The sequence below is a fragment of the Gossypium arboreum genome, chromosome 13, assembly GCF_025698485.1.
Source record: "Gossypium arboreum isolate Shixiya-1 chromosome 13, ASM2569848v2, whole genome shotgun sequence".
Lineage (NCBI taxonomy): Eukaryota > Viridiplantae > Streptophyta > Magnoliopsida > Malvales > Malvaceae > Gossypium > Gossypium arboreum.
The window spans coordinates 111,068,240-111,140,328 of NC_069082.1; the positions used below are offsets into that span (position 1 = coordinate 111,068,240).

General features: G+C 33.3%; 2 protein-coding genes, 2 long non-coding RNA genes and 2 other non-coding genes across 7 annotated transcripts in view; 2 read left to right on the top strand and 4 right to left on the bottom strand.

Moving 5' to 3' along the window:
* The first annotated feature begins 14,929 nt into the window (after positions 1-14,929).
* On the top strand, positions 14,930-15,036 carry LOC128287563 (small nucleolar RNA R71). Its single transcript, XR_008278263.1, has one exon. It is a non-coding gene; the product is annotated as a small nucleolar RNA R71 (small nucleolar RNA).
* A 1,960-nt stretch (positions 15,037-16,996) lies between these two features.
* Positions 16,997-19,184, bottom strand: LOC128286530 (uncharacterized). Its single transcript, XR_008277134.1, has 3 exons — positions 19,069-19,184; positions 18,545-18,621; positions 16,997-17,244 (listed from the first exon to the last, which is right to left on the bottom strand). It is a non-coding gene; the product is annotated as an uncharacterized LOC128286530 (long non-coding RNA).
* A 10,400-nt stretch (positions 19,185-29,584) lies between these two features.
* LOC128287528 (small nucleolar RNA R71) lies at positions 29,585-29,692 on the bottom strand. Its single transcript, XR_008278228.1, has one exon. It is a non-coding gene; the product is annotated as a small nucleolar RNA R71 (small nucleolar RNA).
* A 13,551-nt stretch (positions 29,693-43,243) lies between these two features.
* On the top strand, positions 43,244-46,314 carry LOC108464350 (embryogenesis-associated protein EMB8-like). 2 transcript variants are annotated; one of them, XR_001868276.2, is made up of 9 exons: positions 43,244-43,812; positions 43,956-44,084; positions 44,166-44,297; positions 44,410-44,552; positions 44,651-44,748; positions 44,976-45,070; positions 45,190-45,243; positions 45,411-45,630; positions 46,125-46,314. XR_001868276.2 is itself a non-coding variant. In XM_017764616.2 (8 exons), exons 1-8 carry the CDS (start codon positions 43,414-43,416, stop codon positions 45,561-45,563), a joined length of 1,203 nt encoding a protein of 400 aa, XP_017620105.1. In that variant the 5' UTR covers positions 43,255-43,413; the 3' UTR covers positions 45,564-45,829. The 2 variants fall into 2 exon arrangements, 1 of the variants encoding a protein (XP_017620105.1); XM_017764616.2 differs by lacking the exon at positions 46,125-46,314 and having other exon boundaries at positions 43,255-43,812; positions 45,411-45,829.
* On the bottom strand, positions 45,493-50,300 carry LOC108464349 (uncharacterized). The gene is made up of 3 exons (XM_017764615.2): positions 49,511-50,300; positions 48,595-48,723; positions 45,493-48,257 (listed from the first exon to the last, which is right to left on the bottom strand). Exons 1-3 carry the CDS (start codon positions 49,871-49,873, stop codon positions 46,695-46,697), a joined length of 2,055 nt encoding a protein of 684 aa, XP_017620104.1. The 5' UTR covers positions 49,874-50,300; the 3' UTR covers positions 45,493-46,694.
* An 18,648-nt stretch (positions 50,301-68,948) lies between these two features.
* The window catches only part of LOC128286890 (uncharacterized), a 7,318-nt gene continuing 4,177 nt past the window's right edge, over positions 68,949-72,089 (bottom strand). Inside the window, exon 2 of the long non-coding RNA XR_008277572.1 lies at positions 68,949-69,189. This is a non-coding gene — a long non-coding RNA (uncharacterized LOC128286890). The remainder of the gene's footprint in view (positions 69,190-72,089) is intronic.

Below are 72,089 nucleotides of genomic sequence, written 5' to 3' on the forward strand. Positions count from 1 at the left end.
CCTCTTAACCCATCAAGTTCTCAATACAAATATTTTAGAAATAAAAGAAAACCAATGTCTAAAAAAACCATCCATGTATATAATATAAAACCAACTTTTGAGAGTCATTAGGATTTAATAGAGGTAATTTGGATATTAAAAATTAGGAGTAGGGATAATTTAGGTATTAAAAGTTAAGGGCAATTTAAATATTTTGACCATTAAAAATAAATAGGGTAATTTGGGTATTAAAAGTTAAAAAGGCAATTTAGATATTTTGATAAAAGATGATTAATTATTTGTGGTTTTGATTTTATTTCCCAATTTGTTGGAAGTTGTTTTGTAGTATTTCTTTGAATTAATTGTAATTTAAATATCATATTTATTATTATTAGCTTTTTATTTTTATTTTTAACAGCTTAAATTTTGTAATAATATTTTAAATTGATTGTGTTTTAATATTATTTTATATGTTTTGTTTGTATTTTATTTTTACATTTTAACTCTCTTCTGAGTTTTAAGCATATTGAAATTTTAAAATATTATAATTAGTTTTACATTTTAATTGTTTTTCCATCAATTATGTTCGTTCATTTATTCAAAATTATTTTTTATTTTTAATAATTATAATTTTGTGTCTTTTAACAGCCAATTATGATTGTTTTTATGTTATAATTTTGTGCCTAAAATTTAATTATTACATTACAAAGGTTAGTTTATAAGGATTTATTTTGAATTGTGAGCTAATAAAATTGGAGGTTATGATTTTATATTTTTGAGAATTCTTGCCATTAATTGCAAGTTGTAAATTTATGCTAGGATTAGAATTTTGTGGAGGTTACAATTGTATCTCTTAAATTGTTTTGGATGTTACTTTTTGTGTCTTAATCTATTTTGAAGGTTACAAAATTATAATGGATCTTTTGGTTTGTTTGATACTTAACTTCTATATTTGTCTCATCATTTTTATTCTTTTTGTTTTTCTTTTCTTTGTTTATGTAATATTGTTTTCATCCTATTACATTATTATTTTTGGAATATATTTAAAATAGTTTTGGAATTATTATGTTGAATCTTAACTTAATTGATATCGATATTGTTGCTAGTACAAGAGAACGTGGGTTTAAGCGTCTTGAAGCACGTTTATTCTCATATTTAAGAGTTAGTAAGAAATTATGAGTAGTGCTAAGCTTTGTAAATTCTAGTATTTTTTTTGGATGCATGTAGTTCTAAAACTTTGAGCATGTAGTTGTTTTTTAAAATAATCTTTCTTATGATTTAAGTTGGATCTATTCTTGTATTTTTTTATGAATACTTCTTTTTATATTTAATTTAATTTATAACGATTTTTATATCAAAGTTTTAATATTGTTTAGTATTTTTAACTAAATTTTATAATGCTTTAATTATAAATGTTTAATATATATATATATATATATATATTCAAATATGAGAATTGTTACAGTTACAAGTACAACAAACAAAAATTAATTATTCATTAAGAAAACATTATTATTTTGCCAAATTTCTAAATTATTACTATAAATTTTATTGTTAATGTTTTTTTATCTAATTTATAAAATCAAATTTTTTAAACTAAAATAATATAAAATAGTTATTATATCACACCTATAATTAGTGACTTTTAGATTGAATATATTAAAATTAAACTCTTTTTAGTTTATAAGATTAAGTATAGATAAAATAATAATTATTACATCTATTATGATGTTTTAAATTAATCAATTTCATTTATTTATTTTCTGATTTTTGTTCATGAATTTTTTATTGGTTTTTTGTCAATTGCTTTAATACTTACCTTTAATTCTTTTTTGTTTTTCTTTTCGAAGGTTACGTTTTATGCTTTTTACTTACTAATTGTTTTGTTAATTGCCATTCATTTTCTAAGTTACATTTTATGCATTTAATATTTATAGAAGTTACAATACTTTTTTAAAATAAATTATACAAGTGTTTATCTAATTATGTCTGTGTTTCTGTTTTGGTCACATAACTTTAATTTTTTTTTTCAATTTAGGCACTAACGTTTGAATTCATTCTTGTTTTGGTCATCTGTCGTTACATTGATACCAGGAAGCCTTTTTCTAACTGGTGTAGTAACATACTTAGTGTAACACCCTTATACCCGATCCGACCCTCGGAACCCGATAAAGGAATATTACATTTGATGCCTAAGCAATCATGACTAATCATTAAGTACTTTGAAAATTAAACGATGAAATTTTCAATTAATCAATCCGGTAATATTATTCTAGAAGTTTAGAAACATTACTGATTAACCGAATATGTTTAGAAATGATTTAAATATGATTTTCAATCAACACCGGGGACAAGTATCAATAATAAAACATGAGGTATCGATACCTATATAAAAGTGTCTATACCTATGATGAGTATTGATACCAAAATTTCAAAATTTTGATGAAAGTATCGATACCTTAGACCTAAGTATCAATACTGATAGTTACGAAACTAACTAAAAATACGACAAAGGCAAGTGTACCTATCGATAAATAGTATAGCTACTGTGAGTAGAGATATCGTATCCACGAGGACTAAAAGTATTAGTAATTACCGTTTTCCTATTATTTAGCTGACAAATTGGTGTTAAACTAAAATTACTAAATTAATCTAACTAAAGAACTCAACAGAGAATAAATCAAGAAAATAATTGAATAATAACTAATGAGAGAGACAATACCCAATAAAGAATCCACCTAGACTTCAGCTATTATTATGAACCTGATTTAAACGATTTATTCACTTGATATCTTGATCCGTAGAAATCCCTAAATTATGCTAATATCTCTTTCGAGAGTAAGAGAAACTGACTTTAGATTGATTAATTGAAATATCTTTTTAATTAAAACTCCTATTATCACATTAACTCGATCTATGGATTCTCCTATTAGATTTGACTCTAATATGATAGATTTATATCGTCCTATTTCTATAATTGCATGCAACTCCACTCATTTATGCTAGATTTACTCTTAAATAGAGACTTTTCCTCCTCTGATTTAAGCATATTAAACATGAATTAATATCCCGAAAATATTAAAATAATAGATAAGCACACATAACTGAGAACAAGAATCAAGTATTTATCGTGTAAAATAGAAATCAAATAATAGAATTCATCATAGGTTTCATCTTTCCTAGGTATCTAGGGAATTAGTTCATAATTGTGAATAAAAACATCTGAAAATCAAAGTAACGATAGGAAATAAAGAAACTCATAAAAAATTTAAAAGAAATTAAAAGGAGGTCTTCAATCTTGATGGAAATCTACTTCAAAGTTGGCACCAATGGTGTTCTTCGAGTTGTTTTCTTCAATATTCTTTGATGGCTCTCATCTCTCTTCTTCTATTGGGTATTTATAGACTTTAGAATGCCCTTAGAATGCCTAAAAAGCCTAAAAATTGTGTTTTACTGCGTGTTTGGGATGCGAGTTGCGAAATCGACATGGTCTGGTACATGGCCATGTGTCCAGCCCATGTGGCTATTGAAATCTGCTATTTTTGGCCAATTTTCACTCGTTTTTCTCTCCTTTTACTCCCAAATGGTCACCTAAGTATAGAAACATGAATTTAAAGGATTAGAAGCATAAAATTCACCAATTTGCATAAGTAATCATCCAAAAACGCATTAAGAACGAGATTAAAATATGTTACTTTCATCACTTATCTACCTAGCCTTCAATACTGATACCAAAATCTATATCGATACCAAAATTGCTTTCTGTTTCGAAATTTTCTTATTTTAGGGCCCAGGTATTGATACCTTACCCCCATGTATCAATACCTTGGGTTAAATTGAGACAAAATAGTTGGAAAAATTACTGAAAACCCCCTACATTGATTCAAAATAGTCCAATACTTCAAAGCCAATTCAATTATACTCAAACACATTAAAATTAATCATGGTAGCCAGTTAATAACATCATACATGCATGCATATGTTAAACTCTTATAAATTCATTTCAAAAGCTAACAAAATATGTCATTAGATCATCAAATTAACAAGGTTTCCAAAGTTTACATTTTAGTTTATCTAACATTCACCTATACCAAGAACCTATGTACATGCCATACTAACCCCAAAATTCATACATACAATCTTGCCTCTTGGAGTGGTGATGAGATGGGATGCACTCGACCTTGATATTAACTCAATGGGATCTACTGTACCTACGCGTTAGAAAATTAACGCTGTAAGTCTATGAAGACTTAGTAAGTAGTTCAAGATTTTTAAAAAATACAACTAATAAAATTAAATTATATTCATTATATAGACATATACTTCATATCAAATTAATCCCAGAAGTTCAACATTTTCCAAAAATTATACTTACCATTCATTACTTACCATAAACCATTAATTTATAATAGTTGAATTACGACACTATAGCCCAATGTAAACATGTAAACTAGCTGAACACTTAGCATATACGGAAATGAATCAATAATGCATTGTTAATGCATATCATATATCGCTAAGTACAAAGTGCAAATAACGATAATGTAACAACCTAATTTTCAATGGTGTTGGAAACAGTGATTTGAGGTCACTAAATCCGACGAATAAGTTTGAAAATTTAATAAATTAATATTTATGAGTCAAGTGTGATTTTAGAAATATTTTTGAATTAGTGAATTTTGTGATTTAAAAGAATTTATTATGTAAATTGGGTTAAAAATGAGGAAATGGTATCTCGATTTTATAAATCGAGATATAAATATTTTTAAATATTTACAGATCATTAATGAGTTATTATTAAACTTTTGTTACAAAATTTTAACGTTTTGATAGTTAATTAAATAAAAGGATTAGATTGAAAAAGGTGCAAAACTTGCTAATTAAAGGTTAAATAGTATAAGTGATAATTAGGGAGGATCAAATAGGTAATTAGACATATGGGCAATGGCTGGACGGCATGTGGGAAGAAGAAATGGACAGAATTGGTGTGAACTAAGGGTAAAATGGTAATTTGGTTAAAAATAAAACAAGTGACCAAATTGAAAAATCTAGACATTTCTTCCTAATTCTCAGCCAAAAACACCATAGGAGGTCTCCAAGAAGCTGGGTTTTCATATTTTTACTTCATATAAGTTTAATTTTTTATTATTTCATATAATTTTATGTTTTTGAGACTTTTAAAACTAGGTCCAACTATTGAATTCATTAGTTTTTTATTTTATGAGTGATTTTGAAAGTACCCATGGATAAGTTCTGGAAGTTTATGATGAATTAACATGGATTTGAAGATCTAATTTTATTATATGATGATTTTATTAAGTGATTTTGATAGAAATTGATTTTAGGACCTAGTTGTGAAAAAGTTAAGAATTAGGGCTTGGTGCTAAAATTATGATTTTCAAAGATTTTATAGTAGTTTGAAATGATGGAATTAATTGAGAAAAAATTAATTCAATTAATGGGTTAATTGATTAGGGACTAAAATGTAAAAACTGTAAAATTTAGGGTAAAAGTATAATTTTAAAAATTAAAGGGTACAAATTGTGCAGTGGAATGAGGTTGAAATATATGTGCTAATGAATGAATAATTTTATATTATAGATCAACAGTCCAAAGAAAATCGAGGAAAAGAGAAATTATCCGAATGGTTCCTGAGCTACAACAAATTTTACAAACTAGTCCAGGTAAGTTCGTATGGTTAACTTTTAATGTTATATGTTGATTGATAAATAGTATTTTGTATTTATTTGTGGCATTTTTTGAAAATAAAATTATCATTAAATTTGCGAAATTGAATCAAGTGTTCGAAGTGAATGGAACGCAGGATTGAGTACAATCATTCAGTGTAAAAGGGGAATTGACAGCAAAATTACCAAAGTAAACCAAGGTTTAGCATTTGTTTTGAACACTCATGTTTGTTTTTCGTTTAGCTCACATGAGCTTCAGTTAATTCATGAGTTTCAGTTAATCCTAATAGGTTTTAGTTCAACTTTTACGAGTTTCAGTTTAACCCTACTAGGTTTTTGTTCAGCTCTTATGAGCTTTTGTTCAACCCTTACGGGTTTTTGTTAGCACTTATGTGCTTTTGTTCAGCCTTCGGGCTCCCATTTATGATGTGTTCATATCCATAAGACGTTCATCAGTCTGACAAAGGTTGGTAATTCGGTAAGTGATATTTGATACTAAAGGTTAAAGATTCAGTGATATTGCTGATTTTGAGATGAAATAAGTGAATTCATCAATTGAAATTGTGGTTGGTAGGAAATAATGAATAATTTATTTAAATGCATTGTTTTAGTATGTTCGGTAAGATTTGTGTTTAAAGCCATCGAACTTACTAAGCTTTATTAAGCTTACTTTAGTTGTTCAATGTTCTTTGTAGATTTTCAAGAAGTTTAGAGGATCAAATCAACACATCGATTCACACTATCTAAATAACTTCGGTAGATTTTGTTATACAACTTAAGGTTTATATGGCATGTATAGGGTTAAATTTAAAAGAAGTAAACTTGTAATATGGTTGAGAGTGGTACAAATACATATATGTATGTTTGTATGCATTTGCTTAGTAATAGCCTATAGTAATCAATGAATGGAGTTAATGTAATAAGTTTATGCAAATGAGTTGTGTGATGATATATTAGGTCTAAAACTTGATTTTTGGTTTGTATTGGTTACTTGATTGGGTTATATTGGTAAATGAGAGTGTTGTATGCAAGTTGATTGTAAAAAAGGTGAGAAAAATGACTTTTAAATGACCTATTTTCGTCCACACGGGCAGAAACATGAGTGTGTGTCTCAGCCATGTGTGACACACGGCCATGCACATGGGCGTGTAGTCTGACCATGTATCCCCTGCATCTTAAAATTTAGAAACAGAATGCTCAGAATTGAGCACACGGTCAGAGACACGGACGTGTGTCTCAGCAATGTGAGGCACACGGCCTAGCACACGGGTGTGTGACTTTACCGTATGAAAACTGCACTAATTTTGGGAAAATAAATTTGCCGCACGACCTAGCACACGGGCATGTAGATTGGCCGTGTGACCCAAGTCAGGGATTTACACGGGCTAAGACATGACCTGAAGCATGAGTATGTCATGGGACCACACGGGCGTGTCCCTTGGCCACACAGGCGTGTGACCCTTGTACCTAGGAAAAATTTTTTAAATTTTGAGAAAAATTTTCTGAGTTCCCGATTTAGTCCCGACTTACTTATAATACTTAAATTGGGTCTCGAGGGTCCATTTAAGGGACAACATGATTAGTCTTGATTATAAATAATAAATGACAATAATTATGTGTAAATATTCTGTAAACTCTAAAAATATCCCGTAACCCTGTTCCGGTAACGCATAGGGTTATGGGTATTACAGATAAGCACCGAAGTGAAAAATAATATCGATAAGCATCGAACTACAAATTTTTACAACGATAAGCATTGAAGTGGGGAATAATACGATAAGGGCACTAGTTTTCCTTAATGGCACATCAATATTCTAATAGTTCAGGACTTGTCTACATGGGCTTTTTTTGTTATTAAACCTTTACATTCATTCGCTTGACAGAAAATAATACAACTTTCTACTTTTCACGATTTAGTCCTTATCATAATAATAGCACTAAAACTTGTAAATTTTCTTCACTTTTATCATATACAACACTATATTTTTAAGTTACTTCATCTAAACCCACTTTCCACATGTTCACAATATCATAACATATTTTATTTTCTTTTGATTTAGTCCTTTTTTCACTATTACCATAATTCATCATATAATGGTACACCAAAACTACAATTGTAACGGCCTGATTTTTTCAATTCTGTTTTTATGAATTTTTTCATAAATAAGTATATGTTTCAGTGGTTAAGTGATTTAGAGGTGCGCTTGGGTTCTAGAGTTCGAATCCTTGTCCAAGCATTAAGGTGTATTTTTTTTATTCTTACGTGTGCAGTGCATGAAAAGAGTTAGGGTGGACTTGGGGTTTTATTTGATTGGGAGTTGTGTACGGATAGGTTGGTTTTGTTTTGTTTTATTTTTTATCTTCAGGGAATTAAATCCTAAGAAAATCTCTCATTATTCCCCTATTATGTTTCACGTTCTCACGTTCTCCCTTTGTGCACATCTAATTTTTTTTTTTTGTGTTATTTTCTTTCTTTCCTTCCTCTCTGTTCTTTTTTTTATTTTATTTTCCCAAATAACTGCTCCTATTTTTCACAATTGTTTCCTTTATTTTCTATTTTCATGCCGCTTTCTTTCTCCCCTTTGTTTCCTTGCTTTTGTTTTTCGTTTGTTCTTTCATTTGGGTTTTAGTTGCTTTACCACTTGTTTGAGAATTTTTTCTATCCATCATTCGTACGAGCACTGCGTGGTGTCGTTAGATTTGAGCAAGAGGTGTGTGGAACATTCAACTAATCCCTAGTGAATTAAATGCACGTGGGTTGCTGTCTTTTTAAGGATTTTGGATTGCTCATGTTGGAATTGGTGTCAAGAAATGCCAAATGTGTAATTAGAAACTCGAAAAACAGCGAACAACGAAAGTTGAAATTGAGACCTGTCGACGCCACACGGCCGTGTGACAACATGTGTGACATACGGTCTAGGCCATTTTGGCCGTGTGGGCCATGTACCAAGCCATGTAGGCCACACGGTTAAGGCAATTTGGGCCGTGTGGGCACACGGGCAAGCTATTTTGGGCCATGTGGGCCCAAAATTCAAGAACTTTCCCTAGAGCCATATACGTCATCTCGATTGACTGTGAGCCTCCCGTGGAGTCGATATGTGATTATATATGCTATAGACCACAAAATCTGTTAATTTGTTAGTATGAACTTGATGAAATTACGTGTATAATATGTAAGATTTGTTATGTATAGAGCATGTCTATGTATGTTATACGAGCATGTATGTGATGTAAGTTCTGGTATATGTTAACTCTGTTTGCATCTGATTATGGGGTGGGACATAAATTATGTGGAGGAAATGTTCTATGTAAGGCGATATCTTGCCATTATACTAGCAGCATCGCTGCAATTATTCTGAAAAGTGTTGTAAGGACACTAAGTGGTGTGTAGGGCTAGGTGGGTGTTTTATACCCCACATGGTGTGTTGGGATGGTTGGAGCTGGTGTGTAGTGGATGGAGGTCGGATTATATATCTCCAGATCTGTACTACTCTGAAATGATTCTGATTCTGTATAAGATGTATGTCGATATTTGTTTTGCCATGTGATTAAATTTGAAACTCTGTTTCCTTACAAGTTACACACTGAGTTATAAAAACTCACTCTCTATTTATCTAATAATTTCAGGAAAACCTCAGACTTAGGTGGGTCGGTGCGACGGGAGCTTGGTTGTGTTCATTCCTCCTTAAACTTTATTTTACTTAAATTAAACTTATTTTAAAATTTTGGTTTGAGAGTTTTGTAAATTTTAGACTCTTTGGACTTTTAGGATTATTTTTTGGATTTGGACTTTTATTTTGGGTTTTGGCATGACATTTGATAAAATGATTTTTCGAAAAACGGCTATGTTTCTACAATAAACTATTTTTAAGAAAACAAACTCAGTTTTCCGAAATATAATGTCTTAGGAACTTTCGCTGCAACTTATTCGATTTATTTAGAAAACTGAATCAATTAATGGTTTTAACTATTAAGTATGACAAACATTTTCAATTAAAACGAGATTTTAAATAAAAAAGCTTCACAATGTTTTTCAAAGAGCGAAACTCAGATTTATAACTATATTACGTAACATTTCCAGATCCGGCCATAATGTTTAGGCCGAGTTTTGGGTGTTACAACAATTTATAATATTTACATTATTTACCTCTACTAAATACTTCTCATAGCGTCATTAATATAGTAATTAAACTACTTAATTAGCATAATTATCTAATTAACATAACTTAAACAAAATTAACTACTTGAAGTACTTATAACCAAAATTTGAATGATGAGTTTTTCTTCTCTTCTACTCCTTGATCACTTCTTTTCCTTTTCATTCAATTTGGTCCCTTATCTTCTTATCTTTTTTCTTTAATAACATATCAAATATATAATATTCACATGTTAAACTTTAATCAAATAACATATCTACACTAATTTTTTGAAGTAAACAAGTATGTAACGAAAGTTTTCATCATTTCTTACCTTATTACTTGATATCACCACTAAATCCCTAACTTTCTCTTTCCTCTATATAGCTATGGAAACTCTTCTAATGAAATCAAGATTATTACTAGCTTTATCTATGGTTTTTAACAAGAAAACAACAAAGAAATGGAAGAAGATGAGCTTCGAATGGTTAAAAATGGTGGAAAGAAACCTAAATGGAATAAAAGAAAAGGGTTTGGTTAAGATAAATAGGGGAAGCAGTTACTTATAGGAGAAGATGATAACTCTTTCATCATTTTCTCATCTTTTTTACACAATTCCACTAAAAAAATCTATTATTTTTATTTAAAAATAGTCAAATTGCTAGCTAGTCCTTTAGCCTATCATTTTCTCTTAGACCCAAATGATCACACCTATAAATATCTTATTTAACTGTTACTATTTTACCCTTAATCATCTTCACAATCCATGTATGAATCATATTTTGCAGCAACATTTCGTGTCTCCTAGATAAATTGCGTGACGTCTAACAACGATCGCATGACTTATAAAATTCATGGGCATCATTGAACAAATTTGGCCAATAGAAACCAGATTGGAGTACCTTGGCAATAATTCTTATTCCTCTAAAGTGTCATCCGTAAGGAGCTGAATGGCAATGTTGCAAGATGTTGTGTATTTTGTCATCAGGGACACACTTCCTAATTATCTGATCAGTATGATGCTTGAATAGGAAGAGTTTATCCCAATGATAATGTCTGGCATCATGAAGGAACTTTCGTCTTCTTTGGTTGTAAAAAAACTTCATCACTAACTTTGCATCATTAGTAGGGAGAGCAATAACTTCGATCCACTTAAAGACATAGTCCACTGCCATGAGTATGTATAGGTTGCCCAATGAAGGTGGAAATGGACTTATAAATTTTGTTCCTTAGACATCAAACAACTCAATCTCCAGGATATTTTGTAGCGGCATTTCATGTCTTCTAGATAGATTGTCTGCCTTTGACAACGATCGCATGGCTTATAAAATTCATGGGCACCCTTGAATAGATTTGGCTAATAGAAACTGGATTGGAGTACCTTCGCAATAGTTCTTATTCCTCCAAAATGTTCTCCGTAAGGAGCTGAATAAAAATGTTACACGATGTTGTGTATTTTTTCATCAGGGGTACACTTTCTAATTATATTATTAGCATGATGCTTGAATAGGAAGGGTTCATCCTAATAATAATGTCTGGCATCATAAAGGAATTTCTATCTTCGTTGGCTATTAAAATAAGATGGCATCAAACCACTTACTAAGAAGTTCACTATATTGGCATACCAAGTTAATGCCATAACAATTAACAGTTGCTCGTCTCGAAAGTCTTCCTTAATAAGTTTGATATTGCCATATTCATTTCTAGCCTCTAATCTTAGCAGGTGATCAGCCATTTGGTTTTCAGTCCCCTTTCTATCTCGAATTTCTAAATCAAACTCATGTAGTAAAAGTATCCACCGAATCAATCTTAGTTTTACATCTTTCTTGGTCACCAAATACTTAATAGCAGAGTGGTCTGTCTGTGACCTTGGTACCAACTAAGTAAGATTAGAATTTATCAAATGCAAATACCACAACCAATAACTCATTTTCAGTAGTGGTGTAGTTAAGCTACGAATCTGTCAGGGTCCTACTTGCATAATAGATTACATGAAGTACCTTATCTTTCCTTTGCCCCAACATTTCTCCCACAACATAATCATTTTCGTCACACATGAGTTTGAAAGGTAGTGTCCACTCCGGAGCTATTACAATTGGTACTGCTACCTATTGTTTCTTCAATTCCTCAAAAATTATCAAACAAGGTTCATCAAAATTAAAAGGTCTATTTTGCTGCGGGAATGCGCATAAAGGTTTAGATATCTTTGAGAAATCCTTAATGAATCTTTTATAAAAACACGCATGGCCTAAGAAACTCTGAATACCCTTGACACTAGTAAGTGGTGTTAATTTTTCTATTACCTCAAGTTTTGCCTTGTCAACTTCAATCCCTTGCTACGATACTATATGCCCCAGAACAATGTCTTCACAGACCATGAAATGAGATTTTTCCTAATTCAAAACAAGATTTGTTTCTTCACAGCGGTAAAGAACAAGTTCTGAATTTTTCAAACTTCCCTCAAAGTTATTGCCAAAGACAGAGAAATCATCCATAAAGACTTCAAGAATGTTTTCCACCATGCAATAGAATATTGCCATCATACAACGCTGAAATATTTTCGGGGCATTACGTAACCCGAACGACATTAATCTAAATGCAAAAGTACCATATGGACAAGTGAAAGTTGTCTCCTCTTGGTCACTAGGAGCTAAATTATTTAATTATACCCTGAATATTCATCCAAGAAACAGTAGAATGCCTTCCTAACTAATCTATCTAAAATTTGATCAATAAACGGTAAGTGAAAGTGGTCATTCCTAGTTGCCTTGTTGAACTTGCGATAATCCATGTACAATTTCCATCCCTTGATAGTGCGAGTTGGTATGGGCTCATTGTTATCATTGCTGACCACTGTGACACTTTTTTTCTTGGGCACACATTGTACAGAACTCACCCAAGAACTGACAGAGATAGGGTAGATAATACCGGCATTGAGCCACTTGATAATATATTTCTTAACAATTTTCTTCATGATTGGATTCAACCTTCTCTACTATTCAATAGAATTGCTATGACAATCATCCAATAAAATTTTATGCATGTATAGAGTAGGGCTAGTTCCCTTGATTTCAGCAATTGTCCATCCTTATGCCTTCTTGGATCACCGGAGAACTTCCAACAACTTAACCTTTTGATTGGGTGTCAACTCCATAGAAATAACTGCTGACAATGTGTTGTTGTCTCTCAAGTAAGCATATTTCAAATGCAGCGGCAAAGGCTTCAACTCTGGTGTAGGGGGTTCCTCTATAGATGGTTTAGGAGGATTGAAAATGTGAGTTGATAAATCCAAGGACTCAAACTTTTTCCCTGGTCTATCCACAATCTATTTTGCCTTTATAGACTCACTGAATTCTTCAAAACTCTCTGTTTCATTTAGCTCAAGTGAATCTGTATCACTATCAAAATTGTTGTGGTAAAATTTTGCATACTCTTTCTACACTATTATTTCTATCAAACCAATGGTGTGGCACTCTTCATTCTCATAAGCACATTTCAGGGCATCAAATACATTGAAGGTGATCTATTGATCATTCATCCTCATGGTCAGTTTACCTTTTTTCACTTCAACCAAAGTTCTGCCAGTAGCAAGAAAATGTCTTCCAAGAATAATCAACACATCTTTGTTAGCTTCACATTCTAAAATAATGAAATCGACAGGAAAAATAAACTGATATGCACTTACTAGCATATTTTCAATTTTACCTTACGGATGCGCATAGGATCGATTTACTAGCTGCAATGTGACCATAGTAGGTCTTGCTTTTTCGATTCCCAGCTTTCTAAAGACAGACATATGCATTAAATTGATGCTCACTCCTAAATCACATAATGCCTTACCAACATAATCATTTCCAATTGAACATGAGATAGTAAAACTCCCTATGTCCTTCAACTTTGGAGGTAATTTATTCTTCAACATTATCGTGCACCCCTCAGTGAGAGCAACAATTTCAAATTCTCTCAATCTTCGCTTCTTTGACAGTTTATGTTTCATGAATTTTACATAATTGGGCATTTTTTTCTAAAGCTTTTACCAACGATATGTTGATGTAGAGTTGTTTTAGGACATTCAATAATCTTTTGAACTGGATATCTTGTTCACAATTGTGGAATTGCTGAGGAAAAAGTAGAGGTGGTCGTCTTTCAGGTTGCTGATATTGTTTTACTGTGGCATTTTTATTAGCAATATGATCTAATTCTGCTGCAATAGTCTTCTATTTAGCCTTTTCAGTTGTAGTGTGTTGTTCAGGTTGTTTTGAATTCTTTCCATGGTTGAGACCTGATTTGTCCTCTTCTGCAGTTGCATCTTTAACAATTTCATTTAGTTGGGTGCCACTTCTGAGAATGATTTCCTTACAATGTTCCTTCTCTTGTGATCTCAAATTCTCTGTATCCCTTGGCAAAGCTCCTTGTGGTCTCGAATTTAAAGCATTTGCTATCTGCCCCACTTAATTCTCAAGAGCTCGTAGGAATGCGGCCTGACTCTGTATCATGACATCATTCTTGACCATATATTCTTTCAGCAAAGAATCGATAGATAATGATGATGAAGCTGATGCCTGACCTTATTGGACATTTTTCCGCGACATGGTTTGATGATAACTAGGTAGTGCCCTCTTAGCATTTTGTTTAACAACATTGTTTGAATTCCCCATACCTTGATTATTCTAACCAATGTTTAGATGTTGCTTTCACCCTAGATTGTAGGTGTTAGAATAGGGATTGTTATTCTGGTTGAAATTACCCATGTAGTATACAGATGCTGGGTTTGACGGGCATTCATCAAACACATAGTCTTCACCATAACAAACATAAGATAGCTTTGCTGATTTCATCTCCTGGATTGCAGTTGGCCTTTTCATTGTCTTGATCATATTAGCTAAAGATGATACCTGAGTTGTCTATGAAGTGATTGCATCAAGCTTCATGGTGCCAATAGCTCTCCTACCAATCCCAACTTGCGTTATAGGATATTGATAATCATTGTTGGCAATCCGTTCCAAAATCTCGTATGTTTCATTATAGGATTTATCCAACAAAGTACCATTGGTAGACGCATCAACTACAATCCTCGTATGTGCATTCAACCCAACATAAAATATATTCATTTGAGTCCAATGTTGGAAACCATGCATAGGACATTTTCTAAGTAATTTTTTAAATCTTTCCCAAACTTCGTAAAACGTTTCATCCTCTGATTGCGAAAAATATGTTATGTCATTTCTAAGCTTGGCATTTCTTTTTGGTGGATTATACCGTAGCAAAAACCTCTGGCACAGGTCATTCTATGATGGCACTATTACTGACGGTAAGACATTAAGCCATGCTCTTGTACGATATCTCAAAGAGTATGAGAATAATTTAAGCCACAAAGTGTTTTTAGGAACACCTTATTATCGAAACAAATCCCAGACTTCTAGAAAAAAATCTTAAATGTAGTATTGGATCTTTAGTGGGCAACCCCCCGAACTGTCCAACTTTTTGCAGCATCTGAAACATTATCAGTTTCAACTCAAAATGCTGAGCTTGTATGTGAGATCTGACTATCCCTGGATTCAATTCATCCAAAACTAGAACAACATACTCTCGAATTGGTCTGCCTCGGTCATTTGTCACACGACAAATAGGAAGATTAACATCCCAACCATTTGGATTCAATGGATTATTCAAACCAGGATTATTTCCTTCCCTAGCCATATTATGTAATTTTTTTCTCCTTCTTAACGAAGTTCTTTCGATCTCTAGGTCAAAAGAATACTCTTCTTCTACAGGAATGCCTCTTCTCATACACTAATGGCAAACACGTAGAAATTAAACACAATCAAGTTAGCTAAAACTAATGAAATAAAATAAAAATAACAAAACCAAATTTCACCAATTGCCAATCCCTGACAATGGCATCAAAAACTTATCGTTTGTGAATATGATGTGCAAATTGTGCAAGTATACATGTTGGATAAGTAATAAAGTGATGAGTGATATCGTCTGCACAGGGATTGGATAGGTATAATTTGGTCGAGTTATTAGAGTTAAGTTTGATTAATGCTAAAGCAGAATAATAGTGAGACTGTAGTGGCAAAATGAGAGAATGGTGACGTATAAAATGTGGAAAACAAAACAAGTAAACGAAACAAGAATGTCACGACAAAGCAACTACAGAAAAGAAGATTAAGGAACTGCAATGTTTATTAGGACGATTGGGATTACAGATGCATCTACCTTTTCTAACTAATAATGCCACAGTAAAGTCTTGAGCATTCTACTACTTGATAGGTTTCTACAGCGGTCTGCTTCTTTCGAGAGCAAAACCTTGGGTTACCTCTACCTAAAGCATTATATGTCTATAGACTGGAGTTCAGTTACCACTAATATTTTCTACCTTCTTTCATATGAGGCAAGGCTCTATGTCTAGAGTTTGCTACGAATAAATAATTTATCATTCACTCATATTATCCCATGTCTATCTAATTAACATAACCCTATTAGAATTAAGTTATCTTTAATAATCTGCTGCACATTCTCCAATACACAACCTGTATAAAGTATGAAATACCATTGAATAAAATAGCATAACAATTCCAACTTAAACTATAAACATTAATAGAAATTAAGAGGTTCAGCAAAGTAATCCCGAGCTTAAGAGATTGAGCTCATAGCTGGGTAAATCAAATTCAAGTTTAATACAATAACCAACACCATTTTTAATAAATAAGTTCTAAAAGAAATCCGATAAGAATGAAAGGAGAAAATTTGGGATGATAGCTTTCATCTATCCAACTCTCAACATGTAACACCCCCTAACCCCAAACCGTCGCCGAAACAGGGCTACGAGGCATTACCGGATATATCAAATAACTTATGGATATTTTACAATTATTATAACATTCATAGTATAATTGAAGAATTATGTCCCTATAATGGACTTTCGAAGCCCAACACAAGTATTAAAGTGGAATGGAACGGGACTTGTTCGAGTATTCAGAGATTTTTTATTTTTTTATTTTTACAAAAATTTCGACAGCATTTCTTCTTAATTTTTACATAAAACCCCCTTCAAATTCAAACCAAAAACCAAACTAATCCAAAACCAATGGCACAATCAAAAACAATTTAAACTTAAATATATCTAAATCATAACCAATTCATTAACATAGTCATTTAATAACTAAACATTCATAATATTAATCCAAATTAACTAATAACTTCATTCATTTTTCATTCCAACTTAATACGAAATTATATAATATAATATTTACCATTTTATCAAACTAATAACAAAATGTGGTATACAATTCTTATAACCAACATTACAAGTATATCTATATAACTTATACAACACCTAGTACATGCCACTTTCAATTAAGAAAGAAAACATCACCCAAAATTTGCTGGAGTCGGGATCGTTCAGATGCTGGATCGGGTACTAGACTCCTATTAACCTGCGCACGGAAACAACCGCACGCTGAGTATTCCGTACTCAGTGGTATTACCATAATTCAAATTATAATAGCAATAAAGAATTTTAATTACCAAACATGTAACTATCTAATTTCGTAAATATCAATTCATTCTTAAACTTTCTTTAATTAATAATAACGATACAATTTTTATCTATTCTTCAGTTTCCATCACATATTACATGTAACAATTTCAATCACTACATGAACATTAAGTTCATGCCTTTCATTTTCAATCTCAATTTCAATCCACTATTCAACTTTTTCGTTTCTTTCAATATTTCAATAATATAATCAATCAATTTATTTTAAATTTCTCATTTTAGATATTCACCCTATTAATAAATCTGGACTTTGACGGATACACAGATTCCAACCCAACACACCAGTACGGCACATTGTGCCTAAAACGGTACATAGTACCTGATCAGTATACGACCCATAAAGTGCCTAAAACGACACACGAGGTGCCTGATACGACAAATAAAGTGCCTGATCAGTAAAGCCGGCAAATCCCGTACACTTTCAGATCCTATGGCATGCCAATTGTATCCGACTTAGCCCGACTAGTTAATAGGGTATTTCATTCACTTTCTCAATTTAATAATTCTTTCATCAATATCTCATTCAGATAATTACATATATTTACCCATTTTCACAATTCATACAATTTCATTCAATTCAACAATATATTTCAATTATTCACATTAATTCATAATTCAATACAATTCAATTCATTTTTCAATATCAAATATTCAAATATCACAATCTCATATATTCATACCAATTTCCTCATATTTCCAATCAATATATTTTTCAATATAACATTCATTCAATATTCAAATTTCTACATAAATCATATATATTATATAATTCAATCAATATAAATTCAATCAAAATAATTTCAATCAATATAAATTCAATAAAATAGATATTCATAAATCAATTCAATATAAATTTATCACACACTAAATCAATTCATTTCAATTATAAAGACACAATACAAATAATTCCCATCTTAATTATTTATCATAATATTTATCCAAAATTCAATTATCATAATTGCATAATATCTCATTCACACACACACTTATATATATATATATATATATATATATATATAATATAATTCAATTTAATTCAATCAATATAAATTCATCACATACCAAATTAATCCATTTCCATTATAAACACAATAATTCTCACTTCAACATTTATTAAATGCATTGAATAAAAAAAATATAACAATTAATAACTAGGTTCGGATTATAGAAATACAAACCGTATTTTCTCGAGCTAACTCCCTTTGTCTTTGCCATTTTTTCCTTGCTTAGCCGAGGTTTCCCGAGACAACATTAGCTACGGGAATTAAAATAATTCATATTCGTTAATTCACTACTAATTTATATCTAATTAATACAATTTTTATTCAATTTCTACTTTAATTTCAATTTAATCTTAACTAGATTCACTTACTTTTTCTATCTCAATTCATACTTCATTTCTATTCAAATTTTGTCCAAAGTCATACTTAACTATTAAATTTCCAGCATATTTTCATAATTTCGAATTTATTTCCATTTAATCCCTAAAACTCAAAACTTATAGCTTAGTTTACGATTCAATCCTTTATTCAATTCCAATCAAAATTTCTATCAAATAAACCCCCAATTCCATTATTTTATTCAACATGAACCATACTTAGAAATCTAATGACTTTCAAAATTTCTACTTAAAACAAGTAGTATTTATCTCTAGGATTCCAAAAACTCAAAAATCATAAGAAAATGGGCTAAATTGACTTACCAAATTAACTTGGAACCTTTCAAACCTTATTTTTCCCTTTTTCTTTTCTTCCTTTCTCCCTTCTCTGTTTCGTTCCCTGCTATTCTGTTTCTTTCCTCTTTTTATTCTTTTGTTTCTTTCTTTGTTTCTTTTATATATATATATAATGACAATAATAACTATAATAAAATCTATTTAATAACAAATATTTATTTAACACTTGTACCAATCATTTTTATACACTTGTTTTTCCTCTTTTTTTATATATATATACATATATATTTAATAATTTAATAATTTACATAATTCAAGAAAAATCTTGATTTTCTTCCATTCACCGCCTCATTTCATTGGTATGGCTTAATTGCCATTTTGATCCTTTTATTTTCTATTACTTTAAAACTAAACTTTCACATTATATTCAATTTAATCTTTTATCCAATTATCCTTAATTAAGCTAAATTTACTTAATTAAACTTTAATTAATCACTCACTTAACTTCATAAATATTTTTACTTTTTTTAATAAATATTTTCTAATCTATTTTTCAGAAACGGTGACTCGAAAATACACTTTTCTAATAACCTTAAAGTTCGGGTCGTTACACAACACCTACAGCGCAATATCTTGCAGCTGCCAAAGATGATGAATTCATTTTCTCCTTTTTTAGCTGCCTTCCTTCTTGGTCCTACTCCCTTTTTTTTTTGTCAATAAAAAATCACTCCTATCTCTTTCAATAAAAAATCGCTCTTCTCTCTTTCTAAGGTTCCCTCTTTAGCTTTTATAAGTTTGACCTTATGGGGTAGGTCCATTAACCCATAATTCTTTCTCTCATTTTTAAGTGGATTTATCTAGTACAAATACACCTGGGGCTAAGAACAGTATGCATTGAGTGCTGACTAGGCATCTTCAAGGCATTGTTATAGCATTTGTATTGGAAAACTATCCAAAATTTGTCACGACAAACATTCAATCATTTACTCATTTTCATACGCTCTACACTTGCGAATCTACCACCAAGCAAGTCTTCCCCATAGGCAATTAAAAGCAACATGTAATAACACTTAAGTACAATTCAAGCTCTTTAATGAAATGCTTTAAAAATACTAATACAATATCCTAAAATGTAATTAAACTCACCTAAGTACAGACAATTAACTAAGCTTAAGGGCATGAAATATCTCTAATAAGCCTGTTGCTACCAATGCATATGTTACATCATATCCATTATATCAGACTGTTCACTTTTTGGAATGCTGTTAGACGAAGGGACTTTTGCCGTCGAAGTTAGAAAATATGTTAAGAATGGTTTCAGTTTTGGACAGGTGTATAAGTAGCCAACGGTAAGGTTTATAGATAGAGGGGATAACAGTTTTAAGAATGGTTTAGGTGTGATAGCTGGTGACTTTGAAAGAATGTTCCTCCTTAAAGGACTAATTAAATCTTACATCAATCTCTTCGATTGGAACAATATGGTAAGGATCAGATAGGTATCATCTCAACATAGAGACATGGAATACTTCATGAATACGGTTCAATTCAGGAGGTATTTCTAATTAATACGCCACTAGACGAACTATTTTAAGAATTTTGTAAGGTCTGATGAAGCTAGGACTCAGTTTGCCCTTTTGACCAAACCTCAACTCTTTCTTCCATGAAGATACTTTCAGGAAAACTTGATCTCTGACAATTTACTCAATGTCCGCATATGACTTATATCTATTTGAAGCCATTTTTAATCTATCTTTAATCTTTCTAATTTTCCCTTCAGACTCTTGTACTAATTAAGGACCCAAAACTTTCCTTTCCCCCAGCTAAGTCCAACATAGTAGTGTTCGATACTTACGACTATACAATGCTTCATATGGTTCCATATGTATACTTGAATTAAAGCTATTATTATAGGCAAATTCAGCAAGAGACAAGTGTTCTTTCCAACTACCTCGAAAGTTAATAATACAACCCCTTAACATATCTTCCAATATTTTTATAAACCACTCAGCCTATCCATCAGTTTGTAAATTGAAGGCTGTACTAAAGTCCAAGCGAGTTCCCAGTGCCTCATGTAGCTTTCTCCAAAATCAAGATGTAAAACAAGGACCTCGATTTGAAATAATCGATACTGGTACCCTATGTAGTCTCACAATCTCTAAAATGTTTAACTTAGCTAGCTTTTACAATGAGTAACCTGTACAAACAGGTAATAAATGAGTTGATTTAGTTAATTAGTCTACTATCACCCAAATTGATTCTTTCTTAATGGTTGTTAAGTGTAACCCACTAAAAAAATCTATGGTCACTTATTCTCATCTCCACTTGAGTATCTTAATCGGCTGTAACAAGTTAGAAGGAAATTGGTGTTCTATTTTCACCTATTGACACGTCAGACACTTAGCTACAAAATCTATCACTTCTCACTTCAATCCAGGCCACCAGTTCCCTTAAATCCTGATACATCTTTCAGGATGTATAGCATAAGGTCCACTATGTGCTTCTCGAAGAATGGACTGTCTTAGATCCTTATCATTTGGCACACAATACCTCCCTCGAAAGCATAGAATACTATCAGCATTGAACCCAAAATCCTCAGTCTTAAGGTTCTCGACCTATTTAATTCGTGGCAATAAGGACACATCTAATAGTTGTTTATCTATAATTTCATTGACCAATGTAGGTTTTACTCGCAATTATTCTAGTAAGCCCCTATCATCCACCAAACTTAACCTAGCAAACATCACTTTTAAATCAATCATTTATTTCTTACTTAAGATAACTACCATAACATTAGCTTTTCTGGGGTGATATTTGATCAAACAATTATATTCCTCAAATAGTTCAATCCACCTCCGTTGCCTCAAGTTCAACTCTTTTTGGGTGAGAAGATACGTAAGACTCTTATGATCCGTGTAAATGTAACACTTCTCACTATATAAGTAATGCCTCTAAATTTTTAACACAAACACCAAGCTGCTAACTCCAAATCATGAGTCGAATAGCTACACTCATGCGATTTCAACTGCCTTGAAGTATAGGCAACTAATTTTCCATCTTACATCAATACACATCCAATGCCAGTGTAAGGTGCATCCCTATACACCACATACTCCTTTCCCGACTTTAACTTTTCAAAGCTAGGTTACTGATCATCCATCTATTTAAATGTAGAATTCTTCCTTAACAACTTAGTTAGAGGAGAAACAATCAAAGAAAATCCTTCGAAAAATCTCATATAATACTCGACTAAACCAAGAAAACTTCATATTTCAGAAAATTTTTTTAGGTTGTTTCTATTCCAGAATAGCCTCTATCTTTTTCAGATCTACTCGGATACCCTCAACGGATACAACATGACCTAGAACATTACTTCTTTAAGCCAGAATTCACATTCACTTAGTTTCACATAAAGTTTCTTTTTTCGGAGGATTTGTTAAAGTACCCTAAGATGCTCGTTATGTTCAATTTTAAATTTGGAATAAACTAAGATGTCATCGATTAGCACGACGATGAACTAATCAAGGTATGGTTTGAACACTCGGTTCATTAAGACCATAAAAATGACAAGAGTATTGGTCAATCCACAATGCGTCACAAGGAACTCTTAATGATCCTATCGAGCCCTAAATGTAGTCTTACGCACATCCACCTCCTTCACCTTTAATTAATAGTATCCAGACCTTAAATCTATTTTAGAGAACACTGTTGCACCTCAGAACTGATTAAATCAGTCATTGAACCTACAAATGATACTTATTCTTAACGGTCAATTTATTTAGTTGTCGATAGTCAATACACAACCTTAAGGAGTTGTCTTTCTTCTTAACAAATAGGACCGGAGATTCCCACGGTGAAACACTAGGTCTAATAAACCCGCGATCCAAAAGCTCTTAAAGTTGGACTTTTAATTCTTTTAACTCTTTAGGTGCCATGCGGTAGAGAGCAATGGATACTAGAGCAGTTCCTAGCATCAACTTAATCCTAAATTCAATCTCACGATCTAGAGGTAACCTTGGCAGTTTCTTAGGAAAAACATCTGGAAACTCCTTAACTATTCAAATATTGTATATCGTAGCACTATTAGTACTTACATCTGACATATAAGCTAAACAGGCTTCACACCTTTTCTGAACCTACTTTCCGACTACCATGGTGGAGATCACATTAGATAAATAATTCTGTTGTTCACCAACCATTACGATCTCACTACCCTCAGTCGTTCTCAAGGTTACTCTCTTAGAGGTATAGTCCAAACTAACTTGTTATTCTCCTAACCATTCCATTCCCAAAATTAAATCAAACTTACCTAAAGGTAATTTCATAAGATCGACTGGAAACATTACACTCTGAACCTCTAACGTACATCTTTTATAGATCTTATTTACAACAACAGATTGTCTTAAATAGCTAACTACAATAACATTGCTAGTATTTTTCTCTACCCCAATACCTAATTTATTAGTCATATTCCAAGAAAAATATGAGTGGGTAGATCCTATATCAATTAAGACAAAATATGGAACAGAATGAATGGTTAATGTACCTACTATGACATCAAATGTGTCTCTATTCTCACGACCTCTAACATAAAAAAGGGCAGCCTTTTAGCCTTATTCGGTTCGCACTCTGATTACCAGTTGTGACATTATTTACGACCCTATTCTAACCTTGGTCTCTTGAAGGTAACTGACCCATTCTCTAATGTTGGGCCTAATTCTGAGTTGAAGCTTGCATCAGCTCAACCCGACAAGGACAATCCTTAATCCTATGCTCGACTGACCAATATTTCAAGTAAGCACCCAATTTTCTCCAACACTCTCCCAGGTGGCGCTTATTATAATATGCATAGTTGGAACTCATACATCATGAATTACATACAGCAACCCCTTACACCGATCTACCCTCTTTGGCTCGTTTTATGGGACAAGTATTGGAACCAATGGAACCAGAATCTCTCTTAATCGATACCTTACTCTTCTCTCATTTTTCACGTTCTACACGCTTAATATCCTCCACAATTTTTGTTTTCTCCACTAGGGTCTCAAACACCCTTTCTTGGTGTGGAGCGACCTGAATTTTAAGGTTATAACGCAATCCATCCTTGAACCTCATGTTCTTATCTTGCTCAGTGGAAACCATACTCTAAGCATAATGGCTGAGCCTTAGAAATTTAGCCTCATATTTTGCCACAATCCTATCTCCCTATTTTAACTCGATAAACTCAAGTCTATGGACCTCTATGTACCTAGTACCCACGTACTTCTTCTGAAAGGCCTCTTGAAAGTATCCCCAAGTCAATCATTCAGCCTGTATACCTCTCAACATAGATTGTCACCAACGATAAGCCTCATCCTTTAACAATGACACGGTAACCTTTAATTTTTGTTTCGAAATACAGTCCAAATCCTGTAGAATTCTCTCAGTTGTTCCCATCTAGTATTTAGTCATAGTAGGGGTCCTTCTAGCAACACCCTAAATAATTTAGTCCCATTCAATCGGAACCTCTTGGTAACGCATCCATGGTTTCCAAATCTAGTTTGGGCTCTAGCAACCCTCTATAGAACCTCAACATCCCTTGTGACACTGCATCATCTCCATTCTTATAACCTTTGTCACTAATGGCATATGTATCCTCTACATAATCTGCCTCAGAAACTGGGCTTCACCTTGAATAGTGGGCAGCTCAATAGGTGCAACCCTACGCGGCCTACCCTTACCACATCTGCCTTGGGTGTTCATAATGATTTTTTTTAAAGTCTAAGGTTTAGAGTATATCTACAGTTTTCACATAAAAAGTTCAAACATTAACTATTTTTCTTGAATGTTTACAATTTATCTAAAGTTTTAGAAGTAACAATAACTAAATTAGGATTGACATTAGAGTCTCGGATTTAATTTCTTTGAAGAAAATTATTTTTCAAAAGTTTTTGGTATGGTTTTTCCCAAAATATCTCTTTTTATGACATGCATTTAGACTCATTAACAATCCACAGCCTGAGTTTTACAAACCTGACTCTAGTACCACAAAATTTTGTAACACCCTAAATTTGACGGATTTGAGTAGAGAGTGTATAGAGGCAAATTTTTTTGTTTGGGTGTACTCTACTAGACAATCTATCAAATTTATAAGCTTATGGTGAACAAATGCTTTGGGCGTATAGAGTATCTGCCTATGGGAGTATATCGAGATTTAATTTTAGTAGTATTCTTCAATTAAAGAAAGAAATAGACAAGAGAAAAGAAATTCTAGTGTATGTTACCTCCAAAGGTGTAGTACACTTAATTTGTTCAAGCACTATTTCAAGCAAGTTTGGTAACGAGATCTGATTGAGAACCAACTGAGTTGGCTGGTCAAATAACATATGTATAGTACATTCATTTATATTTCTCCCGAAACTTGTAGGTCAAATTAAAGGACAAATTCTAGATGCAATGGACACTTGTCAAGGTTCACTAAGATAAGATAAGTATATTTATTTATGAGAAGAAAAAATTGGGATGATTTTCCTTCCTTCAACTTTACTCTTTGGTTTTTCTTCTAAAACTTAAATATTATATTATTCTTTATTTAGTTGGAAGCTAAGGTTCTTGATTTAATTAGTGGATATTTCCATCTCCTATTGTTGCTAATAGTTTGTAAGGGACGTTCCAGTTTGGGACTTTAAACTGTTGTAAGGTGAGTTGTAACAGCCCGATTTTAGCTAAATTAGAACAGTAGTTTCAGAGCCACAAATCTAAGGTTGAAAATTTATTTTAATATTATTTTATGTGTTTATAGCATGATAGCATGTAAGTGTGAAAGTTTCGTGATTTAATTTTATCGATTGGATGCTTAATTTGACAAAATGACTAAATCGCGTAAAATGCAAAAGTTACATTCTAATTCTTTAAGTGTTTAATTGCTATGGTTTATTAAATGTGTAGTCCGTATGTTTTGAATAGACCATTGACAGTGGGAATGGTCATAAATGGGCATGTATTTGATCTTTATTAATGTTCTAAACCAAGGTAAAATTGGTAAATTATGTATTAATGTATTATTAATAAAACAAAACATAAAAATTTGCTTCATTATCATCATCTTTGCCAAATTTGAGAAGAAAAATAACACCATTTTAGGGCTTGAGGTTTCGGCATTTAGAAGCTTGATTAAGGTACGATTTTGACTCGGTTTTTGATAATTTCTATGTTTTTGTGATCGTTGCATCGAGTACTTGCTAGCCCAGGGACTAATTTGAAAAATTACTTAATGTTTTGAAAGTTTCCATTAATGAATTCATGTGTTTTTTATGTTTGATGATGAATTATGAAAGTTTAGTGATGGATATATATGTTTTGTAAAGAGATTTTGAGTAAAAATGTATATTAGGGATTAAATTGTGAAAACATAAAAAATTTGGGGTCAAAAGTATGAATAAATGAAATTTTTGGGCTACTAGAGGTTCCTATGAAATTTGATCAAGCATGGGTTAAATTGAATTTCATGAATTTTGTGTTTTTATGAAATAGAGACTAAATTGAAAAAATGTGAAATTATAGGGGTTAATATGTAAAAAGCCCAAAATTGTGTGTTTTGGATAAATTTGAAATAATTTATGAATAAATAAGTTAATTTTGAATTCATATAGATCCTGAAAGAAAGAAATCGGATTTAGATCGGGGAAAATCGAAAGTTATCGAATAGTCGATCCAGTCCATTTATTTTCAATACGAGGTAAGTTCATATCCAAACAAATGTCTTTGAATTGAATTATATATGTTTCATTATAATTGAATTGCTATGAATGTTGAACGAGAAAATACGAGCAAGAATCGATGAAGTTACGATATCCAAAAGTCTCGTACGAACCTTAGGAATAGTATAGGATACGAATGTCATGACATTAGGTTATTGAGATGTGATTACATGTTAGACCATGTCTGGGAGATTGGTATTGTATTGTGATTACGTGTAAGACCATGTCTGGGACATTGGCATCATTATTCGATTTTGTGTAAGACCCTGTCTAGGACAGTGGCATCGATATATGGTAACATGTAAGGCCATATCTGGGATTTGGTATTGTATGAGCTTTATGAGATTTCTGAGTATCCTTAACGATTCCGAATGGTTCAACGGGAAAATTTAAATCGAGAAAGAATATATAAATGAGTTAAATGGCTCAGATATGTACGAGATTCATACAAGTAATAAAAGGGAAGTATTTCATGAATTCAATTATGATATTGAATATGTGTACAATGAGAAAGGTTTGTGATCTTATAAATGTTTACTCATAGTTGCCTATTGATGGAAATGATGTTGATTCATGTGATAATTTATTTGTATATGGCTTATTAAGTTTTTAAAGCTTACTTTGTATGTTCTTTCCATGTTTTTATAGATAATCGAAGCTAGCTCGGACTCGAGGATTGTTTGGAAACGTCATCACACTATCGATCAACTTGTTGGTACTTTTGAAGCTTTGTAAGTGCTAAACCGTAATTTATACATATTTCTATCCCATGCTTAGCACATTTTATGGATGATTTTTCTTAAAATTGATAAATTCGATGCTCCTAATGCCTTAATTTCATGTTTTATACTTAGGTGAGCATAGGAGAGTGAAAGGAACGAGAAACGGGCCAAAAATAGAGAAAATGGGCCAACGTACGAAATCAACACGGCCTGGACCTCCTCACATGGGAAGACCATACGACCGGGTCTATTTGGCAGAATCGAGGAATGACTCACACGGGTGAACCACACGCCCATGCCTCTTTAACAGGCTTGACCATGGCCTAAAGTAATCGCACACGAGAGTGTACACGGGCGTGTCCCTGTTGAGCCTAAGTTGAGTCCAATTCGGAAAAGGCCAATTTTGAGGGTTCTTAAGCATTCCAAAGCCTATAAATACACCCTAAAGGATGAGGAAAAGAGGACACATAGAGAGGGAAGCAGGGAACTGCTCAAGGAAAACCGATTGATCCATCTCAGAAGTCGAATTCATCATCAAGACTAAATATCTCCCCTTAATTTCCCTTCAAGAGTTTTGGGTTTTTCTTTATGTTTTGTATCGTTATTCTTCTAAGATGTTTACCTTTTTACTTATGAACTAAAACCCTTAAATACCTAAGGGGAATAAAACCTAAGACAGATCTTGTTATTATTATCTGAATTGTATGATAAATATTTGACTTATCCTTAATTATGTGTTCTTAATTCTTGTTTTGATATTCCAGGATATTGATTCAAGTTAAGCTCTCATTCAGAGGAGGAATAAACCCTGTCTAAGAGTACATTTGTCATAATTAAGCGGAGTTGGTTGCGCGCATAGGGATAGGGTGACAAGATTTTGCCAGATTAGGGTGAAACCTAATAAGGGGATCCATAGATCGAGTTAATGCAACCCTAGGGAGTTAATTAGAAAGAGATTTCAATTATTCAACCTAGGGTTAGACGTTGTTAGTCTCGAGAGAGATAATAATATAACTTAGGGATTTCTATGGATCAAGTCAAATGAATACATCGTCTGATTCAGAGTCAAATAACAAGTGAAGTCTAGGTGGATTTTTCCTTAGGTATTGTCTCAATCAATCGATTTTTCCACAAGTAATTCCCCAATTCTATTTTGTGTGAATTCTTAGTTTATTTAATTAGTTAGTTAAAACAAACCCCATTATTCTTAAGCTAGATAATAAAAAGATAGTCATTACTAGTACTTTTAGTTCCTTTGGGTTCGACAATCAGGTCTTGCTAAAGCTATACTACTGCTCGATAGGGACACTTGCCTTTATCATGATAATAGTTAAGTTTCAAGAACGATTCATTATAAATATTTAAAACCTGTCACAAATATCACGTATCAAGTTGTTGGCGCCGTTGTCGGGGAACAAATATACTAGGAACATTTGATTTTTATTACCTTAGCCATTTATTTTTATTGCAATTTAAATTTTATTCTAATTTTTATTACTAATTCTTTCTTTTCCCTTTTTCTGACAGGTTCTTATAGTTTATGACTAGAAAAAACCTGTCAGGACATTACTTTTTGACAGTGAGATTGATCGCACAATTCGCAGAAACCAAAGAGAAATAAGGCGAAGCTTAAGATACTCAGAGAACGAGTAAGAGGACGATATTCAAACCACAACCAAGGAGATGGCTAAAAACCAAGAAAATTCGCTACCTCCTGCGATTACTGTTAATCAAAATCCTGCTCCGCGCACTATGTATGATTATGCTAAACCTTTTTTAACAGGAACTGAATTGAGCATAGTTAGACCTGCTGTAGCTGCAAATACTTTTGAACTGAAACCTAACACAATTCAAATGATACAGCAATTTGTTTGTTTGATAGTTTTCAGGACGAAGATCCCAACGCTCACTTGGCAAACTTTTTGAAACTATGTGACACATTTAAAATCAATAGCGTTTCTGATGATGCCATACGTCTTCGGTTGTTTCCCTTTTCATTAAGGAACAAAGCTAAACAGTGGTTGAACTCGTTACCACAAGGATCAATTACTACTTGGGAACAAATGACCGAAAAGTTTTTACTTAAATATTACGTAATGATATCTCTTCTTTTGTGCAGATGGATTTAGAAACACTCTATGATGCATGGGAGAGATACAAAGACCTTTTGCGAAGATACCCTTACCATGGATTTCCATTCTGGCTATAGGTTCAAACCTTTCATAATGGCCTGAATCCTTCGACTCGACAAATAGTTGACGCAGCTGCTGGCGGAACCATCAATAATAAAACATCTGAAGATGCTTATGAGTTTACAGAGGAGATGTCACTGAAAAACTATTAGTGGCAAGTCATGAAGACAAAGCTAACGAAAATAGATAGTGTTTATAATGTCGATTCGGTCACTATGCTCTCTAATCAGGTAGAACTCTTGAATAAGAAAACTGATGGTTTTCTTAGTTCTTCACAGGTTCACCCAGTAATACAGTGCGAAGCAAGTAGAGGTGGATCAAACAATTCAAAATACCAACCTTATGGCACAACATGGATAACAAGCAGTTAAATTACATGGCTAATAATCTTCAGTCTCAAAATAATCCATATAGTAACACTTACAATGCAGGTTGGAGGAACCACCCAAATTTCTCATGAGGAGGCCAAGCAAATCAAAGACCACCTCCAGGCTACCAAGAACCACCCTACCAACAAGAAAAGAAGTCGAACCTTAAAGAGATGCTCTCAAAGTTTATATCGGTGTTAGAAACTCATTTTCAGAATACCGAGGCAGCACTTAATAATTAACAAGCATCAATCCAATGGCTCGAAACTCTGATTGGACAGCTTGCCAAGTTGATTTCTGAACGACCACAAGGTAGCTTGCCAAGCAACACAGAATCTAACCCAATGGAGCAACTCAACACGATTACTAGTCAAGATGAGGAAGGGTTAGTCACACCTGAACCAGAACCAAGACAAGAAACTGAGATAAACAACGGTAAAGGTGAGGTAGACCACAATGAGCAGAAACTGGTAAGTACAGAATACAAACCTCGTGTGCCATACCCAATGTAACAAGGAAAGACCGCTCAGACGAAAAATTTGGTAAATTCCTTAAACTTTTAAAGAAACTACATATTAACCTACCGTTTATTGAAGCACTTTCGCAGATGCCAAACGCAGTCAAATTTTTAAAGGAGCTTCTAGTAAATAAACAAAAGTTAGATGAAAGGTCGTATCTGGAGCTAAACGAAGTTTCCTCAGCTATTCTACAGAATAAACTACCCAACAAATTGAAAGATCTAGGGAGTTTTACAATTCCTTGCTTAATTGGTAGTTTAGATGTTAATAATTCAGATGTTAATAATTCATTAGTTGATTTAGGGGCTAGTATTAACGTCATGCCTTACAAAATGTTCAAACAATTAGGTCTTGGGAAAACCAAATAGACTAGGATGAGCTTTCAATTAGCAGATAAAACTATAAGGTTTCCTAGGGGTATTATTGAAGATGTGCTAGTTAAAATCGATATATTTATATTTCCCGTTGACTTTGTTGTTCTAGACATAGAAGAGGATAGAAACACTCATTTGATTTTAGAAAGGCCTTTTTTAGCAACCACTAGAACGATTATTGATGTTGGCACAGGTGAGCTCACACTTCGTGTGGGAGACGAAACAATCACCCTTCAAGCTCGCAATTCCTGCAACACATCGAAAATTGAAGGTGATTGTTTAAACCATTCTACTAAAACTGACAATATGGTGCAACCTATTTTGCAGGAAATGAGCTTGAAGGAAGTACATGATCCATTTTCAAGCAATAGTAGAGGACTTATTCGTGAAGAACGAAGGCTACAAATCGAGGAGCTAGATGAATGGCGGACACATAAACCGAGAACACGTGATAAACTAAAACTATGCCAGAACAAGCTCAATACGTTTCCAAATCAACTTAAGGTTAGAGATTGAGTTTTCTTAGACGCTGCAGATCCTCACATTATCACTGCCAAACCGAATGAAGAAATCCCTCTTACGGTACTTAGTATTTTCTCATTCGGTACAGTCGAGGTAAATCATCCCAAGTTCAGCATTTTTAAGGTAAATAATACCTGCTTAAAACCTTATTTTGATGAGATTCACAGCAGGAATGAGGAGTATAAACTCCTCGAACCACCATGACCATTCAATGGAGAGGTAAGTCGAGCTTAGACTATAAATAAGCGCTTCTCGGGAGGCAACCCGAGTACTAACTATATTAACTTCTTTAAATTTTAGTGTTTAACACCTCACTTACTAACAAAGCTCTTGAATACAGGTTTACCACACAGACACGACCAAGAACATGGGCGTGACTTAGGCCGTGTGAAAACAGGGCAAAGATTTCCCCAACACAGGCTACGACAAATCGCCACGGCCGTGCGACATGACTATGGGTGAACCTGCCAAAAAAAAACGGGCGTGCGACACGCTCGTGCCAAGCAACCATGGGTGAACCTGCCAAAATAACACGGGCGTAGACCTTCATACACGGGCATAGGAGAAGCGAACAGAGACAGACACAGCCGTGCGACACGGCCGTATGAACCAACACGCCCAAGGTACACGGGCATGGGGAAATTGTCAGACGCACCCAAATTTAAAATTTGCGAATTACACGGGAAAAAATTTGGGAACACGGGCATGTTCCCTGGCCGTATGTCCCAGAATCTATAAATACCCTTCACTATTCATCATCTCCCTCACCCAAAATCCCTAACCCTAGCCGCTGCAAGTCCACACGGCCTCCCTCGTACACCCGTGCACCGCTTCCAACCCTATTTTTTACGCTCATTCTCCTCTTTCTATCGTTTGTTTACTCTTTTCACTTCTATTTTACTTATTTCTAATGCTTATTATCAAAATAATCTTCATTTTTCTCATACTATTTTCATCTTGCTTATTATTCTATCATTTAATTTGCATTCTTAGGTTATTTATCATACACTTCATGTTAAATTGAGTTGTTAGGAAAGCCTCATTCTATTGTCATACCCATTCCATTACTATGCTCATTCTCATGCAATTACCATACTAATGTCATGAAATTATGCTATCAAAATGATTATTTTGGTTGAGTTTGGTTAGTATTAGTAGTTTTGGCTGAAATTGTTAGTTCAAATTCATGGTTTTTTCCTTTTCAAATTCGTTTACGTACTATTATCTTTTTTTTTATTGCAGGCATACAATGTAGTCTTTACGTAGTAAAAAGGCCGCCATCCCTGCTTCAAAGAAAAGGAAGGGAGCGTCATCTTCCTCGGGTCCTACCGCGAAAATTCGTCACCCTTTCTTGCAGTTCCCCATTGGGCCCTAAGAAGAAATTTTCCAAATACTCCAGACTCGACCTTTAATTGCAGACCGCTGCATCGACTAGGCTGCAGTAGAACAAGTTCAGTTGGCTGATGCAATTCGGGCCCTCCTAACCACCGACCATTGGAAGCTTTTCTTTGGGATCATCGAGCCAACATATCTTGAGCTCACGATGGAACTATGCTCAACGTTTGATCTTCAGACCGTAATGACAAACTACGATGACCCCGGCACGGTCCAATTTTGCCTAGGCGAATTAGTCCGCCAGCTAAGCTCCCAGAATTCGGTACTACATTGGGCTTATATACGGAGGAGTTCAAGGAGGAGAATGACTTACATGCTCTCAACCGCCATATCCATCGTTCTCCTTCACGGTGATGGGATGTACTAGTACCACGTTCGGCCACCTACGACCCCAGTCACTCCAAGGCCTCAGCTCTCCCTCCATCCTTGAGGTACTTACATTCCATTTTATCTCACACCGTGACAAGGCGGAGAGAGAGCACCGGTGTCGTCACCACACATGACGTCTACTACTTATGGTGTATATCGTACAGACATGTCTTCGACCTCACCTACTTTATCACCCTTGCCATTCGCTACCAAATGGAGCGATATTGGAAGGGGGTCATCTCCATTGGCCCTTATGTGACTCGACTGGTGCGACACTTCGGGCTCCTCGACACCGCAGCACAAGAATCATCATTGACCCTCATTGGCCAGATATCTCCACAAGGTATCTCGAGCATGCTAAGCATGAGGATGATCGAAAAGCGCCGAGGAACCTACCCTCCTCAATATCGTCTCGCCCAATCTACCGAGGAGGAGGCCCCCGAAGATATTACTGATGATGTCCTTCCACAGCACGAGGACCCAGCGTCTCAGCCACCACGCTCCCATCGTCCAGTTCATGCGGCGGCTTCATATGCTGACATCTCTGAGCGCCTCACTCGATTCGAGCAGCAGTGTTTTCAACGATTTGATAACATTGATGCTACTCTATAGCAAATTTGTCAGCACTTCCACATCTCATCGTCACCACCACTTCGCGAACCATCTGGAGATGATGATGTTTAATTTCATTTTATATTTATTTTTATATTTATATTTATATTTATTTTATTTTTTAATTTCACCTTTAACTTTTAAATGTTATTTCCTTTTTGTTACTATTTTAGGTTTTATAAACAAATCTCGGTTAATTCTTTATGAGTAATTATTCTTCCTAATATCCCCTAAAAAGTTCATGATTTATCACAGTTATAAAGAGCTATAAAGCTCACCATTACTTAGGATCTTGAAACTCCACTAGGAAAGGTTCTCCACGACTGCCATGTCCTGCTCGACCACGACCATAGCTACCACCAGATATAATATTCTTTTGGCGTAGGACTTATGGACTAATGAACTTTTACCACCACCGGAGTATCCTCCTCTACCCCCAAGCCGATTATTCTCCAAACCTCTAATTCAAGAAAATTCATTCATCACTCAGGAAGTTTCACTTCTCTCCCTATCTTATATTTATATTCTCTTCTATAGCTCTCATATCATGTTTAGGATAAATTTTGATTAATTTATGACTTTTATTGATATATCTTGAATTAAAATATAGGCATTTATGCATTTATTGTTTAAACTTTAAGACATTAGGGAATCAAGCATGATAAGTTGATTTTTGAAGAATTAAAAACTTTTAGGTTGTTTCCCTAAGTTTAGGTATTATCTTGAGTTGGAATTCACAAGTTAAACATAAAAAAAGCCATAATTTTTGTGAGATCTTGAGCCTTTAGAGTATCTATTATTTCTTTCATGCTCACTTTCATTATGAGTGCGTCAGTATTGAATTGTTATTCTAGAATTTGTTTGATTATGCATGTCAAGACCACACCATCTGATTTGATATGTCAAAATGAGAAAGGCATTTATGTTTAACTCACTCACTCCATAAAAGCCTACCTTCACAATTAACCCTTAGTGAACCTCCTTGAGCCTAACAACCCATTCCTTGATGTACCTTCAATATTAACCCATAAGTCATTATTGTTGAAATACCCTAAAATTAATTTGATCCCTATTTTTGTCGAGATTTGAGTTGGAATAGTTGCTTAGCTATGTTTTATTCTATTTTGGAATATGACTTGTTTCTAAAAAAAAAAGTATACATATTAGTAGTAGTGATCTTCTGAGTTAAAGAAGTTAAATTCCATATTCTGAGAAAAAGCTCTATTGTACGCAATTGCTGACTAGATATTTTTCTAGTTAGGCAATTTTTCAAGTCAATCTCGATTCTAACCCTTCCTTTCAGCTTGTGACCACACCCTTAACCAAAGCCATGTTACAACCCTTTAAAGACCTTTTGATTGATGTTTCATCTCAATTTATAGTGGTGGAGATTTGATTTTCATGCAAGCCTATGGTAATAACTTTTCATTACTGACTATTGAGTGCTTCATTTATTGTCCTTAAACACCTCGAGTGATTTGAGTGAATCTTTAGTGAGGATGTGAAACTCTGTGACATTTTGAATCAAAGGTAATTACTTAAATGAGGGGAGACACCTATGTTTTCATGATAAAATGCTCAACTTGGAATGTTTGAAACTTTGATGTTCTTTCAGTTGAATTTTCAATGTATGATTATCTATGAATTATTTTGAGATATTATCGATAGAAATTATAAGTTGAAAAGAATTTATTTTGATTATGAGTTGAGGATTTTGCTTGAGGACAAGCAAATGCTTAAGTGTGGGGGTATTTGATAAACCGTAATTTATACTTATTTCTATCCCATGCTTAGCACATTTTATGGATGATTTTTACTTAAAATTAGTGAATTCAATGCTCCTAATGCCTTAATTTCATGTTTCATACTTAGGTGAGCATAGGAGAGTGAAAGGAACGAGAAAATGGCCAAAAACGGAGAAAATGGGCCAACGTAAGAAATCAACACGACCTCTTTAACAGGCTTGACCACAGCTTGAAGTAATCACACATGGGCGTGTCCCTATCGAGCCCAAGTTGAGTCCAATTTAGAAAAGGCCAATTTTGAGGGTTCTTAGGCATTCCAAAGCCTATAAATACACCCTAAAGGAGGACGAAAAGGGGACACACAGAGAGGGAAGCAGGAAACTGCTCAAAGAAAGTCGACTGATCCATCTCAGAAGCCGGATTCATCATCAAGACTGAAGATCTCCCCTCAATTTCCCTTCAGAAGTTTTGGGTTTTTCTTTATGTTTTGTATTCATTATTCTTCTGAGATGTTTACCTTTTTAGTTATGTACTAAAACCCCTAAATACTTAAGGGGAATGAAACCTAAGAAAGATCTTGTTATCATTATCTGAATTGTATGATAAATATTTGACTTGTTCTTAATTATGTGTTCTTAATTCTTGTTTTGATATTCCAGGATATTGATTCAAGTTAAGCTCTTATTCAGAGGAGGAATAAACCCTGTCTAAGAGTACATTTGTCATAATTAAGCGGAGTTGGTTGCGCGCTTAGAGATAGGGTGACAAGATTTTGCCGGATTAGGGTGAAAACTAATAAGGGGATCCATAGATTGAGTTAATGCAACCCTAGGGAGTTAATTGGAAAAAGATTTCAATTATTCAACTTAGGGTTAGACGTTGTTAGTCTCGAGAGAGATAATAATATAACTTAGAGATTTCTACTGATCAAGTCAAATGAATACATCGTTCGATTCAGAGTCAAATAACAAGTGAAGTCTAGGTGGATTTTTCCTTAGCTATTGTCTCAATCAATCGAGTTTTCCACAAGTAATTCCCCAATTCTATTTTGTGTGAATTCTTAGTTTAGTTAATTAGTTAGTTAAAACAAACCTCATTATTCTTAGGCTAGATAACAAAAAAGCAGTCATTACTAGTACTTTTAGTTCCTTTAGGTTCGACAATCCAGTCTTGCTAAAGCTATACTACTGTTCGATAGGTACACTTGCCTTTGTCGTGATAATAGTTAAGTTTCAAGAAAGATTCATTATAAATATTTAAAACCTGTCACGAATATCACGTATCAGTAAGTGTCATCTTGATATGTTTTGAATTATGACTTTAGCCACGAGATTTGGCTTGTAAATGGTAGTGTATATATATATGGCCTTATGTTTTGGCATATTTTGTGAAGGTTATATGTTTGATTGTGTAGCTAGTTGATAATTGGTGTATTAATGTTTGGAAGATAACATGTTGTGGCTTGATTTTAAGATGATGAAATGGTATATTTTGTGACAAGAATTAGTAATTGAAATGATGAAGAAATGCATTTAGAAGTTATACAAATTTGATGATTTTGACTTATTGATTTGGTATGTTTTGGCCATGTATTTTAGTAGTTAAGAGAATGGTTTGTAAATGGTATGATATGTGTATGAATTGTTATGAAGTGGCTGCCAATTGGGTTGAATTATTGATGCAAATTATACTTGTGCATGCTTGTGAAAATACAGTGGCAAATTGGCTTTGCAAATAACTTATTTTTGTCCACATGGGTAGAGACACGGGCGTGTGTCTCAACCGTGTGCGACACACGGCCATGCTACACAGCCGTGTGTCCCCTAAGGTAGTCCTTCGATATTAAGGCAGTATACCTTATAGGTTTGACACAGCCTAAACACACGGGCGTGTCTACTGGCCATGTGTGACACACGGGTTGGCATATAGGCGTGTGACCAGCCATGTGACCCAAGTCAATAACCCCTCCAGATTTTCCAAGGCTATGACACACGGACGTGTCCTCGGCCGTGTGGTGTAAGTCAGTATGTATGCCCTGTTTTCACACGGTCTATGACACTGCGTGTCTGGTGGCTGTGTGAGGCACACGGCCTGTTCACACGGGCGTATGACTCCTGAATGTTTGAAAATTTTATAAGTTTCTCTAGGTTTACAAATGTTATCAGTTTAGTCCTGAACCTCATTAAGCATGTTTTAAGGTCTCGTAGAACCTTATAAGGGACAATATCATTATGTTAGATTGATATTTATGTGATATTGAAACATGTATGAGAAATGAATGATTTATGTTGTGATTGATCGGTAATGCCTCGTAACCCTATTCTGGTGACAGATACAGGTTAGGGGTGTTAGAGTAATAAGTAAGTGTCTAGTCACGACTCTTATAAGCCATTCTAGGAAGTCCTTCTTATGGCTGAAGTTCTACTAATAATGCATGTATACTTGAATAACTGATAAACGTATATATGTGACCTTCAAATAATATCTGTGTGGTTAAGTGTGTGATGGGTTGTAAGTATGGGTGCATGTGAATCTGTGAAGCAATTGTATATATGTAAATGAAACATATACTATAATGCATGATCATGTTGACATGTGTAAAGCTTGTAAAGAAGTATGATTTGCTTAAGTAAATAAGTATAACCTACATGAATGAATACTTATGTTAGATGTATTATGTGTGATTAAAAATGTGGGAGAAATAGAGATCTAACGAAGTTTTGGGAGATTAGGTGATGTGAGTGTTGACACTACGGTGGTATGCATTAAATTTCATCAAGATAGTAAACACAAATTTTCGTTCGACAATTTTGAGGAAAGACCATGGCCATGGCACATTCTAGAAAGGACGAATAAGCCGTATTTATCTACTAGGGTTTTTGCGTGTCTCGGAGCGATGATGGGCAAACCTCACGCGATGGTGAGTTTAGGCAAATCCATATTACAAATACAGTAGTTTATGTGATGCTTTAGTGGCATCAAAATAGAGCCTTTGTGGTGTATTATGATTAGCCTTTGTGGTGTATTTTGATTAGCCTTTCTGGCATATTCTAATTAACCTTTGTCGCGTATTCTGATTAGTCTTTGTGGCATATTCTGATTAGCCTTTGCGTTAGCCTTGGTGGTGTATTCTGATTGGCCTTTACGACGTATTTGGCAAAGTTTGTAGGGCGTGATCTGTTAAGCCTGAGTAGCATAATCGATATTTGTCTTTGTAGGCAATTTTGTAATATCTATGTGGTGTAATTGGTGAAGTATATGTAATAGAATCTGGTTAATCGTCTATGTGGTAAGATTTTGGAAAGTCTTGGGATTTCTTCGATGGAAAATTTTGTGATAAGGATCTGATAAGTTTATATTTAACTTGGCTTGTTTACCTTTGGAATAAATGGAATAAGGTTTAAGGAGTGTATCGTGATTAAGGGTATGCCTCCGTAGTTCTAAAGAAATCATATGGTATCCGACGGAGTGGCTTGTTTAGGATATGGGCGTATTTACATATATGAAAGGTATAAGCATTAGCTGGACTGAGTTATCTACACTATGAAGAGACAAAATTTGAGTTATTTGGTACCTTTCAAATGTAAGATCAGTTATTTAAGTTATCCTCTAGAGATTGATATATGGAATTATCCAACATAAAGAAAGATATTCAACATTTGTTTGAAGAAGAAGGTATAAATATCACCTGATAAGATTTAGGGATCAGCCAGACGTGAAGTGAGAATTGATACGTTTAGAATTAAAGCTGGAGTATAAGAATATATCCAATAGTATAAAGTATTAGCCAAACACTAAAGTGTAATCCAAAATTCTTTAAGATGAGGAATACAACCAGAAAAGCTCCAAGGTATTTTGTGTAAAAAACTCACTAAATTTGTATGAACTTACAAGTGTTTGTTCATGTTTCAGGTGTTGATGTACGAATGAGTTCACTGAAGGACCAGTCCAGGAGCGCGCCAAAATGGCAGTTTTAGTCGCGGTATTATGCATACAGAGGACACCATGGTGTATAGTGTATACTTAAACAAACCATTTGGAGTCCATTTTAAAAATGTTAGGTGTTGTTTTTGAATTTTGATGTAACTATATAATATACAATTGTATTTTAAAAACCATAAAAAAAAATAATAAGTATGTTTATGAGTACTTGTATACCAATAGTTTAAATTTTAGCTATATGTTTATATGTGGTAACATCTGAGATCCAGACTCGATAATTCGAGTCGGGTTAAGGGCGTTACAAATGTAACCTCCCCAACCCGTCCTAAAAGTTATGATCAGATTTGGAAGATTAAATTGGCCACCAGAATGACCTAGTAAAACTATCGGAGTTTTTAAAACAATCTTTCTAAAACATTTATTTACCTTAGAAGAAAAACTTAGTGTGTTTCTAAAGATATAATATTATTCCAAAAACAAGTTGATCTTAATGTTTACTTTGTAAAAGTTATTTTCCAATTTTTTTTTCAAAAATCTCTTTTACATAATATCACAATGGAAAAATGATCTTCGATATAGTTTTAATTAAAACCAAAAGTTTATGCATAATTAAATCAAAATCCATATTTCAACAACCTAATCAACATAAATGTCATACATGCCAAAATTAACTCAAAATTTAAGTCCCATGTCACAGTTCAAATAAACAGTACAATTATCAAATAACAGAAATTATAAATAATACATCTAAAACGCTTTTATAAAATATATTCCGAGACAAGCCTTCCAAATGTCGAGTCCACATCATAACCTTGTAGGTTATTTGTAAAGATGGAAATTAAGGAAGGTGAGTTTAGAGAGCTCAGTGTGAGTCTAATCACAAGAAAATTGGTGCAAAACAGTAGACAAAACATAAAATAACAATTCTTAGAATAATCACAATCGTATAGCAATTCAGGGTATCAATTTTTCAGATCAACATATCAATATAATATTCCAGAATTCACCGTTTTGCATGTACATGCTTATGAATGGCAATGTAATTTTAGTTTATCAGAAGAGATCCTATCTAACTCCTCTACACACCGCAATAAGAGTTCCCAAAACTCATCCATCCCTACACACCGCATTGTGGATAAACCACCACTAATTTGCAGATAAACTATTAGTAAAAAATTTATGGGTAAACCATCAATATTTTCATATAAAAAGTTTGCAGATAAACTACCAGTAAGTTGTGGATGAACCACCAGTGTTTGAAAATTATTAAACTACCACTACTTCCTCCATTCATATCGTCCCACCCCCATGCAATGCAATATGACATGCTTGTAACAAAACAATGCAGAAACAATAGACATGCTTAACATATATTCAGTAGGGCAAAAACAGTAATTGTAGTAACAGTTTATAAGAGTTACAATGACAGTAGTCATGTAACATTCACATATCATACAATATAACGATAACAATTCAGTAATTAAATCACAAATTCCAAAATATACATAATATTAGAGACTTAATTGAGTAAATAAAAACTCTAAAAACAATTCAGGGACTATATAAGGACTAAACTGAACAATTCATAAATCTTTGGATAAAATTGTAAAACAATGATCATACATCCGTGTGGCCAAGCCGTGTAGAAGGGTTATACGACCGTGTGGCCATGCCATGTAATAGCCTGAGGTCGTGTAGAAAATGATGAATTAACCTACAGGAAGGACACGGTTGTGTGGCAGGCCGTGTAATAGGCTGAGGTCATATGGAAGACGAACTACCCTACAATTTAGAGAGGCACATGGTCGTGTGGTCCACACACCTGTGGGGGAGATCGTGTGGCCCTAAACTTATACACAATCACCACTAATTCACTTGGAAAAGACACACACTTTTCACCGCAAGTTCGACTGGTGTTCCTTACAATCAATTTTGATTTGATTCACCTAGATTCGGTTCTTCAACAGTAAATACACAAAATTAATTATTGGTATCAAAACTTGGGCAAGATTATCAAATATTGGCAAGATTCGAAAAAGAATTGATTAATCAAATGAAAAAAAATTACGTTGGATTTTTGTACAACAAAAATACGAAATCTAATTATCAAAACAAATGCACTTACTGACCTTGGCAAAGGTAACAGATGATAACGACGAAAATTCTAATCATCGTTAGAAATTGAATGAATCGAGGTCATTTAATACAGGGAAGAAAAATAATCGATAGTTCAAAGGTAAAAATTATGAGAGAAAAGAAAAGAAAAGAAGATGGAGGAAAAATTCTATTAAGATTTGAAAAGGGGCAAGATGTAGAATCTAATTAGGAAAAAATGGGTTAAATACCTAGGGCTTATAAACCCTAGGGGTGGCAATGGTAAATATCTCAAAGTTTAGCCAAAATTAAAAGAAATGAAATGGCAAAGGAGGAACTCAACCTAAGACCTCTGGGAAGGGGAACTAGTACTTAACAATCAAGCCTAAGACTCATTTCTTATTTAATTTTAATTATTAACCGTATATATTTTGGGGCGTGACAAACATGATTATACATTTCGTCAAAAATTGATGTTTAGTTATTATATTTAACACTTCAAAAGTTAAATCCTTCTAAATTTTTTATTTGAAATTTTTAGTTGATACACAATTATTAACATTTTAGTATTTTGATTTATTAAGACACGATTTTTTTATGAAGAATACAAAGAACAAACGACTTATTGGCTAATATGATGCTACACAAGATTGAGCAAAAATATAGGTGATAAATTTAAAAAAGAATGTTAATAATTTAATTAAAATATTTAAATTGAAAAAAAATTATTTTTAAATATAAAAAGTTAAATTTTATATTCTTTAAAAGTACATAGACAAAAATAACATATAATTATATAAATTATATAAAATATTGAATTACAAAATATATAAAATGATAAAAATAATTAATTTGTTGAATTCTTCTTTATATTAGCATTGTAACAATAATTTTAAAATTTACTTTTACGCCAGACACTGCGATATTGAAGGAACAAAGATTATTGATTATATTTTTGAAATATGCTATTAAATTTGTTTGCATATATTTTAATATTTTCGGTTTAACATTATATTATATTTTAAACTTAAGTTTTTTTTTAAATATTTATATCTCCTCAAATATTGTTTCATGAACAATTTTAATTAATAAACCAATATTAAATAATAACAATTTTATAAAACTAACGAGCAACTCGTGCATCACACAAGATAGTAAACTAGCTTTAAAAAAACGACAATCTAGAGGTATTAAGGGTTGGATTGGTCTTAAACATTATATTAATACATTTTTATAGTAATTTAAGCCTAGCTAGACCTAAAAATATGAACTTAAATTTTTGCTCGAATCTATTCATATTTGTAAATAATTAGTCCAATTCTATTTTAAATTCTCAAATATTATTTTTAATATAATATTTTAATGTTTTCTTTATTTATTAAAATTTTATATATAAACATAATGTTACTATTATATATTACTATATATTAAATTTATTTGTATATGTTATAAATTTTATAAAATATTAAAAATCTAAAAACCAGCTCGGACGTTGAATGCTTATATTTTAAACCAACTTTGGAATTCAACAACAGGGTTAGTGAGACCCTCTCTGTTGTGTCATTTCCATGGGGTACATGCAATAAAAACGTGACAAAATGGTCCCAAGCTCAATCACGTTGTCAAAATTTTCTTCATGACTAATAATGTAATGATCTCAGACAAAATCTGTCTTTTCTTTTGCTAAAGATCATACGAAATCTATGTTCACGTCCTGTCAGCCACACAACTTTAAAATCTAGTATATGCATAAGTCCAGGGAAAAATCTAGGCTAACTCCAATATGGCGACTTCTCCCTTGTCTGTCACCTCCAAACCACCATCAGTCACCCGTCTACGCCACCAACGTCCACCACTAACCCCCGTCCGTGTCAGTGCTGCAGCCGTCACTACAACTACCGGGATGCCAGACCACCACCACCCTTCACTCGAAATCACTGGTGGAGGAGCTGATCGCTTTCTCCCTGCTTTCAACACCCTTCACCTTCATTACAAGCCTTTCCCCATCATTGGTTGGAACCGCCATCTTGAGACCATATTCGCTGCCTTCTTCCGTACTGTCCCCGAAGTTAAGTACCGCCGTGAGTGCCTCCGGACCCAAGACAATGGCACCATAGCCTTGGATTGGGTCTATGGTGACCACCGCAGCTTGCCTTCCGACTCTCCGATCCTCATTTTACTGGTTTGTGTATTATCTGTTTTAAATACCCTTTTGTTTAATTGGATGAAAGGAGGGAAAAGTATTCAATTTCAGGGGTTTGATTTTCTACCCTTTTGTTTGGTTGGTGGGAAAAGTTGAATGATTGTTGAAATTGAATGTTGCAGCCAGGGCTAACTGGAGGGAGTCAAGATTCATATGTGAAGCATATGCTGGTGAAAGCTAAGAGCAAAGGCTGGAGGGTTGTAGTATTCAATAGCAGGGGCTGTGCAAATAGTCCTGTTACTACTCCTCAGGTACTATACTACTATAAATTTCTTTCTTACAGATTTAAATTACGGTCGCGGACTTATAGTCATTTTATCCTTGATTTGCAGCTCCAAACAGCTTCATTCACAGCAGATACTTGTCATGTAGTAGATCATGTTTCATCTAGGTACCCCATAGCAAGTATTTATGCTGTTGGTTGGTCTCTTGGAGGCAATATCCTTGTCAATTACTTGGGAAGGGTAAGCGAAATAGGGGTTTTTTATAAGGTCCGAACATATATCGGACACAAAATGAAAAGTCTGAATAACATAACCCGCCTCATGTATAAGTTTTTAAATTTTTGGCATGCAGGAGCACCATAGGTGCTCTCTCTCTGGTGCTGTATCACTCTGCAATCCTTTCAACTTAGTGATTGCAGATGAAAATCTCCGAAAGGGCTTCAACAATATTTATGACAGAGCACTTAGGGGAGGTCTTTCTAGAACTTTTGAAAAGTAATTATACATGAATTTTCTCTTACTGTTAATTGCATTAAAATTTGAAGATATCCTTTTTTGAGTCCATATAACATGAAGTGATTCTACCATGCTAGACATGCTTCCCTCTTCGAAGAAATGCATGATGAATATAATGTCCAAGAGGGTTTGAATCCTCGTACTGTACGGGAATATGATGAAGCAATAACACGAGGTATGTTTTTTCTTACATCAAACCTGTTTTACTCGAACTAGGGATCGAGTGAGTATCGAATATGATATGGACTTGATATCATTATGTATCCAATGAGCATTGATATGAAACTATGACCTTAGCATCAAAGTAGTTTTGCTTTCCTTTTTTTCCTTGCTGTTAAAGCAATGTCTGTTTAATGACAGATTTAACAACTGACTAGAGTTGCTATGTGTAATACATTGCAGTGTCATTAGGTTACAAGTCAGTGGATGAATATTACTCAAATTCATGTAGTTGTCATGTTGTACAACATGTCCGGATCCCTTTGCTTTGCATCCAGGTAGCTTTGTGGGCAGTTCATACCGTGATTGGTTTTGGTTTTGGTTTCAAAAGTTTTAAACATTGATTTTCAGCATCCATTATCCTTTAAATACCTGATTCATTAATGGTGTTTTGCAGGCTGCAAATGATCCAATTGCGCCTAATGAGGCAACTCCTTACTCAGATATCAAGGTAAGTCTAGATCATCCTGTGACTCATTCTACCATACTAAATGTTTACTCAGCATAGATGCTTGACATCCCAAAAACATGTTGGAAAATTCGGAGTATCCTATTCACACTTATTAATGTCTCCATTGACTTCCATAACTAATGAAGTGTACTTTCTGATGTTTTAAGGACAACCCTAACTGCATGCTGATAGTAACACCCCAGGGTGGTCATTTAGGCTGGGTTGCCGGTGATGACGCACCCTTTGGAGCTCCCTGGACTGATAATGTGGTGATCGAATTCCTTGAACATCTGCGAAAGAATGCATCTAAACTCGAATAATCTTGAGCTATGGAGATAGAAAACTCTGCGGCAGGATTCAGAAGGCTTGCATCAAACAATAACTAGAGTAAGCAAAGAGCATCTGTACACATTGTAAACATCTAATCTTTGAATGTACAATCATAACATGTGAGCTCCATTAGAAAAAAAACTTGAATGATCTGATTCACACTGTTCATGGAGATTAGTGAATCATACATTACGTTCAAGAAATGTGTTACTGAACATCGAAAACGATCAGATGAACTTTGACTATCATTTTCCAATCACTTCCTTCAATAGTTGATGAACTCAAGGGTCTTGAATGCTAATAATAATCCAAAATTTGTTGTATTGTGAAAAGGATATATGTGCTGATGAGAGAGCTTGGCCTTTTCCTGTATTTAAGGAGATTTAGGGTGGGTTTGGGGCAATGGTGCGGTGCGGTGCGTTTAGTTTACTTTTTGTCTCACGCTACAGTATTGCTACAGTGTATCTAATCTCACCGCCACCGCTATTTTTATACTAACCGCAGATAATCGCACCGCCTATCTAAACTCACCCTTATATTGAAATTGGCAGAATCAGAGTTAAAACAGTGTGAAGAACAGAAAGGGAATTAAAGAAGAAAACAGGAGGTGGGATGCATTACTGTGGGAAGAAGAAACTTTTATTGCTGTCAAATTGCAAAATGAGGAACTTGACTCCATGAGTTCTGTATGAGAACTACATAAAATCTTAGCTACAAAAAAATGTTATTATTTTCAGTCTACCATGAATCTTTTTCCCTTGATATCCTCAGATCTAAGATGACAATACAAAAGGCGTACCTTGCTTTCTCGATTACAAAGAGAATAGACTATGCTACCCTGCAGAATCACAGCTACAGATGAAAAGATATAAGCCCAACTGTTTGATCAACAGCATCATCCAAAGATATCATCATAAGGAACAAAACAAAACTCTTAGTGTAGCATGAGCTAAGGAGCAAGAACCGGAAAACCCAAGAATTGATAAATTTATACATGATGCCTGTTTTAGCATGCTCCTTCCAACTTTTAACCAATTTTGAACTGGAAGCAGAAGGTGCCTAGTGTCTGATGGATGTATTTGGCTACCGTGATGAATGAGCTTGGCAGTTGAAATCACCATCTACTTAATCTTCTGTTTAATGACATGCTGCAATTGGACCTTCTGACTTTCCATTCTTGCCTCCAAAAGTTTTGCCTTCAAACTTTTCTTCTGTACACCGCGAGGCCATTCAATGCACCCTTTCATCCCCTTCATTATGTGTGGATGACCCGGGTCAGGTGAACTCCAATGTCCCACCAAGTCCAAGGGGCTGAACCCACCATTATCTGACCCTTTATCTGGGGACATGATACTGCCGTTACACTTCCTTCCATCAGAAAGCCTTCCATTGGTTCCTTCTACTGAGATTACCTTGAAATGTTCTTCATGTTTTGGGACTGATCTCCAAAGCCTCACAATGGGCGACACCTTCTTCAACTGTCTTGCAGGCAAGGAACAAACTTCGCTAATTTCTGTCACTGGGGTATCTCCTTCCCATTCAGTTCCACTCCCAGAGAGATTGCTGTGCCGATGAAACTTATCTGCAGATGCAGCACTCCCTTTCGGTGAATAACTTGAGCCTTGACCCTCAATATGGCTGATAGTTTCCCATCCACTCTCATCTTCTTCAATCTCATCTTTCTGATCACCATACAGATTCGAATGTCTCAGATTACCGTCTTTTTTCATCATATTCATTTCAGCACTTGCCATATGAACTTTAGAGGCATGGTTGGCTGGACTACATGCAACAGATGGTTCAGTTTCCCTTTCATTGGCCTCAGCTAACGCCACATCTTCGAGAACAGCAAAAATGTCATCAGGGTTTACCGGCTCATATGCAAATTCCTTGATTTCTTGGACATTAACTGAAGCAGCAGCTTGTCGAAGTGATTCTGCTTCTCTCATGTCTTTCACATCCAGAGTTCCGGTCCTTGACCTTAGAAAAGTATCTAAATCTGCAACAAGCTTGTTCATCTGTGAATACCTTTCTTCAAGTGCTACTTTTGCATCAATGAGCTTCATCTGTACACGTTCTTCACGCCAGACCTCAGCCATCTGCAACATCTTTCTTTCCCCGTCGACTTCGTCTCGAAGCTTCATGGAATCTCTCTTTAATGCTTCCACTTCACTCTTGTCTTCTCCAATTTCCTTAGCAAGCTCATCGCATACTTCTTCAATTAGTTCTCTGTCCTTTCTTTCCTTTTCATAGTCCTGCATATATTGCTTTGCTGATAAATTGGCAGCAGCCAGCTCTTTCACCAATTTGGAACTGACAATCTCGAGTCTCTGCCGGTTTTTCTTTTCTCGATTCAAGTCAGCTTTGACATCATTGACAAATGCACGTATTTTCTCATGCTCTCTGCTTCGCCACGAAGCTCTTTCCTCACTAACTTTTCTCAAGAAGTGCTCAAGTTTCTTCTTTGAGGACCAGCACTCAGTTTCAAGCTCTTTGATGCGAACTCGAGCCTGCTCTAGCTCAGCTTCAAGGGCAGAAACAATTGATACTGCACTTACTTGCTGGTCAATACGCTTCATGCGACTATAAATTTGTCGTACCTCATCTGTTGTTCTGAAGCAGACAGGATCCCACTTCGTTGCCCCCTCCATTGCAGAGTTTGAAAATTGAATTAAAGGCCCGACCTTAAAAAGGAGAAAAGTAGCTTAAGATCAGAAGAGTAAGAAATCAATTAATTTTCATACAAATAAATTCTGCATTTATCTGGGACCAAGGCTTTCGCGTTGGTAATATTTGAGATGCCGAAAAGAACAAGAACATTTTATTTTCTTTACAAGATCATCAAAATGGAACCTAACAAATCCCACTAAGAGAAACTATAGAATGCAGGTTCTGCAATGCACGACACATTTGCCGCACGAGTGAGATACCAATGGTTTGGTTCTCTATCAATGTTTTACATATTGATCAGATCATTACAAGTTCAAGATTGAATGATGAAGCTCAAGGTGGCAAGCATACCTTACGCGGGAAGCTGTTCTTTGCAGGAGAGACAGAACTAGGGCTTTGTAATGGATTCTTTGGCTCTGAACCATAGAATTTGTCCTTGTGATGATAAAGAAACGGGACACCGATAAAACCGTTACCAGCCTGCAGAAAATTACAAGGTAATTAAACTCATAAGGTCCTAATAATGAATCAAATTGCTTAACTACAATAAATCAATCAGGACACAGAAGTATATCAGTAAAAGCAGAGCAAGCAGAAGGACATTAAGATGTAATTTAAACAAATTATCAAATGTATAGAGGATCAAGCAAATAGTAACTGTCAACAAATCTTATAACCCTTTTTCAAAGATAAATATCCATAGAAAGCCTGTAAAATACTACTCATAGAAGCCTCTCAGAATTACAACAATAAAAACCAGACCATAGCTTACAATGACAAGAAACTTCAAACATGATCAATGCATCAAAAAGGTGATTGTCCGAAATGAGCATATGTGCAATATCAATATATAAAAAAAAAAAAATTAATGTCCTTTTTTTTAATGTTTTTAAAAGATCTTGCATCTTACCTCAGTACCAATATCCCGGAGATGTATTAATAAAGATGAACTTTAAGAAAAATGAAAAGTCCATTATATTATACAAAATCATATCAATCATTATAAAGATCATTTTCTTGGGCTAGCAAAAGTAGAAAGCTTCATTTTCTTGGCATGCAGGCAAAATCTAAAACACTTTTAAAAATTGAAAATAACACTTTAACAATGATTGTATTATAAAAGAAGAGCATTATTTTCAGTATTAAAGCTTCAAACTTAAGCAGAAAATTATCCAAACAATCACACTTTTTCATCACATCATTCCCATTGTAACGAAAATAAATAAAACTACAGATCTTTGAGCCAGAAAAGGTTAAAATATCTCACCTTCAACCCCAACTGATCCCTCCTCCTCTCTCCCCCACCCAGCGTCACCGTCTCTGGCAACTGCAACCGCCACAATCCACCTGCAAGCTTCCTCGCTGACACAGTTGAAGTTCCTTTCCTCCGTCGTGCACGACCACCATCCTCCTCCTCCTCGAGCTCCTTCTCAACTCCACCGCCTTTATCTCTCACTCTCTCCCTTTCCTCCATCTTCCATTTCAACAACGGCGTCTCCGGCCTGCTCCGCCTCCCAACTACCGCTGCACCGACTCTCTTCCACCTCGTGTTCCGTGTCGTCCGCTTCCTCGTCGGCTTGAGATCCGCGTCCACCGGATTCCTTCCCGAAAATGTCGTCGGTAAACTCATTTCCACTGTCACCTTCTTCACTCCGAAACTGAAACCTCTTCCATCAACATTCCAAAACCAAATAACATAAAATAAAGAGAAACAAATTTCCAACTTCACGTTGAAAACAAAACAATACTTTGTAAATTTAGTTTGTGAAAAACTCCATTTCTCTTTCGGTGAAGTCTCTGAAAGTGAATGAAGGTAGTAAGAGATAGGGGTGAAAAAAAAGCTGAACTAAGACAGGATTAAGAGAGAGAGGTTGAGTTGATGTTTTCTACTTTGGTTGTTTCTGAAATGGAGAAAAAAAAAAGCAGATGTAGTCTAGATGTGTACAAGAATACGGTAATACATTTTACTGTATTTTATACGGTCAACATATAATGTGGAATTAGATACGTTGTCGCTTACTAGCTGTTTGATTACGTGCTTTGTGATTCCAACGCTGTGGACAATCTAAATTGAACTTAGATTCGAAGAAAATATATATTCATGTTAGAATTGTGATATTAATCCCCGCACTATGCATAAATTAAATTATATATGTATTCTATTTTCTATATAATTTTTAATTTTAACATAATACTGCAACAATAATTAAATTTATTATCTAGAATTTTGCTGAATAATATATAGACATAACAAATTGATATAGTATTACACAATAATAACACATAATATTTTGAAAATAATCCAATTACTGATTGAAAAAACAGTAGGGATTAAAATTTCAATTTTAAAAAAAGTTAGGAAAAAGTCCATTGATAATTAAAAAGCATGGGAGAGGATAAACCATGTGGCATTTTTAGAGAAATCCACGTGGAATTTGAAATAACAATTATCAAACTTGGTAATTCCTTTCTTAATTATTCCTTTGGAAGCAGACGAATTGAACCCACATGGGGTGGGTTGATGTTCGTGCCTAAAGGAAATTGAATAATATATTATGCCCTTTTTACTTAGCAAATATTAGATCTAATCTTAATTAATTAACCCTTCAAACAAGTTAATAGTTATTTTAGATATATATTATAATTGGGAAAGAGTAGGGTTGGACCAATTTTATTATGCTCTAACACAAATATTTTTACTCAGTTTGATGAAGAGCTTGAAATTAGTTAATTTTTAATAAATTTAAGTTGAATCAATTCAATGGGTTTTAGACTTGTTAAAAACAAGCATATAAAAAGAGGGTAAGATTTAAAACTAAGTAATCCAAAGTGATAAGAGTTGCCCCAAAGTTTATGCGGCCAACACTTGTAAGGAAAATTTTTGTCTTATAATTTGTTAGGTACAATAAAAGATTGTGGGGCACCCAAGAACCAGACTTCAATAATATTTGTTCCAAGTGGGGGTTTTCATGGGACTTGTGGTTAATCAATGGCCCACTAGTGTTTCAATGCCTTATAATTAAGCTGCATATAGTAAAGAAAAAGGCAAATCAAATCCTACTTGCTAGCAATGTGCCCAAAAGACTAGGGTACTATCACCCATGGCAGCATTCAATTACTAAAAAACATGACAAAAACACATTTATGGTCGCAATTTAAATCCTACCGTCTTTTGTACTAAGAAAACCCCAAAAGATGGCATAAAAAGGAAACTTAGAGAAGCGTGCGACGGTTTGGACTCCATTTGTTAGATGGTGGGCATCCTTTGTGTGTAATTGGATAGTCTACACCATCTTCCATCAAGCTGGGAATTGAGTGACAAAATGAGAATGCTATCAAGCTTTAATTCATGAGTTTTGAGCCCGTTCCGTAGAGGAGCCTTTGTGCAATCACCAAATCATCATCACTCTATTTCATTCAAACAAAATCTTATTTTCATTATATCCTGCCATACAAGCTAATCTATTCCATCCTAACAACAGTCATACATTTTAAGTTCATCCTTTTACATTTTTCAAACGCTTCTGAATTAATTATGTTAAACTAGAGATGGTAAAAAAAAACCTAAAATCAATGGGTTTTGAGTTGATCCGACCCGATAAGATTAGAGGTGTGCATGGGCCGTGTCGGGTTCGGTCCGGGCCCATAAAAAAATTTAGGCCCGTTTTCAAGGCCCGGGCCCGGCTCGGCCCGAAATATGGGCCTGAAAATTTATCCAAGCCCGGCCCGAGAAAAAAATGGTAGGCCCGAGCCCGGCCCGACCCGGTCATATTAATTTTTTTTTGCTTTTTTTATTAAATAAAAAACTTTAAAATATAATAAATCAAATACATTTAAAACATAAAACAAATATTAAAACAAAAAATAAATAAATAATGGGACTAAAATAATTATTAAAATAATACATAAATTAAAAATATAATAAAAAGTAATTATATTAAAATTGAAAAATTAAAACAAATTAAAACTAAATTAAGAATTAAATTATATTAATAACAAAAGTTTTACAATATCAAAATAACATCAAAACAACAAAAAAAGTAAAGTAAAAGTACTAAAGTTATTTAAAATTAAAAATAAAATTTTTTTAAAATAATTTAATATTAAAATCGGGCGGGCAGGGCGGCCTGAGCCAAAAAATCTTACCCGAGGCCCGGCCCGTTTTCTAAACGGGTCTCGTTTTTTGTCCAAGCCCGTTTTTCGGGCCTATATTTTTATCCAAACCCTCTAATTTTTCGAGTGGGCTTTCGGGTCGAGCCGGGCCGCCCGACCCATGCACACCTCTAGATAAGATTAGTGTTTCATTTTTATTTTCTTTTTTTGAAATCAAGTTTTTGGTGGAGTTAGATCAAGTTTAGCGTAAAATTGCCCTAATTCAATTAAAAATTCTTAAAATTTATCACTATCAACTTCATTTTACCACATTTACTATCATTGCACACTAGTTTCTTCCCTCTCTCTATTTAATTTTCCCAAGTTTCCCTCTCATTTTTGTGCCTTATATTTCCCTCTCTATTTAATATATTTTTTATTTAGTCATCTCAAGCATGATTTTTGTTGCAAATCATGATCATAATAAATTCTATGTTTAACAAAAAAAAACACATCAAATTTAATGGGGACTGATGCCAATTTTTTTTAATTTAATCAATCACATTTTCAAAAAGGAAAAAGTTTGAACTCAAGAAAAGTTTGAACTCAAGCAGGTTGGATCAGGTATACAATTAATTTTCAAGTTCAAGATTCGAATGAGCTAATTTTTTTTTTTAAATCAAAGTCGAGTTGAGGTCAGAACATGACGATAGAGTACTGAGTCGGGGCAAGGCGGGAAAAAATCAGACCACCTCATTGCCATCACTATACTGAACTGATGTCTAGAGGTGATTAATCGACTAATTCGGTCTAAAAAATTCAATAACTAACTTAATCAACTTCCCTTTTTTAAAAACAGGAAAATGAATTGATTTTCCTTTAGACAAAACCAAATAGACATTTTTAGTTGATTCGATCAGGAAACCAACTTAAACCAACATTATATTTTATTTTTAATTGTGAAATTATTGAGCTGATAATATTGTATTGCTTTTAAGGTAATAAGATTTTGACTCCATAAAATTAATAAAATGGTTATTTTAAAAAATAATGTTTTTAAAATTAAATTTAAGATTTGAAGATAATATGCTATTAGGTTTAGTATTTTTAAGTTTAACTTTTAGTAATATGTATAAATTATTAATTGATTTTAATTTTTCAGTTTTAGGCCTTGGATTTGAGTTTATGTAATGGATTGGATTTGGATTTATATAAATAAATATATATATATATATTAAAGTCTCTTAATTCAATTAATTTGATTTTAGTTTTTTAAAATTAAAAATGAATCAACTTAACTGTTTTACTAAACCTCCCAAACCGACCTACAACCAATCTGACTAAAATTAAAACCAATTGGTTCAGTTGATTTAGTCATTTTCACTCAAATTTTGTACACCTCTCCCATTAACTAATTGGGAGGGTTGTTGCCCTTAATAAATCCATACCGAATTCTACAGGAAAATTCTTACCATTCTTTAAACTCATAAGCGGTGCTATAAAATTTAAATGGACTAGTCAGTGCTAAAAAGAATTTGAAAACATCAAGAATTTTCTCATCTCCCTTGCTTGCAACGCTAAGCCTACAGGAGCCACTCTACGTATACTTCTCCATCGTAGATGAACCACTGGTAACAGTTCCCCTTAAACAATTTCATGACTTATAAATCCTAATATACTACATCAAGGAGAACTAAATTACACCAAGATGGAAAAACTTGTTTACACATTAGTTGGTGGTAGCACACAAGTAATGAGCATATTTCCAAGTGCACCCAATTATCGTTTTATCGGATGCCCTGCTGAAAGACATTTTAGAAAAGATAGTTCCTCAAGAAGACTGATAAAATAGAGTTTAGAATTTGGTAAATTTGGTCAACAATTTCAGCTTAGACAAGCAATCAAAGCATAAGCTCTAGTAAAAATTGCACTTCTAAAAATAATGCCAACAACCACACAACACATAAAATAGCTAAGAACATATATCTCGTGATAACCTTAATTTATAATGACATCATCTATCACAATGCAACAAGTCCGTATACTGGACCTTATTTGTGGATGGATTATACATGAAGATAAGAGCGAGAGTAGGCATACGAGTCATCTATCCCTAAGGCCAAGAATGAAAAATATTGCCTTGTATTCTCCTTCCCCGCTTCAAATAATGTTTTTAAGTATGAAGCATTGATCATTGGCTTATAGCTAGCTAAAACTGTAGACACGCATGTTATAGCTTCTGTTGATTCGTAATTGGTAGCTCAACAACTCAATGTAAACTATGACATTAGAGAGCCTACTTTGGTGAAATATCTTCAAATATTGAAACATCATGCCACTTGTTTCGACGATATCACTGTTGGAACTTTAACTATTTGGGATACCTTTGTTTCACTCATTGTTCTGACAACACTCGGGACAATATGTTAGGATAACTCTTGGAATAATGAGTTAAGATGGTTAAAGTGAAGTGAATTTGTTGGCATTTTTTACTTTGTTCAACTTGGTTAGTTTTCTATCAACAAATAATTTTTGGATTGAAGCTACAATTATTTTTTATCTTGCCGATGGATTTTATTTTGAAGAAGAGAAGGGAGAATGGTTATTGATTCAAATAAAAAATTATCCTTATCCTATTCTTATCTTTTAAGTGTATTTGAAAAAAATGAGAGACTTGCATATGGAGGAACGTATGGGATAATTATTAAAGATAATTCAAGAGATAAATTTAACTTTTAATTAGGAGTTTTAAGCTTATCAAAATGCTGCTGAAGAGCTCTTGTATCAACTTATAAATAGGCTATTGATCGACTTGCTCTTATGTGCTTTTGGAGTGTTTTTCAATCGAGTGTTGTGCTTTCTTTGCTTTATATTTTTGCACTCTTGTGCTAGGCATTTTATTAGAGTAATCCTTGTTGCATTATGAGGTTGTTTGGGGGTGAATAATTGTAATAATTTAGTTTATTATTGGGGGTGCAATTACCCTTGTTGTAAAGGTAGATTGAGTTTTAGCCAAAAAGTAATCTGGACAATTGTTGAATAAAATCATCCATTGGGCGAGACTCTACAGAGTAGGATTGATGAATTTGAACTGTGCTAATAAATATCATGTGTTAATTCCTCTATTTCTTACTCTCCTTTTATAATTTGTTTGTTGAATTGTCTTGTTCCACCTTTTGTTGGGACATCAAATTAGGGCATCCAGTAAATTGTGTGCTTTTTCAATTAATATCAGAGCAAACTTCAAGAGTTGTTTGAAGGTGATCATGTGTTCTATAGCAGCCCGTTTTTCAGTGGTGTTGGAAATAGTGGTTTCGGGACCACAATTCCAACAAGTAAGTCAATAAATATTATTTATTTAATATTTATGAGTTAAAAATAGTGTTACAACAGAACATGATTTAATTGATTTTACTAGTTTAGTTGGATAGTCAAGGTACAAGTGGTACATGCCAAAAGTCAGTGGTTTTTGAAAAATGAGGTACTGGGACCTCGTATTCATAAACCGAGTTCGTCAAATTTTTTATTAAGTATTTACAGAGTTATTATATAGGTATATTGAAATTTGGTCCAAAAAATTTTGATGTTTAATAGATTAATTAAAGAAAAAGAACTAAATTATAAAAGTTGTAAAAGTTAATCGGTAGTAATTATTATTAGCTAAATGGTTTAAATAGTAAAGTGGGAGGATTTTTGTGACAATCAAACCATAAAGTGTGATAGTGGACAGTATATGGTAAATTTTATAATGAAATTTCAATAGAACTAAAGTTAAAATAAATAAAACTTAAAACATGAAAAAAGAAAACATCATCTTCTTCTTTTATCTTTTATGACCGAAACCATAGAAAGGGAAGCTTGGAGCTTTCAGTTTGTTTGTCCATTGCATGTAAGTATTTTAATAGTTGGTTTTTCATAAATTTTATGTTTTTATGATCATTGTAACTTAATCTAGCTAGCCCATGGACTATTTTGTGAAATTGACGAAGTTCTAAAAACTTGTCATTTTTTTCTTGAAACTTTCTTGATGTTTATGCTTGATTTTAAAATTTGATGTTAAAATAGGACTATTTTGTAATGTGATTTTGTATGGTTTTTAAGTTTAAGGACTAAATTAGAAGTATGTGAAATTTGGTAGGGTTTTCTTAAAAAAATTCAAAATTTAAAGGCTGTAGGGAGATGGTTAAAAATTCAACAATATGGGTTCATGAGTTAATTGTGAAAATAAGTGTAAAAGTTTAGGGTAATTGTGTAAAATGTCAATAAGTAGTCATCTATATTAAATAATTTTTTAAAGTATTTAGGGTTGATAATTGAAATAAATTATTGTATAGATCAAGAACCGGTAATAAATCATGGAAAAGAGAAAATTGCTAACTAGTCCATGATATTGCTATTTCTGCAATTTGGCCCTGGTAAGTTCAAAAGGTTTAATTTAATATAATTTATAATACTATTTCGACTTATGATTTATGTGTTGTTGAATATGTATGTATAATTAAGTTGTCTTAAATGAATTCAAGGTGAGAAATGTAAAGTGTTACGTTATTTTATGTATTGAGTTGGATGAGTATAGGATAGGATACAATTAGAAAGTTTTGTGCGTTGTACGGGGTTGACTTGTGATGAGATGATAATTCTTAACCTTTTATATACACTGGATATACCGAAGTCCAACATTTGTTGCGGATTACTGAGTTATATCAATAGTGATTCTGGAGTGTTCTAGGGGCAGATGTAAAGCCTACAGGCTTGGCACATAGTGTTCAGGCGTGTTTCTAGAGGGATGTTAGCCTACAGGCTAGGCACTTGATGCCCATAAGTGTTCTTGGTTGGATTGGTTGGCTGAGCATTCTAACTTGTCTTAGGTGGATAACCATGTAGTTGTATCTGTTTATATCATTCGTCGAGTAGATTTTAAATGGTTAAATGTCTTGCTAATGAATTATATAAATGTTTACATGATTTTCGATAATATAACGTGACTTGGTATTGAATGACCTTGTATAGTTGATTATATTATTTAAATTATATATATAACTTACCTGTTGAATGATTATAGTTGACCGAATTAATGTTTATTAACAAAGTTATTAAATGTTATGTTATGTTTATACGGTAAGTTTTATCGTTTTGACCTGTGAACTTACTAAGCTTTATTAAAGCTTACTCATGTTGTTTTTCTGTTTCCTTGTAGATATCGTTTTATGAATCGAGCGATTGAATCAACTTGAAAATCACACTATCCAGCTATCTTTCAATAGATTTTGAAAATGTTTATTTTGGGATATGTGGCATGTAATAGGAGTAACTTGTGAATGTTATAAGTATTTTCTACAAGTGGTATGTTTTATATTTCTGTGATGTTTTGTATGCTTATAGTTAATAATGTGGTGTTGATCTTGTCATGTAGTAGGAGTTATGTGTTTATAAAGGCGTTTGAGATATCAACGTGGTACGGACTTGTTCATAGAATGATATGGTTGAAATTGCTTTGATAGGTTATTAGCTTGATGGATGGAATGGTATGTTTGATAAGATTATAAACTAGTTGAACTTGTGATTCTTGAATATGAATTTAGTTTTATATTTGATTTGTGGTATCAATAAGGGCATATTGGTTAGGCACATAGGTTGAATGATTTTGGTATGTTTTAAGCTTGTTTGAATGTGTTTTGAAGGTATAAAAATGGTTGATATTGGTTTGGATTGGCATCTAAGAAATTGGTAATGTTTTGGCTCATTTTAGAAGTCATTTTAGGTGCACACGGGTTGTCACACGGTTGTGTGCCACACACGGCCATGTGGCCTATTCAATTTTGGTGCAGATTTTATCCCACACGGTCAGAGATTGTTACATGACCTAGACACACAGTCATGTGACCTTATTTCGAATCACACACAGACGGGCATACAGTCATGTGACCTTATTTTTGAACCATGAACTGTTTGGCCACACGGCCATGTTCCTAAGCCACACGACCTAGACCCTGTCACATGGCCTAGCCACATAGCTGTGTGACCCCTATTTGCAAATTTTCTACATTTTCTGTTTTATCTCAAATTAATCCCTAATTGTTTCCAAATTGATTTTTAGGTTCCATAAGCTCGAAATAAGGCCTGAAACCGTATATATGCTATAAATGAGATTGATTTTGAATATTTGATATTTAAATTAATAATTGAATGGTTTTATGTTGTCATTTGATTCAATAAGTGTCATAATACTTTGTAACTCTAATTCGACGGTAGATATGGGTTAGGGGTGTTACATGTTCAGTTTGAAGCATGAAAATGGTTTAGACTACATTTGATACATGGTGGGCATTATAACAGTCTGATTTTTAATGGTGCCAAAAAAGGTAGTTTTGGAATGCCATTTCCATAAATCGGGTTTGTAAGTATTAAATATGAATATTTACAAAGTTAGTAAATAAAATATGAAAGTTTAGTCTATCAATTTTATCTATTAATTGCTTAATTAGAATACTGAGGACTAAATTATAAAAGTTCAATCACTATAGACTGTTATTTAGCTAAAGGTTTAAAATGGTAATTAACCCATTTTATATCATAAATTAGTGCTTGAGAATGAGAATTCCATTATGTTAGATTAATATGTTCATTAAATTAAGTAAATCATATTTTAATTAATTAAAGAATGTTAAATTTTAATTAAAGTATAAATAAAAATTTGAGTGGAGGTGTTCATCTTTTTTTCAGCCATCCAACCTAAAAAAACAAAAAAGGGAGAAAAGGATTTCAAAGCTTTAAACTTTTTATCCTCAATTTTAAGGTATTTCCAAGTCCTTTTCTTATAATTTTTATATTTTTTAGATAATGAGAGCTTGATTTAGCTAGCCCATGTATCAACTTGAAAAACTGTTAAAGTTTGTTAAAATTTTTAATTGTTGATTTCTTGAAGAAATTGATATTAAATTGATAGATTTTAAGCTTAGATATGAAAAATTACTAAATTGTAACGTTTTATTGTTAGTTTTTACATAATGACTAAAATGATTAAAATGTGAAATTGATGTAAAATAATAATAGATAGTAGAAGGTCTATAATGAATATAATTGAGGTCGATTTTCAAACCGAAGCCCAAAATTGAAAGTTATGACTATTCCAATTTTAGGAACTAAATTGAATAAAATGTAAAACTTTAATGGTATCAAAAAATAAAGTTCCGTAGGTTCATTCATATTATGATATAATGTATAGATGTTTGGTATTGATGGATTGAATGAAATAATTGAATAGATTAAGAATTAGATCAAACCAGAGATAGTCGAGGAAAAGCTAAAATTTTCGATTAGTCCTTGGAGGTTCAACTTGTTTGCTATTTTGACCAGATAAGTTCATATGATACTTATTTATATTGATGATTGTGTTCTTGGTTTGTATTTATATGTGATTGGTTGTGAATTGGTTCAAAAGTAGAGATTTAGACTAAATTGTAAATAAATGTTAAATTGTGTAATAAATGCTCATTTAAACTTAGTAAAGGTTAGAATACAGTTGACATGTTAATAGGGTTTTGTGCACACTGGTACGGGATTGGTTACAGATGTTACCAAGATTCAACATTTGTAGCGGACTCGAAGATACATGTGACATAGGTTAGCTCGAACGAGTAACCTGATGTTTTGAAGGTTTAGCTTGGACAAGCAATCAAATGTGTTACAAAGGCTTAGTTTAGATGGGTAACCTTACGCAAATATATTTAGCTCGAACAGGCAACTAGTGTAATGGAGATGCTTGTGTATCTAAATCCGTTTACTAGAGTTCATTGGGCGATCCAATTCATATGAAATGAGAAATGGAAATGAGATATAATGATCTTGATGTCATGGATAGAAATGTTGAATGGAATTTGAATACTGTGTTAGATTAATGTCATGAACATATATGTGATTACATTATCCCTTGATTGAATAAGATTGAAAAAATATTGTACAAAATGACATGAATTGGTACGATAAGTGATTGAGATTTTATATGGTTTGATTACATGTTAAAGCTCACCTTGTTGTTTTTTTTATTTGTCATATTTACACAATCTATGTCAAGCTAGTAGCTTATTGTGGTTATGTAACACCCCTAACCCATCTCTGTCTCCAGATTGGGGTTACGGAGTATTACGACATAGATCATAACAATTACTAACATTTAATCATTCAAATATCAAATTAAATATCAAATAATGAAATTCAAATGTCATTCATAGAAAGAATACCATTATTGACCTTAAATCAGGCTTACAGGGCCCTAAAAAATAACTTAGGAACAAACAAGGACTAGTTTGAAATATAACATAAAGTTTTAGAAAAATTCAAAACAAATTTAAAACAAGGGTCAAACGGCTGTGTGTCCAGGCCGTGCGGCAAAGGGACATCCCATGTGGCCAACCGTGTGATAAATTATGTAACTTTCGAAATAATTTCACATGGCCATGTCACCGGCCGTGTGCCAAACCGTGTAACAATCAAAATACCCTCACATGGCCATGTCGCAGGCTGTGTCCCAGACCGTGTGACATACTAACTTGAAATACACGACCATGTCAAGAGACCGTGTGCAGCACACGGCCGTGTGACAGCTCGTGTCCCAGGCCGTGTGCCACTAATTTTTCCTTCAAATGCAAGTTTACCAAAACATGCTTACTTGAACATCAACAACTCATTAACCACCAATTAAACCTATTCAAACCACACTTAAACAAACCCAAAACATGCCAAATTCATCCAACCTAAGTGCCTAACCAATGCGCCCTCATTGACACCACAATTCAATATTCAAATCAATTTCACATTTCATACCAATTTAGATTTCATTCAAAGTTCGCAAATCTCATGTGAAATCTACCATTACCATTCAAACCACTCGCAACCAATATACCATATTTCAAAAATTTTATTGAGACTTATACTAAATAACCAAAATCAAGTTTACAAGTAACATATTTAAAACATATACCAAAATCAAAGGCACATTATTAACTAAAAGCATATATTCATTGCACAAGTATAAAACATACCACTTGTAGTAATTATTTAAAACATTTATGAGATACTCCTAGTACATGTCACATATCCCAAAATTAAACGTTTTCAAAATGTACAAAAAAAGAATTTGGATAGTGTGATATTCGCGTTGATCCAATTGCTCAATTCTGCAAAATGTTATCTACAAGGAAATAGGAACATGACATGAATAAGCTTTAATAAGCCTAATAAGTTCACAAGTTAAAATAATAAAATTTACCGAATAAACATAATAAATCATTTAATAACAATCTTAACAAACATTAGTCATGTCAACCACAATCAATCAATGGTGAGTTATTCAAATATACAAGTTGCATAATCCGTTCAATAATACGAATTCAATCAATATCAATTCACGATATACTATCGAAAATCAAGCAAAAATTTATACAATTTAATACACAAGTCATTTAACCATTTAAAATCTGCCCGATGAACGATATCACAGATATGGATACGCGGTTATCCACTGTAACTTGCCAAAACACTCCAATGAGCCAAACCAACCGAGAACACGTCTTGGCACCAAGTGCCTAGCCTATAGGCTAACATCCCTCCAGAAACACTCCTCGGCACCAAATTCCAAGCCCAAAGGCTTTACATCCGCCCCCAGTAACACACCAAAAACACTGTAAATATAACACGATAGTCCGCAACAAATGCTGGACTCCAATATATTCAGTGGACAGGAATAAATAAGGAATCATCATCTCATCACAAGTCAATCTCATACAGCACACAATATAACTTATTGACATGCCATTTGTGTCCTATCCTATGTTCATCTGAGCTTGAGACAAATAATCACATAATATTTTACAAATCAATTACATTTCTCACCTTAAATTAACTTTATGATTATAGCATTATATAAATATATATATGAATACTCAACAAATAATAACTCACAAGTCAATATAATATTATAATTTATTCTAATTTAAATCATACGAAGTTATCAGGGCTAAACAGCAAAGATGGCAACATCAGTAATTTTCTCTTTTCTACAATTATCTACCGATCCTTGATCTATACAATAATTTTTATTTCAAATATCAGTCCCAAATACATTATAAAATTCCATTTAATACATATGATTTCTTAATTGACATTTTCACAATTTCTTAAAGTTTTGCATTTTGTTCAATTTAGTTCCTAACCCCGAAACTCTAACATTTATCACAATTAAATCAAATTCAAGATAATGAATTCTCTCTCATACATAAAAATCCATAATTATTGAAATTTCTCAAGAATTTCATGCTAAATTTTTATTTTATCAATTTAGTCTTTAAAATTTAAAATCAACTAAAATCACTATACAAAATAATCCTAATCAACAACCAACACTTCAAATTCATCATTTAATATCACAAATAAAAAATATTCATCAATGGTAAAATCCAAAATCTTTAATAGAAATACAGGTTAGCTGGACCTAATTGCAACAATCTCAAAAATATAAAAATTATTAAAAATGGGCTTTGAAAACGTTACGATGCAAGAAAAATGGTTTTGCCGAAAGTAAGAAGCCCTCAACCATGGTTGTTCGGTGTAGAGAAAAAGAAATGAAGAAGATAACTTCCTTTTTTAATGCTTTTTATCTTTTAATTCATTTAGTTTAACTTAATTTAATTAATGTATAATTATAAATATTCATTTATCACATACATCAACCTCCCACTAAGATAAAAATGGCATAATTTCCATATAGATCTTTAAATAATTGTTAATTATGCCTTTTAAAAAATAATAACTAATATCGATTAATTTTTACAGCTTTTATGATTTAGTCCTTTTTCCTTAATTGACCAATCAAACATTTAAAACTTAAAAACTGAACATTCACATACTAAGATAATTGCTCCTAAAATAATTAATAAAAATATTCACAATCTCGATATATAGAAATGAGGTCCCGATACCTCTTTTTTCAAAACCACTTAACTTTCAGGGCAATCACCTATAGTTAACCATTTATTCAATTAGATAAAATTTATCTAATAAAAACTCAATATAAAACTATAATCGACTCATATGAATTAAATAATAATTAATACTATCTTACTCGTCAAATTTGTGGTCTTAAAACCACTATTTATGACTCCATTGAAAAGAGGGTTGTTACAACTTAATTGAAAACTAAGATAAGCTTTTGTTTAATGTTTACGAACTTACTAAACATTCTATACACTTACTCCGTTTGTTTTCCATTTTCCCTTTTCCCTTATAGGTCATGTAACGACCTAAAAAGTCGTTTCAGAAATTACAATTTCGAGACCCCATTTTCGTAAATCAAGCTCATAAATATTATTTATTATTTATGGAATTATTATACAAGTGAATTAAATTTTGGATAGGTAATTTTTGTTGAATTAGTTTTTAATTAAGACTCATAGACTAAATTCTAAAAGTAGTGAAAGTTCAATTGTTTCAGTTAAATCATGGGTTAAGGACTAAATTGGTAATTATACCTATAACACCCCTAACCCGAATCCGTCGTCAGAACAAGTTTATAGAGTATTACCAGAGTTTACAGATTAAATAGACAGAAATTTCAAACATTTCACATCATATAATATTCATATCATAAACCAACCATGTAACACCCTAACCTGTATCCGCCGTCAAAATAGGGTTTCAGAGCATTACTAAAATTTGCAGATCACTAAAAAAATTCAATTAAATACTTACCGATTCAATGCATCATATAAATAAATATATTATCACTCAATCAATAGCTTGGCACTTGTATAGGCATCAAACAACAACATTGTTAGTACACTAGTACATATTTCATATAAATTCAACATTGATATACTTATTTTCTCGACATGTCACACTTGAGTTTAATAATTGTCTTTACTTACATAATTTCCTTGTATCAACATATCAAAGATAATCATATATGTACATGTCATGAAACATATCATTCTCTTACCGTTTCTTCATAAGTATATATCATTTATTTCATTATATCAATATTTCATGCTCCATCATTTCCATATATTTTATGTATATTTATTTCGGTAATAGTTTATATCAAACTTAACATAAATTATATTCCATGTACTTATACTTATTTCGTTTATCTATCTTCATAATTATTTCATACAACTATTTTATACATATATTTCCATATGACCAGTTCTTGTAAACATTTCACACAACCATTGCATATAACCATTCGTCATCTGATACATATTACCTGAATATCAATTGTTCAATAGATGTCATAGCGTCTCCCATCCACGGTCTTATTTATCTTTGACATGATGCCATAGTGTCTTTCAACTATGGTCTTACTCATTTTCTGTCATGTTGCCATGGTATCTTTCAACTATGGTCTTATTCATTTCATGTCACGCTGCCATGGTATCTTTCAACCATGGTCTTATTCATTTTCCGTCATGTTGCCATGGTATCTTTCAACCATGGTCTTACACATTTCAAATCATGTTGCCATGGTATCTTTCAGCCATGGTCTTATTCATTTCATGTCACGTTGCCATGGTATCTTTCAACCATGGTCTTACACATTTCATTTCAAAGAGCACACTCCCGCGAACCTCATCCTTACAGCGGGATTACCAATCCAGGCTAAATCCCCTGTAATATAAACTCATAGAGTATTGTCAGGATTACCAGTCCAGGCTAAATCTCCTGCAACGACAATTACTCTAATGAGCTTGGATCTTAATTACCAGTCCAGGCTAAATTCAGACCCTAATTTGGATTACTCGTCTGGGCTAAATCCATTTACACGTATTCTTCGAGAGGGATATATCAGGATAGGATCACTCGTCCGGGCTAGATCCTTTTTACCGTCAATTCATTTTCAGAGATCCATCGAATTTTCTTTTCATTCAACCGAGATTTCTTCCCCTTTTATCAAATATGTTAATGTTTCATCAATTTTCATACAATGAAGATTCAAATCATATTCATATCAAAAACATACATTTTAAGCATTTAAGAATATAATTCAAGTTATACGAACTTACCTAGCGAAATTGCAGAAATATCAAGATTCAGGGACATTTTGGTAATTTACTATTTTCTCAATTTTCACCCGATCATAAATTGAAAATTTCACTCAATTTATTAATTTAGATAATAAAACAATTCGTTCCTTCAATTTGATCATTTTTGACATTTTTACAAAATTACCCCCTGAAGTTTTACTTTTATTCAATTTAGTCCTTAAGCCTAAAACATGCAAATTAGCCATGCTAGCTGAATATTCATATATATTTTCCTCCTCCTCTCCATTCCACATCCTTAATGTATATAACACACTTGTAAGTAACATTATCTATAATTTTTATTATTTACTTTTATGAATATTCAAGTTGTCCATCTGTGTCATAGTCACTAAATTATTTATATATGGAGCTCTAGAACTCCAAATTAAGATATGCTAATTTTCCCTGAAACTAGACTCATATATATTCTTACCATAAAATTTTCAGAATTTTTGGTTTATTCAATAAGTACAGTTTATTCTTTAAAGTTACTCCTGTTCTGCTGTCTAACAGTTATGATCCTTCTTCACTAAAAATTAATTATCTCCTCGTACAGAATTCTAATGATGTTCCTGTTTATTTCTATTAAAAATAGACTCATTCAAGATTCTAAACATATAAATTTAAGCCTATAATTATTTTTATCCAATTTTTGATGATTTTTCAAAGTCAGAACAGGGGAAACCGAAATTATTCTGACCTTATCTCACAAAATTTATTATATCTCATGATTTATAATTTCATTGTTTACACTGATTCTTTTATAAGAAACTAGACTTAATAATATTTAATTTCATATTTTATTCATCCTATAATTCTATTTCTACAATTTTGGTGAATTTTCAAATTTAGACTACTGCTGCTGTTCAAAACTGTTTTAGTGTAAAATGTTAATTTTCATTTTGTCTCAAATTTCACAGTCATACAATTCAGTCCTTATTTCAGTTCTAACTTGAAAATTCTATCAATTTAATCCCTAATTCAATCATTTCATTCAACATAAACAGTATCTAGAAATCTAATAACTTTCAAAATATCAACTTGACTTTATCAAAACCTTATTCCAAAACTTCTAAAACATCAAAATTAAAAAAAAAGGACTTAATTGACTTACCTATTAAACTTCCAAGCTTCCCACCTTGAATTTTCCCTTTTCTTCTTTCTTTTCTCTTTTTCTTTCTTTCCTTCCCCTGCTCTCTATTTCGTTTGGTTTTTCTTCATTTTCTATTCATTTTCTTTCTTTATTTCCTTTTATATATATATATACACACATGTATTTATATTTAAATAATAAGTATTATTTATTTATTCATGTGTATATTATTAGTACATTTGTATCTATTTATAACCATACATTTGTCAATATTTAATATATTTATCGTATAAAATCTTATAATATAATTATTTAATTAATAAATATCTTTTATAATTAATAAATATCCATTAATAATTAAATACTTATATTACAAATGTATGTATTTTATCCATACATTTGTATATTTTATTTACTATACACTATACATTTGTGTTTATACTAATTTATTTATCATATAAATATCTTATAATATAATTATAATAAATTAATTTAATATCATTTAGTACTAATAAATATAAATATTATAATTAAAATCTAAGTAAAAATCTTGGATTTTTACTTTTTATGTCATCTCACTTATACTAAATGACATAATTGTCATTTTGGTCCTTTATTTTCTTTTAATCTATAATTAAACTTTCACACTTTATTCAATTTAATCATTTTATCTAATTATTCTTAATTAAGCTAAATTCACTTAATTAAACTCTAATTAACCACTCAATTAACTTTTTAAATATTTTGATAAATATTTACGGATCCTTTTCGAAGAATGTAAACTCGAAAATACACTTTTCCGATAACCGTAAAATTCGGGTTATTACATTATTTATCTTTTAAAATTCCATCCTTGAGTCATCATTTAATTTGGTAAAATTGTAATTTAGTCCCTCATAGTTCTTCACCTATACAATTTGGCCCTAATCCATCCATTTTTCTTAGTTCCTAGATCATTCCACCCTTAAAATATTTACACTATTGGTCTTTCAACTTTTTTATATTTACACTTTAACCCCTCAAATTTTGAGTATTTACTCTTGTGCAACAAAAATTTTCTCACTTTTTCAATTTAGTCCTTTCTTGAATTAATATATCATAATATACTTCCCAATATTGACATAACTCAAAATTTCCCTTTTTGTCACTTTATTTCCTTATTTTACTACATCACGGATAATAATTTACTGTAAAAATTTTCGGGGTATTACAAACCAAAAACAAACATATTGTCTCTTATATAAGCCTTCGAGGCCCAAAAGATGCATTAGAAACAAGCTGGGACTAAATCGGATACTCAAAAAAGTTTCGAAAAACATTGAAATTTTTCAAAGATGTAGGGGACACAAGGCCATGTGGCCAGGCTGTGTGACTCACACAGTCAGGGGATAGGCCCGTGTCTTAGGCCATGTGGGCATTCGAAATAGGGACACGCGACCGTGTCCCAGTCCGTGCCCGTGCCCGTGTAACTCTCTAACTTGGGTCACATAGCCAAGTCACATGCCTATGTGCTAGGTCGTGTTGAGCATACTGACTTGCGCCAATTTTAAAAATACATAGGACACATGGCCATGTGTCACACACGGCCATGTCACCTGGCAGTGTGTCACACACAGCTGAGACACACGCCCGTGTGGACAAAAATAGGCTATTTTCAAGCCACATTTCTCACCCAATTTGGTACCAACCTAAACACAACAATTTGCATATCAACAAGCCATAACAAGGCATTCAAATCAAGTTAAAATCAAGTCTTAAACATGTATTATCACAACATACAACCAATATGCCCTTAGGCGCCTCAAATGACAAATTAATAACATGTCAACCAAATATCCATATTTACCTAGATAACCAAATGCATATATGCATAATTGTACCAAATATACTATTTCAAACCAATAATCAATATATCTATAAGTTTTCCATCATTTAACCATATCAAACGTATTAAATATGTTAAGGCCACATATATAAACACATCAAAATATATCAAAAACAAGCCATTCAAATGGTTTATCTCAAAAAAAACATTTATATAACAACATTGGCCAAAATATCCTTGTAGCACCCCAAACCCGGCCCAGAAGTTATGGCCGGATCCGGCATGCCACATCAAAACGTAAAAAAAAAAAATTTCCATTCTAAGTCCAGAAAATCGTACTTGATGTTCAAAAGATTAATTCATTAAGGGTTAAAGTGAATGGAAGCTGTGCACCAGGTAGGAAACCGAAAAAGAGGTGGTGAGTCCATCTGATTGCTAAATACCAAGCTCCCTTCGGATCCAATCCTAGACATGCATACCGCCATTGCCACACCTTAACGTCATGGATATTTCTAGGAAACCGATTTGATTAAGTCATTTTTAGGAAAAGTGATTAATTTTGGAAAATACTTTCATTGCGGAAGCTTTGCTTGTTGTCGTGTTATTTTGAAATCAACTGTTGTTTTTGAAAACGCGCCCTAAAGCTATCCAATTTCAACAGTTAAAATAAATATTATCTATCTTAATAAAACATATAAAAACCATCAAAAATAAATAAGCGGCCTTATTACATTTAAAAGCCCAAAACCTCAAACGTAATTAAAAGGATGTCCAGTTCACCAGAAGAAAATCAAACTTTCAGAACGGGTGGCCACTCCGAATTCCCTCACAGCTCTAAGCCCACTATGGTTGGGGATTTCCTGCGTGGATGAAAATAAAAGGGATGAGTTTGGGGAAACTCAGTGTGTAAGGAAAACCCATTCAAAGCCCAAGTCAGCTCAAGCCCATTGGGCCTAAGCCCATTCAGTATGAGTGGTCTGGGCGAGCCCTTTTAGATTACAATAAACCGAGCCTTAGCCCTTATTCAGACAACAAGATGGCCTATAGGCCCATTTCAAAATACATGCAACATCAAGTAAACATATGCAAGCCCATTTGGGTAATAGTGGTCTGGGCGAGCCCTTTTCAGATTACAATAAACGGGCCTTAGCCCTTATTCAGATAACGATGATGGCCCATAGGCCCATTTCAAAATACATGCAACATCAATAAAATATGCAAGCCCATTTGGGAGACTACTCAACCCACCAACCACTACACTCCACCCGTACCACCATACACTCCATGTGGGAATAGCTCAACCCACCCAACCCAACACTCCACGATTCTTGTACCTTGCTGCTCAGTTATCGATAAATTGAGGCAAAGCCTCCAAGACGTGGACAAGCCACTTTCGATACTTCCTCCGTCAATATCCCAGTCCCATGCATCGATAATAACAACATGGCATGCAATAAATAACAACGATCAAACATGCATTTAGGTCAATTTAACCCTAGGGGTATTTGGTAATTTATCTCCTAGGGGTAAAGCGTAAATTTTCTATTTTTAAAGGTATTTCAGTAATTTATCTATTTTAGGGTTTTTCATGCATATTCCTACCTTTCACGTACTAATGTAATCACGCATCGAGGGTTCTTACCGAATTGGGCTGTTGGCCCATCATTCCAATTTTGGCCCATTAAGCCCAAAAATATCGAGGGCACGAAATCATGCACTTTGCAGTCAAATTTTGCAGCTTACCAAAAACATTAATCGATTTACCTCACGAGCATTCGCACACTCGCAAATCTAGAAAATCTGATTTTGGCATTTCGCTTTTGCCGATCTAGACTAAGAAATAGGTGTTAGTTACACACTGCTTTTGCGATGATATCTTGTGAGATCCACACACGAACCGCCTACAATTGGATTACTAACACGTTAATCTAACTATTCAAATACAAACTACGTATTAACCCCTTACAATATTCGCCAACCACACCTACAAATCATAGTAAGCTTATAAGAAATCAATAAGCAACTCATTAACAAATTTTGTCAATGTTTACCACATAATCATAATTTCACTGCAAGCTGTCTTCCTGAGTAACAGTCACTAAATTATTTATAACTGGAGCTACGAAACTCCAAATCAAGGTCCGTTAATTTTCCTGAAAATAGACTCATATATCTTCTATCCATAAAATTTTCAGAATTTTGGTTTAGCCAATCAATACCAGATTTTTCTCAAAGTTTCCCATGTTTCACTGTTTGACTAATCTGACCACTCTTCATTACGAATCAAATTTCTCATTGTAAAAAATTCAAAATATGTTCTTGTTTATTTCATTAGAAACTAGACTCAATAAGCTTTAATTACATAATTTATGCAGCTTCTAACTCATCTCCCACAATTTATGGTGATTTTCCAAAGTCACGTTACTGCTGCTGTCCCAAGCAGATTTATTACCAAATCACTCTTTCACACCTAACTTGCATGCTTGTTATTTAAACATGTATATCACCAATCAATCATCACATATCTATGATTTCACTTAAGTATAATCTCTATTTCATCATTTTAAAGCACAACATGTTAGCCGATTTTTCCCCTTAGCATCTAAGGCACATGCATGCTCATTTGTTTGGCTCAACTTCACCTATCTTCCATTTTTCATCAAAAGAACATGAAACAACAACCATTTCCTTCATTTTAATTCATGACTAAATGCTCACAACACAACTAAAAACCAAAATATGCTTCAAGAGTTAAGGTAGAATCAAGAAGAACTCATGAACCTCAAAATAGAAGCAAGGTACCAAGAACTTACTTTCAATTTTCCTCCTCCTAATGACCGAATACTCAAGAGCTTTCTCCTCTCCTTTCTCTTCTCTAACTTTCAGCTATGATGAACAAAGATGGACAAAACTTTGTTCTTTTCACCCCTTTTTCTTTTAATAAAACTTCATATTTCATCCATTTAATTCTTTAATACAAAAGACATGATATTCTTATCATGAAACATTTACCTAACCCATTATCATGAAACATTTACCTAACCCATTATCATGGAACATTTACCTAACCTATTATCATAAAACATTTACTTAACCCATTATCATGGAACATTTACCTAACCTATTATCAATTTGTATCAATTTGTACCATAAATTATGGATATCAAGTGTACATTTTGTCTACAACAACATGATGGTTGGCCACTTCATGAAAAATGGGAGGTTTGTCATGCAAATCCTCCTATTTTGCACTCCTATTTATTTGGCCACTTCAATTTAGCCTATAGCATTTTCAAACATTTTCACATAGGTCCTATTTCATCATTTCACCCCCTTTTTCTTATGGAACAAAAATTAACTAAAATTGCCGGGTTCTATTTAAGCTTGGGCTTTCTAGAGGCCCACTAACATAATTAAACCTATGCCAACATTCACAGGATTCCGAAAATTAGGCGTTACAACTCTACCCTCCTTAAAGAAATTTCGTCCTCGAAATTTACCTAATCAAACAGATGAGGGTATTGCTGTTGCAACGTCTCTTCCGCTCCCAAACTCGAAGTTTCCTTCCTTAACTTGTTGAAAACGAGCAACCAAAGACTCATCGTTCAACTATTTTCCTTAATCGATCCACCCAGGTTGGCCTCACTTGCAACTCATAGCAGACTTCCATCATCATCTGAGACTCAGACGAGCAAACATTGCTCTCGGATCGATCTGACTCTACGACTTAGAGCATCGACTACCACAGATAGCCTTGCTT

Bases quoted from the DNA above. Each gene is read 5' to 3' on its own strand.
- LOC108464350 (XM_017764616.2), top strand. From the start codon at position 43,414: ATGGCGACTTCTCCCTTGTCTGTCACCTCCAAACCACCATCAGTCACC. The intron at 44,085-44,165 runs GTACTATACTAC...CTTGATTTGCAG, and splicing joins GTCCTGTTACTACTCCTCAG to CTCCAAACAGCTTCATTCAC. The intron at 45,244-45,410 runs GTAAGTCTAGAT...TGATGTTTTAAG, and splicing joins CTCCTTACTCAGATATCAAG to GACAACCCTAACTGCATGCT.
- LOC108464349 (XM_017764615.2), bottom strand. From the start codon at position 49,873: ATGAGTTTACCGACGACATTTTCGGGAAGGAATCCGGTGGACGCGGAT. The intron at 48,724-49,510 runs GTGAGATATTTT...AATTTTCTGCAG, and splicing joins GGGATCAGTTGGGGTTGAAG to GCTGGTAACGGTTTTATCGG. The intron at 48,258-48,594 runs GTATGCTTGCCA...CTCCTTTTTAAG, and splicing joins AGAACAGCTTCCCGCGTAAG to GTCGGGCCTTTAATTCAATT.